At 41.1% G+C, this 71,092-nt stretch overlaps 3 protein-coding genes across 5 annotated transcripts; 2 read left to right on the top strand and 1 right to left on the bottom strand.

Annotated features, from left to right (window-relative positions):
* Positions 1–12,039: 12,039 nt before the first annotated feature.
* Positions 12,040–15,749, bottom strand: EXOSC3 (exosome component 3). The gene is made up of 4 exons (XM_075422979.1): positions 15,432–15,749; positions 15,170–15,319; positions 13,821–13,972; positions 12,040–12,335 (listed from the first exon to the last, which is right to left on the bottom strand). Exons 1-4 carry the CDS (start codon positions 15,732–15,734, stop codon positions 12,134–12,136), a joined length of 807 nt encoding a protein of 268 aa, XP_075279094.1. The 5' UTR covers positions 15,735–15,749; the 3' UTR covers positions 12,040–12,133.
* A 58-nt stretch (positions 15,750–15,807) lies between these two features.
* Positions 15,808–23,660, top strand: LOC104333633 (DPY30 domain-containing protein 1). 2 transcript variants are annotated; one of them, XM_075422981.1, is made up of 6 exons: positions 15,808–16,042; positions 16,947–17,102; positions 17,197–17,319; positions 19,078–19,158; positions 20,097–20,189; positions 22,209–23,660. In XM_075422981.1, the coding sequence occupies exons 2-6, from the start codon at positions 16,956–16,958 to the stop codon at positions 22,260–22,262; spliced, it is 498 nt and encodes a 165-aa protein (XP_075279096.1). In that variant the 5' UTR covers positions 15,808–16,042; positions 16,947–16,955; the 3' UTR covers positions 22,263–23,660. The 2 variants fall into 2 exon arrangements, with proteins under 2 accessions (XP_075279096.1, XP_075279095.1); XM_075422980.1 differs by having other exon boundaries at positions 15,809–16,042; positions 16,950–17,102.
* A 15,220-nt stretch (positions 23,661–38,880) lies between these two features.
* MAT1A (methionine adenosyltransferase 1A) lies at positions 38,881–56,714 on the top strand. 2 transcript variants are annotated; one of them, XM_075422978.1, is made up of 10 exons: positions 39,135–39,222; positions 41,937–42,025; positions 46,369–46,446; positions 47,301–47,423; positions 49,118–49,230; positions 50,739–50,882; positions 51,512–51,730; positions 54,569–54,751; positions 55,199–55,332; positions 55,962–56,714. In XM_075422978.1, exons 4-10 carry the CDS (start codon positions 47,321–47,323, stop codon positions 56,062–56,064), a joined length of 999 nt encoding a protein of 332 aa, XP_075279093.1. In that variant the 5' UTR covers positions 39,135–39,222; positions 41,937–42,025; positions 46,369–46,446; positions 47,301–47,320; the 3' UTR covers positions 56,065–56,714. The 2 variants fall into 2 exon arrangements, with proteins under 2 accessions (XP_009937447.1, XP_075279093.1); XM_009939145.2 differs by lacking the exon at positions 41,937–42,025 and having other exon boundaries at positions 38,881–39,222.
* The last annotated feature ends 14,378 nt before the right edge of the window (positions 56,715–71,092 follow it).

Raw genomic sequence — 71,092 nt, 5'->3', positions numbered from 1 at the left:
AAAACCAAGTATTAATTGCTTGTACATGTCATTTCTGTACAAAAATGTTGCCTAATTTGTGGCAACCGATTAATGAGTAGTTCTCACATAGCTTTTTATTTTTATTAGCATTATTGTTACTGTTAGCATTCTTAGCATGACTAAAAGCCAGCTTCCACTCAGCTGTAGCTGATAACAAGATCATTAAGCTTAGCCAACACATCTCTTTAGTTTAATTGGACTCTTTAGTCTCCACTCAGTGACAAAAAGAAAAAGTTAGATATGCTAAGCTTTTGCTACTTAAATACATAGGAGAATGGAAGCAGCAGCTCTACGTGGTGATGCTGAAATTCCTCCCCTGCTAAGCAAACACCATAGTGAGCCACTTTGAAAAGTACATACGGGAAATAGCAGCCAGGATTATCAAAACATTTGCTAACCAGGCAGGCTGAGCCCTGACACATCCATGTCACCAAACTCCAAGTGAAGAGGCTGAACGGAAAGCAACTGAGCATTTGCCGCTAGCGGCTTCATCTCCATTTCGCTGCTGTTTATCAAGGAAATCTGAAGCTCAAGGCAACTTCACCACCCTCCAGCCCGCCTTGGCATACAAACGCACTGCCTCGTGACCAAACTCTGAGAGCTTTTAAACATCAAACGACAGCCCGCGATAGAGACACAGCAGTGCACCCCTCAGCCGTAACCCCTGGAGATAAGGGACAACAGGGCCCCCCCCAGCCACAACCCACAAGGAGAAGGGACAGCAGGGCACCCCCTTATCCATAAACCATAAGGAGATGGGACAACAGGACACCGCCCAGCCACAACCCACGGGGATAAGCGACAGCAGGGCACCCCTTACCACAGCCCACCAGGAGAAGCCCCCTCAGGGCACCCCTCGGGCCTCTAACGCCGGGGCGCGCGCACTCACCAGAAGCCGGGCAGCCGGCGCCAGCACGAGCCACCAGGCGCTCCGCCGGCACGCGCGCGCGGGTGGGAGCGAGGCCACAGCGCGCAGCGCGGCGGGCGGGCCGGGGCGGGCACCGGGAGTGGGACCAGAACCGGGAGCGGGGGCCGGAGCCGGGAGCGGGGGCCAGAGCCGGGAGCGGAGCTCCGCAGCCTGAACCTTGCGGCCAGCCCCTGGCCCTCCGCGCCTTTGAGCGATAGGTGCCGCGGTCGCCCCGCGGCGGTTACGAAAGCACGGCTGCCCAATCCGCGGCCGGAGCGGCTTAAAGGTGCCTCCGTTGCTCGCTCTTTTTTAAGGCTACCCTCTGCACGGGGTGGGTACGCGCAGGGAACGGCAGCTGCGGGAAGCTTTGCTGAAGCTGGGAACGCAGCCCTAAACTTTAAGGTCTCTACGGTAAACTGCTTTTCTGTGGAACTGTGCATTTTTACAAGTAGTATTTTCCCCACATTTCAGCCTATTTTACTTCTAACACCCCCCCCCCCCCCCCCCCAAGCACACCGCACACCAAAACAATACAGACACCCCTGGAAACAATTAAAAACCCATCACAGTGCACAAGGCCCAATGTCGAGGCAGCACTGGTGCATTAACGCAGCGCTCCGATGCTGGGTTGCCTGCTCCAGTGGGGACCTCCCCGCGCCGCAGAGTATCGCTGTCGCTGGAGCTCCCAGCTCTGCTCCAACCTCCAGAAGGGAACGAGCACTTCACAGAGAGCCGAGGCCGAAGAAAAAAGGAAAACCATCTTTTTTGTGTGTTTTTTTGGGGTGACCACAAGAGATCTCCAAGATAGCAGTGAGTTATTTTACGATCTGTCGGTACTCAGCTAACCAGACTTTAAACAAGCTTAGTCCTAATCCTGTTGCAAGTGCCAGTTGTGTCAAGACCACCAGTTAAAACATGGTTTTCTAGATGTCTCATTTCCCTCCCACCCACAACCAGAAAAAAAAATTGTCATTAAGAGGATAGCTATCCTTAAACATTTATTTTAGCAGTGTAAACAGGACCCACTGCAGCTGTGTTCAAAAAAAAAAAGGCAAGTCTGTGTTTTCAAGTTGTCAATAAACCTCAGGGTAGCACACAGCTTTACTTACGTACTTCTCTCAAGAAGACAGCTGAGCAGAAGTGGAAACACTCGGTGGGCGCCCTCACAAGCTGGACTGCACATATAGCACATATACCCTAGTCTAAAATGGCTTTGACCATTCCTTGCTCTTCCCCCGCTCCCAACTTCCCCCAAATACTCCATATCGAGCCTAAAAATCTTTCAGAGCTTTGTCACAACTTGCATATCCCAAACAAGTTGAGCTGATTATTTTTTACGAGACATTCCCCCCCCCCCCAAATGAGTCATATGATTACAAATACCTTTGTAATCTAACTCCCATAAAGAAAATTTACAATTCACAATAGCTTGGTAACACGCTCATCAAGATTTCATGAGCTTTTAAATACCATTAAGGATTACAAAACACAAGCATCCTGACCGATCTTCAAAATGAGCCCTGCTTTAAGTGGGGATTTGAGTGGAGAAACTTCAGAGGTCCCTTCCAACCTGAACTGTCTTTTAAATGCCAAAATCGATGCACAAAGAAGCCTCCTACCATTTCCAACAGCTTAGTTATAAGTAATTTTCACAACACAAGGGGCTTTCTCTTTCCTTTTTGCCATTGTAAAGATCCTGTAACAAACCATTCCTTGTGTCGAGACTAACAGCCATCTTTTTAGGTTTCTTCCCAGTCGGCGCATGTTCCATTACTGAATTCGACACGACACTGTGCTTGGCTCTAGCTGAAGAGAAAGCTGCTGTGTCAAGCAAGCAAACCACGCTCCTTCCTCTGGAAGGAAGTTAGCCGTCGGACCAAATAATCTCCCCCATTCTGAGACTGTTTTAAAGAAACCCAACATCTCAACCACCCTTTTATTCTGAGCGAGGGAGAGCAAAGAGCTCTGGCACAACTCTTTGGAGATCTTCCAGCTCTCTAGGTGCATTCAGAGCGAACAGGCAGCTACATACCATATATGGGAAAATACAAATCTCTGCTCAATCAGCAAAACGGAGACACCACGGAGATGGGAGGAAGTACTTGGAGCACAGAACTGCAAAAAGGACTTCTGTGAAGATAATACAGGCTAAATTCCCTGCTGGGTCTGTTGCGGATCCGGAGCAGGAAAGCTGCACGCTGTGGCAGTCTGCAGAGGTGGGGGAGCAAGGGGAACACCAACAGACCCAGCGTGCTGGTTTTGGCTGGGACAGAGTTAACTTTCTTCATAGCACCTAGTATGGGGCTGTGTGTCGGACTTGTGCTGAAAACAGAGTTGATCTAACACAGGGATGTTTTTGTTACTGCTGAGCAGGGCTTACACAAAGTCCAGGCCTTCTCTGCTCCTCATCCCACCCCACCAGCGAGAAGGCTGGGGGTGCACAAGGGGTTGGGAGGGGACACGGCTGGGAGAGCTGACCCCCACTGACCAAAGAGACATCCCATGCCACACGGCATCATACTCAGCGTTTAAAGCTGAGGGAAGAAGGAGGAAAGGGGGAACATGCGGAGCGATGGCATTTCTCTTCCCCAGTAACCGTTACACGCGATGGAGCCCTGCTCTCCTGGGGACGGTTCAACAATTGCCCGACGATGGGAAGCAGTGAACGGATTCCCTGGTTTGTTTTGCTTGTGTGTGTGGCTTTTGCCTTACCTATTAAACTGTTTTTATCTCAAGCCACCAGTTTTCTCACTTCTACCTTTCCTATTCTCTCCCCCATCCCACCGGGGGGGAGCGAGCGAGCGGCTGTCTGGTGCTCAGCTGCCGGCTGGGGTTAAACCACGACACCCACTAATGATGCAAATCAGCGCTCACCAAAACCACAGCGACCCACTGTGCAGCAAGCAGCCCCTCCTGCTCCAACCCAGCCGTAACTCCTGCAGACTCAAGCTGAAATTAAGAATTATTTTTCGACCTTTTTGGATTCTTAGGCATTGCTTGTATTTTATCTTTCAAATTCCTTGCATTACACTGTACCTAACAGCAAAATTGTCCGTTACTAAAAGCAAAATTACCAAATAATCAATATACATTTTAGCTCATAGGGTGGGGGGGGGCTCTTGTGCATTAAGGAGGCTGTCGCACATGAGTGTGGGTAGGTACACCCAGCTGAGAACAAACCTCCCCACAACCCAGTTTACCCTTCCTGCTGCCCACCACAAACCAGGTCTGACAGGGAAGCTGTCCCCAGTGGTTCCAGGAGCGAAGGCTGGGAAGACTCCAAACCAGCACTTCAGGCAGCCCGAAGGCGTGTTCGCTGGGTTTCTGAGGTCTGAGCCGTGCAATCGCACCCAAGGCCACACCAGCATGTTAGGAACGGCACCAGAGGCGAAGCGCTGGGTCTCTGTGTCTGTCACTGACTTTGCTGCACCCACCCGCACCCCGGCGAAGCTGCACAAGCCAGCAGGGATCAGCGACAGCCTCACACCCCGAGGACAGGCATGAGCACCATTCCCCTGCCCGCACACTCACGCTGCCCCGCCGCTCGCAGCCCCGCAGCGGGGAAACCAATGGGGCTGGGGACGTGGGGCTGGATGAACAGCACCCGCTCCCCCCCAGGAGCCACCTCCCCCTTGCTGGGATTTCTTTTGGCTCCTGGCTACACAAAGACAGACACGAAATCTATTACAAGAGACTGCGCTTAAATGTATTTATGGCAAAAAAAAACTCGTAATGACTTCAGTCCGAGAAGGTAGTGAGCTTATCACTCAAGTAGTCTAATTAATGGGGCACTTAAAGAGCTTACACATATATTACGTTCAAGAATATACTTGCTTGGAGAAGCCAGCCAATTACACGCCACAGCATCATGTAACGAACACGCTCTTCGGTTGCTTGTGGCCATCAGGCACCGCGCCAGCCAGAAACACAGAGGACTCATCTTCATTGCCTTGGGACTATTTTCCAAAGTCTCCTGTCAACCTGGCACTTAAAATACCAAGAACCAAACAAAAAAAGGTAGCAGTAATGGCAGCACAGGCTGGTCGGTAACATGGCGAGCAGCTCAGGAGAATGAAGGTAACCTCTTCGTTGGTTCCTGAGAGTCTGCACTCCAAACAACTGAGAGCCATGGGTTCTCAGCGTGTCCCAAACTCACCCAGACCAATGGGCCTTTTCTTACCTCCCTCTTAACTGGGAGCCACCAGCCACTCTGGTCAGACCCCCTCAGTTTACCCCATATTTGCAGTTGCTCTTTATCTTCACTGCAGAGCTTTTTTTTTTTTTTATGGATCTCACCACAAAACAAGGTCTCTGCTAACTGGAAGCAATCACGGCATCTGGGTTCTGCCCTAGCACAGACCAAACCGGTGGCAACACGCCACGTGTGCCAGGATGCACCAGAAACCGTCACTGGGAAGCCTGCCTGAGCACCCCAACACGTCCCTTTGAGCACACGACCCCTTCGAGCACAAGACCCCTTGGCTTCCCGGAGGTGGCTGCTCCCCAACCATGCGCTGCTGCACAGCCCCACAGAGCAGAGAGCTGCAGGACGGTTGCACCACGTTGCTCCATGCATGTCAGAACGGCATCATCTCAGGCAGCTGAAGGGAAAAGAGTTTGGGTCTTTCTGCCCAAAATTGTGGTAGCTATCTCTGCTTTTATCTATACATGTGTTTTTAGAAATCAAATGGATTATAAAAAGTGCTAGGGTCACTCAGACTTACCTGCAATTAAAAAATCACTTACAGAAACTTCATGGCAGAAACAGCACTACCGGACTACCTGAAAGCTGGGAAGACTTCCGGGTTTGGGGCTACTTTTTTCCTTGGAAACATATGAAACCAAAGAGTATCTCTACATTTTCTCTTTAACCAGTGTGGGAAGGTTCTCTGTCAACACCAAACGTAATTTGCTGAAGTGGCTTTCTCACTGTTTCTGAAATGCAACCAGCATTAGAATACATGTATCTTTGCCACTGTGCCACAGCAATCTTCGGAAAAACATGATGACCAAAAAAAGATTGACAAATTTGGTCAGCCATCATCATATAATTAAAACCCTAATTTCTGCAGGCTGTCAACATTCCTTTCTTCTGAATTTTATAAAGGCTGTGGCTCCAGCTGTCAACATTTGGCAATGGTAGAATTGCAGCTCCATTATTTTTGTTGCCATGGTAAGCATACAAAACAAAAAAACCCATACTTTTTGCTTAATGATACTTATGCACGTTACACCTCTAACAGTCTGGCAGCTGGCCTTCACGATTCAAAGGTAGCCAGTATTCCTGAGGGGGTAAAAAAACCACCTATGACAAAATGAAAACATATTCTTACTTATTCTTCGCTCTGAATGCCATGACAAGGCATCAGGCAAGAACAATAAGCAGTTAATCACAGAAGTGACGCTGACTTCATTTGTCCCTATTGTAAAAAGGAACAATGCAGAAGACTGAGCCTGCACATCTGGATTCCATCCCAGAGTATCTTCCTACTTTACAAAGCAGTGAAATCCATTGCATGCATGCACGCTTCTAGAAGACGCAAAACTCAAAGAAAAATGGTGTCATGAAAATACTGGAATCTAACCTTCCCCGCCTACGGCTCCAGAAGGGCTTGCTTTCCATGAAAAGCTACCGTGTTGCACAAGTGGAGTTGCAGCAACAACTGCTTTGTCCTTACAGACTTCCTTATTAGACTGTCTTTGCCTTCGTTGCTTTAGAAAGGTAGTGAAAGGTAGCAGGAAAGCTGAATGGGAATCTGACTTCTCTTTTCTGTTTTTCCCTCTTGATAAAATCACATTATGATTGATCTGTAATAGTTTAGCTTTTCCATACATCTATCCAGATGTTATCCACGCATTTTTCCTGTTAAAGAGAATAACACACACAAAAAGAATATTTCACAGAGCAAGAGGCACCAACGTTTAATCTTCTAGTTCTTAGGTTTTGACTAATGCTCTTACAAAGCACATTGAGACCTTCTCTTCCTGCTTTCATAATTCAGTGTTATAGCAGTTAAACCAAATGAAGAGTATCAGCCTGCACACTGCTTGTGTATCAGTTAATTAAATTTCCCTAGCATGCCTGTACATAAGTCACCCAGCACACACTGTATCAGTAGCTATGCTAAAACATGATCTAGCATTACGAAACTTTCAATTCACGTACAGAATGACAAAGCTGCGTGCTATTTCAGAAGTTAATTGTTTCTATTTCTTGTTGGATCATGCTTCTATAGATCAACCTTAGACCAAGGGCGTTGTTAGACAAATGGCTTCTATTAAACAAACTGTCTTTTCTGTCAGGAAACAGGAGATCTCAAACGCAACGAGCAAACAGATGATGGTGGGCTAAGGCAGGATCTAGGCCCCGTATCTGTAGAAGGATTCCCAGACTAATTAATATTCTCGATATTGAGCCAATAAGATTGGATGCAGATATACAAAAACACAGCTTGAACTTTTCACCCACGTGCTTCTAAAGGCACATCCACCCAGATGCGGACTGACAGAGGTTTCAGCCAGACCAGCCAAAAGCCATCTCTTGTTTGGAGGCTGTATGGGGAGATGCACTTATGTGGTGGTGTCTTCCACCTCATCCTGATTCTCAGGAAATAAACACACCAGTCTGTCTCCAGAGAGCCTGGACACAGAGTCTTGGATTTATCTGAAGTAAGATCAGGGTGTGGTAGTCACTAGAGGAACCAAAGGACCTACAGGTCTTTTGAAATCAGTTTCACCCACATGAGCAGGTCACAGGGGAACACCAAGACTGGTGCAACACCCTCCATCCGGACAAGAACAGGAAGAAAGAATTAGTAAAGTTTTTTTAACGGGTGTACAGATGCTTAGACAAATCTCTTTTGGCAATGGCCTAATAAACACTGAATCACAGAAAAGCCGACCATTTACGACAATACAATACATAACCAAAGCCTCTGGAAAGAGCGGATGAGGTCATTAGTCCTTCTGTCTGCTCTTCAGTCTTTAGTATCTTTAATATCTGTATTAGCAAGGTAAGGGCAAATAAGGCAAAACTGAATCTCCGTGGCCTATGTTTTTTTCTTTGTCCCGTTTACTGCAGTGCTACCTACACTGTTGTTCTATTCCCATGTTTTAGTTTCTCTCATACTATGTAGGTCACTGAGGCCTCGTAAAAAGAGTTATTTTTAATGACTATTCAAGCCACTAGAGCAGTGACGAAGCTTCAGGCTCTATAAGCAAAACCAGGCTCTTGAACATCCCAAAATACCCAAACTGATAGCACCGAAAAGGCAGTAACTGCACTTCTGCGACATCAGGACATGAGAGGAAAACAGTCATTCTGCAGCGGTCCTGGTCAACCGCCCACAACTACTACACAGTTTCTGTTAGTATCTAGGCACTCAACACCTTTCCAGGCTATTTCTCTTTCAAGCTGTTGGGAAAAACTGACACGTTTAACTCCTTACTACAGATTTCAGTAGTAGTTGTGCATCCTGCAATCTATCCAAGTCATTAGTAAGGACAAGGCTGTTTGTGTTACTAATACAACTAAAGTGTCCTACGTTGTCCTTAAGACAGCTGGCTTCTATACTCAGTCAAGTAACATATCTCGCCAAGTTGGTTACATGTAGCTAGAAAAACTGGTGTAAGTATTTTTTATATAAGTATGTAAAACTTAGAGGTAACCAGTTTGTAAGGTTTAAAATAACTCATTGATTTACAACTTGATTTAGCTGCTGCTCAGAAGTATTTGTTCAAGCACTAAGGAAGAGAAGTAGGCTTTCTCTAACAAATTTACGCTTCTCCAGCAATAGTTGAGCTGCTCTTAATATTTAAAATCTGAGAGAAAAATTCCAGGACCTCTTCTGCTAAACAAACATCCATGTTAAAGAAAACAAAATAACCCGCTATTAAAAGTGTTGATGCCATTCTGGGTGATTTTCACAGAATTTGGCTACGAATCAAACACACATGGCAGCAAACTTTAGTTGCAGCTTCTGGTGCTAAGATGGTAATAAGTAGTTGGGCACAGTAAACTTCTAATTAGCAGAGCCGCAGCCACATTCTAGCCACAGCCTTAGAGTTAAGCTCTTAATCCTCTTATTATGTTGAACCATTTCCCTGTGCAACTTTGTGCTGCTAGAGCAAAACACAATCGTTTACTACCACACTTAGTTTCAACACCGCGTAGTTGTGCTTTCTGTTAGCATTTATTCTTTGTCTTTACACATGAACCTAGGAAGGGCCACAAACTACTTATTTCATATTTTCAATGTACGGTTTCCATTTAATTCTTTGTGAACTTTCATTTTAAGGGGTTGTGCTCATCTCTGGGGATACAGACTGTGTCCATGTTGACATCTACAATCTTCACGGCTTAACTTGCATCATAACTTGAAAGAAAAACAATGTAAGAAAGCACCCAATGCACAATCACCCAGTATCTGAAATGAATGACTCTAAATCATGATTTAAATTATCATGCAGATGAACACAACAAAAAGACATTCTAGTAGACAAGGTGCATTTCAAGTCCACAGCACCACTTCTGCAAGTTCCATTTCCTGAAACATATGTGTTCACGTGCCTTTAATGGGAATGTGAGGGACTTCCTGCAACATTTGCAGCAGAACTCACGATCAGTCCTTCTTCCTAGAACTGAAATATATCCTGTGTCACTCTTTTTGGTGATACTGGTTTAGTCGCTGAGCCAGAACTAAAAGCTCCTAAAGACGTCATACAGATTTTTCCTGAATATTTTGTTCATCAGATAAAGCTTGTCAAAGCTCGTAACTGGTTTAAGGAATGCAGATAGTTTTCTTTTCTCCAAGTAAAAAAAAAACCAAAACAAAACCAATATTGCCACCTTTTAGTAATGTGTTTAAATGTATTTGCTTTCAAGCACTTTTCCCCACACCCATTTTGCTCACATCCACTGTCATTTTCTCCACTGCATGAACTGTCAAACAAACTTTAGTACATAATTAAAATGATTGTGTAGGGGGTAAAACTCAAGTACCTTGTGGATTCCCTATTTTGTTCCATTAAAAACACTAAAATTAATTGTAATGCATTTTGTTTCCTGCTCTTAACTAAGGTTATATTTGAGTGATAAACAGTTGACAGCGGGGCAGAACAATGGGTGGTGTGAAATAGGGCACTAACGATGTTGAAAACTTTCAAGGTGAACATCTGCTATGCTGCACCACCAAAACAGCATTTTTAACTCAGAGATTGTTCATGTATCTTGCAGGTTAGGCTTAAAACTCAGACTTCTTGGAGGGAAGGGAGGTTGCTTAGACAGGTAAAAGGGGGAGCGGTAAGGCTAATTGCATTTCAAGTCACAACTCTTCAGGAAATGATCCACATCATTCCCCATTCCTGTGGTTTTACAATTGTGATCCAAGAACACTCACAGAAAACAAAGTTAGCACCCTGAGATGATCTGGCAAGTGCTTTTCTGCTTATGCCAGCTATTGTTCTAATAACAGACAACCTGCAGGGGCTCTGGTTAGCTGAAGTTGAAAAAACACTGGAGAAGAGCAGAGTTAGTGAAATCCTTATTAATTACAGCTTTTCATGTGTACTAAGAGATAGGCCCACAATCTAAAGGATTTACAGGATGTGAACAAAAGTCACTTCAGCTAGGAGAAGACAGGTGAAAAAAAAAAAAAAAGGATGACTAAAGATCTACCAAGCCAGATGAGCAATATGCTAAATGCTAAATAGGGAGGCCAGTGAAACCCAGAAACAATTCTGAATTGTAGCCATTAGACTCACACGGAAACCATCAGTTATGTTTTCATTGAATGAGGGGAAGCCCTAGGTAAGCATATTACAGATAAGTCAGAGGAGTGGTGCTGAATTGAAACAATTCTTAAATGAGAGAGATGCCAAAGAAAACCATGTCATCGAATACCACGGGCTGAACTTTGGATGAAATACAAAATAAATAGGAAGAATTTTGTTTCCACTTGGAATTAAGATGGTATTCAGGCTTACTCTAATCAGTCCACTTTTTCTAATTTAACTATTGCTATCAAACTGTTCAGCTTACTGAGAACCACAAAACATCATAGATCTAAATAACTGCTTGAACAGCTCCCACGCAGTTCGCTGGGTACACACAGTCAAACTTTTCTCCCACAGCAAGCAGGCATCAGGAATTCCCCTTCATTACTCCAGCATTCTCTCTCAAAAGAACAGTAGCAATCTATTCACATATCAAAACAGACCGAGAGCTTGTCCTTCCTAGGACAGCATTTATTCTATACACGTGAGGAACTACTACACAAAGAAGCCTAATACAGGTTTTTTCAGAAATGCTGATTCTGTTAAATCTGAAGCAAAGCTATATAGAATCTTCATGCTGTTAATAAACAAAATAAATCTAGAATGTCTAGAATTGAGAAATAAGTGGCTACTGCCTGCAGCAGTCTCTATCTAATCTCTAGCTAAAAAGCACTTCTGAAAAAGTTGCAACTAACTTCAAATAGCACTGCTGTTAAGTATATTTTTCACCTCCACCAAGCCATCAATCTACCTGAATGTTCATACTGAAGTCATACTCTAATCACTCCTCCCTTCAGACTAGTAGCCAGGTTATCTCTTAGCGAAAGTGGTAAGGTCACTGTGACCATATGTTGGGGCTTACCGGATCATCTGCCTTAACCTCTCTACGATTATTCTATGCTATGCCCTGTAACTATTTTCTGGTATTCGCCACCTGCGTTTCTATTCCCAAATTTTGTAAAATATTAAGTAATCACTTCTTGTCACTATAAATAGAGCACCTGACCAGAACGAATGACCTGCAAGATACTTTCTGCTATTCCAAGTAAACAGGTATTGTTGGAAGTTTTAATATTAATAATGATTAAAAAAACAAATATATGCAGTTTACAATTTCATGAGCTTTCTTATGGAAGACTTAAGCAGTTGCATCAGAAAAATAAGTTGTTACATCTCAAAACTCACAGCTAATGGAAGCTTTTAAGGACTGTCTCCACATCACCTCATAAACAGGGTTTCATAGTCACAAAAGTAAGTAAAAAAAAATTCCTAAGCAAGTCAAAACAAGCTGAATAGATAAACAAGGGAACTGAAGAAAAACAGTAACAAAAGTCGAGTACTTAATTTAAAAAATGCCTTTTAATATAAATCCGAATACAAAAATAACCCAAACATCCTACATTCATCTCAAACCCTTGAGGTTTTCTCTTATCAATTCCCTGACAATTTGGCAAGTGCTTGTTTTCTCTGTTCCGCAGTCATATACTCACAGGCTTCCAAAATATTTACTATAATTAAAGTCTGTTGAACTGTTTTTGCTTTTACCCATATTCTTCCATTCATTCCCAGCACCAGCTCAAACGGGTACAATTGGGACAACTCCTGAATTATTTCACATTTGGGAGCCAAGAGTCTGTAAACAAGATTAAAAAAAGTCAAGGGAAGAAGGAAGTGGTCACATTTGACAGACATCACATTACTATCGATCAATAACAAAAGCGCAGTACTGGTGTTACAAGAGCTATTAAAGCAACACCAGAAGGTTAGAAGATCAAATTCCATATGCACTCCAGATAGCAACACAGTATCAGATTTTTAATTCTCCTCTCGTATACGCACCTAAAAAAATATAGCACTCATTAGTTTAGTGGTTTTTTCTAATTAGATTCAGAAGTAATACCTGACAAATTTAAAGTGAATTAATACTTTTATAACAATTCTACAATTTAATGAATTCTAAAACCACACTGTTTGACAAAGTGACATTTTTTAAGTGCTATTTGTTAAGTTTGACATCAGAGTTAAAGATGTGTCTTTCAAAACATAACTTCCCTTCTCCTTGAGGAGACAATATTAACAGCAGTAAACATAGAATATTTTGGTTTGAATTAGATGGCAGCATACTTAAAAATAAAATGTCAAGAATATTGTAATACATCTAGGATAAACCAAGCTTCAACAGGCTTTCTTGAAGAAACAAACATATCAAGAATTTGCAGTTCACTTGTAATACACTTGTTTTTTCACTTGCATACAGACAAAATTTAGAAAACAAGCAGAATGGTTGCAAAAATATTTAGTATCAGTTCACACTGACTTCTGACAGGACATGTAAACCAGACAAATCATTACTTCAAAAACCCAGGTATGAAATAGCTGCTCTGCATCTCCAGATTGCTTTTCCAAATACCAACAAAAACCAACAACCCACCACCACCACCACCACAAAGCAACAGAACTTGACTACTATTTATCCATATAAGCTGGTATTCTTTGACAGCCACAAAAATCTTGTATTTACATCAGCGTAAGTAACTCCAAAGTTCACAATACATTTAAAAGCTCATGAAATGGTTCCTGGATTAACATGTCAGTTTTAAATGAAAATACCACAACTGTTTCTTTATCTGTATCCTTATTTTAATGCAATTTCTTTTTCTTTGGAAATCAGAAAATAATGCGTATTGATGTGGAAAGACCCTTTTAATCAGCTGTCAGTCAAATTTACATCCCCCATTAAGCAGAAAAAGGACAGTAAGCATTTCCAATTTTTGAATTCCAAGGTAGTAGGTACATACCTGAAACCCAGGCTTGAATGTCTGATCTCCCCAGGTCAATGGCTTTGTTTTCCATACTGCCTTGGCAACCACACCATTTTTTTTTTTTAACAGGTCACACAACACCATATAGGAGAGCACCTAAATCTCTTATGGGGGGAAATACATGCTCCTTCCAGGTCAATATCCACACCCTATTCAGTAAAACTAGTATAAATACACTAAAACAATTACACACTCTGATTACCGAATTGTCCATGCCGCTCAGAGGAAACAGTTGTGCAGACCGTACCTGCTGTATTACATGTTAAGAGTGTCTACTTACTTTTCTTAGTACTTACTTTCTTATTAGACCTAAGGAAACTTTAAAAAGGAAGCCATCTTGTCCAATTATTCCCATTCCACTTGATCTTCCATTGCTGTCTATACAGACCATCTCTGGTTCCACATCTTTATTTGCTACAAGGAACTGACCATAAATAAGATCTCCCACCTAAACCAAGCAAAAAAACAAAAGTATTAGAGAAGATTGCACATTTGTAAGAAATGTTCAGTTAACAAAGCTCCTCCCATGAGGCCACCAAATAGTTTTAAAACATTGGCGATAGAAAAATAGGTATATTAGGAATAGGTATAATTGGAATTTTCATTTTCTCTTCTTCTACTAAAGAAACACCTGCTAGAAACAGTTATCTTGTATCACCAGTAGAATTTGAAAGATACAAAAAAGTACAGAACTCTACTTCTTTTCTTTTTTAAATACCAAACATGAATTCTTCTTTCTTCTGACTTTAAGGGTATTCAAAGTCTAAGCAACTTGCTCTTGCAATCATTTACCAGGACAAAAATAACAACAATAACAATCATATTAACCTATTTTGGTTTTATTTACAGTCCACTTTTACATTCTGGTGATGTTATTTCAGTTGAATGCAGAAGCTGTGGCATGCAAGTGCCACACAACTGTTCATCACAGTGTTATTAAAAACTCAACCATTTTCTACTAGTATCAAATGGTGTAGAAGCTTCTTTTAAAACCTTCACTTCAGAGTGCTCCCTTGGATGCACACTACTCATGAACTGCATCTACTTCTGGTACTACTACGGGCAAGTTAAAATGTAAGGAGTGAGAAAGCCTGCACCTGACAAGACACCAAACCAGACCAGTTACATGTTCTCTGAAGAAACCTCAGAAGGACCGCAGCCTATTCGTGCCAAAAACCTCTGAGGGGAGCCACAGCGAAACCATCGCAAATAAACCTGCGCTCCACCTCCTACTTCTGGCTTATATAAATGCCTTTAACTAAGAAAAACTACTGCAACGTAACAGAAGCACCCCCAAACAACATCGCTAAAGCATCACCTCCAACCAGGAGAAGTAATGGCAAGGAGTAACGGCTTCAAGCTATGGAAGGGCAAGGAGTAACGCCTTCAAGCTATGCAAGGGCAGATTTAGACTAGATAGGAAGAGGAAATTTTTTACCATGAGGGTGGTGAAACACTGGCACAGGTTGCCCAGAGAAGTAGTGGAGGCCCCACCCCTGGAAACATTCAAGGCCAAGGCTGGACGGGGCTCTGAGCAACCTGGTCTGGTTGAAGATGTCCCTGCTCACTGCAGGGGGGCTGAGCTAGATGACCTCTAAGGGTCCCTTCCAACCCAACGCCATTCTGCGATCCTACGACCGATTACCTGCACGTTCGGCCTGTTCCTCTTCGTGGCGCCTTCAAAAGCCAGGTAGGGCAGCGACGCCTGCTCGCTCCCGCCGACGTCCACCTTGAACACGTCTCCCGCTTTTCCCGTCACGATCCCGATGACGTGGTCGCCCTTCACCGGGACGTACTGCGGACGGCGCCGGGGGGGGGGGGGGACACACAAGAGCGGTCAGGGCCAGCGCGGAGCAGCCGAGGGCCTCCCCCACCACCACAACCCCGGTCTCCCCCCGCGCCCTCACCCGCTTCTGCTGCGAGTCCACCCAGTAGGCGCCGCCCGCCGCCGCCCCGCCGCTCGCCTGCCGCTGCCGCAGCAGGCCGCATTTGATCACCAGCAGCCCGCCCGCGCACCGCCGCAGGCCCGGCCCGCAGAGCAGCCGCCCCCGCGGGGCCGCACCATCGCCCAGCCGCAGCCGCTCCCCTTCCTCGTCGAGGTGCGCGGGGAGGAGCAGCACGTCCCCGGGCAGCACCACCTGCCCCACGCAGTCCTCTGCCACCGCCGCCATGGCCGCCCCGCCGCGTAACGGTCGCACGGCGCCGCGCATGCGCGTCGCCACCACCCTCCTCCAATCGCGTAAGCCTCCCCCCGGCTACGTAGAGGCCGTTGCTTAGCAACCCGGCGCGCGGCCCTGCGCAGGCTCCGTGCGCGGAGGAGCGAGGAGGGAGGCCGCACTTCAGGGCTGGTGCCGGGGAGCGAGCAGCGGGAGCGGGGCTGCTCTCTGGGGGAAGCTGAGCGGAGTGAGCCGAGGGCGGCTGCAGCGCGGGCCGGGGAATTACCTCAGCGGCAGCCCCGCGGGCTGGGGACAGCACCGGGTCCTAACGCTCGTCCGGCCTTGCGGTAACCGAGTATCGGGTGCGTTCCGTGTTTACTGGCACGGAGCCGGTGAAACCTCGTGTGTGCGCAGGGGTTTGCACCGTTCCTGACCGCACAGAGCGATTGCTTCAGGCCCTGGCCTTGCACACGTGTCCTACAGATAGCTGTTGGTTCAAGCTGAAATCTGTCCTTAACCGTTCACAAAACTGCTTCACTGTTCTTCAAATGTCTGTACAGAAGTTTTCTATGTCCTGGTGTGGTTTGGCGTTTTTTACTGTCATGCTGACCTACAATTACCAGCATATTTCCAAACAGTTTCTGAATTATACAAGCCCTAAACAGTAAGGGGGGTTTTGAGCATTTTCACGGAATCACAGAATGGTAGGGACCTCTGTGGCTCACCCAGCCCAACCCCCTGCCGAAGCAGGGTCACCCAGAGCAGGCTGCACAGGACCGCGTCCAGGCGGGTCTTGAATATCTCCAGAGAAGGAGACTCCACAACCTCCCTGGGCAGCCTGTGCCAGTGCTCCGTCACCCTCAGAGGGAAGAAGTTCTTCCTCATGTTCAGATGGAACTTCCTGTGGTTCAGTTTGTGCCCATTGGCCCTTGTCCTGTCACTGGGCACCACTGAAAAGAGCCTGGCCCTATCCTCCTGACACCCACCCTTAAGATATTTATAAGGTCCCCTCTCAGCCTTCTCTTCTTCAGGCTGAACAAGCCCAGCTCCCTCAGCCCTTTCTTCTGCAGGGCTTAGTGTAAATGATCTGTCAGCAGAGCTTTTAAGAAGTAAACCAATATTAAATTAAAAAAACTTTCTTCTATTAATTACTAGCTTAATAAAAGCGTGATGTCATATTCCAGATTTGGTACCTGAGGCAATATTTCTTAAAAACCCTAATTTAATTCTGACGTTGCTGGCTAATGTCTATCTGTTTGTTTTCAGTAGATGTGAATGGAGTCTCAGTATCTGAAGAGATGCCTGGGAAGCTGCTTGAAAAAGGGACTGGCAGAGGTTGTAGAGCGTCAGCCAGCAGATCCAATAGAGTATCTGGCCCATTGGATTTACAATTACAGAAGAATCTTAGATGAAGAAAAAAAGGTGGCTGCGTCTTGGGCAGAAATTTTCATGATAATATAACTAATGCTGTTTCATCTCTATTTTTTTAATTGATTATTTGTTACCTCTGAAATAGAGAATGTTGGAGAGGATTGAGCTGGAGCAAGAACGGGAGGCGGCCCTGGCAGAACTCGAAATGTTAAGAAAAATGAAGGAAGAGGAGCTAATGATCCAGAGGAAACTTGAAGAACAGCATCAGGTTCATAATACTTAATAGTAGATAATTATAAATAGTATGTGATGCTGTGGCATCTTGTAGTGCTCTGTATGCTTCTAATCTCTGTATAATGTTTTTGAGAGAAGGCAGAATAAATTAAGTATTTTAGTCTCACTTTTCTAAATAATAACTGAAATGATTAGTCAGCACATGGGAAGGATAACTTACATACTATGTGGTAAAGTGTTATAAGAAAATGAAGGAGCCTAAGGTAAAAAGCAACCAATTTAAGACTTACCTGAGAAGTAACTTAAAATAAGTAGACTGTCTTCTGTAGTTAATTATGAACAAGAGCTGGTGCAAATAAAACTAGAAATCATTGCAAAAAATTTTGACAGGCCTCCTAAGAGGCCTGGGAGTAATAACCGATCATCGTCTCAAGGTACTTCTATGCAATATCAGTAAGGCATAAAAAGTAATGAGAACGTATACGCAATTATAGAGTTCTGAAAATGGTTGGGAGTCAGTGTATGAAGATTGCATATTTAAGCAGTGTGTATAACCTGATCCAATGAGGTGTGCCGCCTTCTTTCCTTATCTACTTGAGCATTCTGTTGGCAGAAAGCAATTTGAATCCTATACTCTGTGGACTTGAAATAGGAGAAATAAAGATATCCTCTATGTTTCTATCTATCCTTTATAAAGCAGTCATGTGAATTTGGCCGCAGGTGTAACAGCCTCAGTGTTGCTGTAGTACGTTGACATTGTCTGACTGGATTTTTTTTACATGGTTGACTTTCGTGATGTCAAAATCAAAAGTGTAATTTTAAATCTGTGCAGATCTTATTAAGCTTAGGTCTAGTGTAAGATGCATTCATTCTATTTCACTTGCACTTTTAAAATTTGGAATTTACTAATTTGCAGACCAAAAGTTACACGCTTAAGAATTTCTTGAGTCATTTAAAATAATAAATGGAATCAAGAATGTAAGATTGTGTCTAGAGATAATTCACAGAGAATTACAAAAACTGTTTTATGTAAACTATGGAAGAGATGTTGAACAATACTCACGAGACATGTTTTTTAACCTAACTCACAGTTTTGGCTATAGTCACATACTCAGGCATGTTTTGATTATATTTAACAGAAACGAATGTGCAAACTAGTTACTACAACGTGACCATATTTGTAGTAGCTGCTCACAAAATGCTACAGCAAACAATATTCTCTAGGCCACAGTGTTGTTGAATGTGAACGCTTAGATTATGCAGTTTCTGAAGTTTTGATGCAATAGGACTGAGGCGCACAAAGAATAAACACTTTGTATTAGCTGTTTCCAATTGGAAATTGTAAAGGTTGACGATGAAGATGATTGATGTTAATGACATTACTTACCAGTCTTTTCCACAGATTTGATTCTATGTGGATTTATCTGCCTGTGCTAGATGCTATATGAAGAATCGGAGTTTAATCCAAAGTATAGGAGATAATGAATATAGACTGATAAAGAGCATGCGTAATGGGACAGTATCTGAAGTGTGTACACTAATTTCAGTTGTCTGTTTCTTCTGCCTCTGGCTAGTAAAGCCTTTCTATCCATGCGAGTCTAAAACCTCTGAAAATGTAGAGTCAGATAATACTGAAAGGGCTTTAAGTTATTAACATTGCAGTTATGTTTTGTGCTTCCTTTTTTATTTTATTTAAGATTTCAGTAATGAAATACATTGTAAGCAATGGGATGGGGGAGATGAATGTGGGTTTTTTTTCCGTCTGATTCATCCGTTCTTAAACCCATTGCAGGGTCAGCTGCAACAAGAACGTGAGGAGTTGGAACTGCAGAATGAAGACAAGGATATGTTGTTGCAGCAGAAAGATGAAGAGGTTTAAGCCAAAGCTTAGTCAGTGGTTTGAAAATACTGTTAATCAGCTGTCTTTTCCAGATGCAGACACTAAATACAAAACACAAGGCAGAAGCTCGTGGGTGTTGAACTAACACAAATTTTTTTTAAAAAACTGAAAATAGGGAAAGAGTGTCTAACACCTTGCATCCAGTCTGAGTTTTATACTTGAATTTTGGTCTGTTCTAGTAGGTTTATTTAGTTTATATTCAGAACAGAGCATAAATTTACTGCAAAATTTAGTGTAAGGTCAGCTTAGTTGGTGCTTTCACGTGCCTGGATGGTATTTATGTGAAAGTATTATAATTTAAGGATGTATAATTTAAGTGTCTAGATGGTAATGTTTTACTGAGTGTCAGTGCATCTGCTGTACCTGGAAAAGGAACTGTGGTTTGGAATTGGGGTGCCTCTTGATTCTGAGATTCTCCTGGTGTACAGGAATTTATACTAAGAGAAGACTGCCTATATAGATGTCTGTGTACACGTATGGTCTGTTAATGCTATTTCAGCAAAAATATACACTGATAATTGGCATATTTATCGCAACAATACTTTTAATATGAGTATCTCTTAAATTTATGTGGAGCACATCATATTTTAAAGATGCGTATGTTTTTTAGAGCACTGTTAAAATACTGACGGAACATAATTGTAGGAAGATGACAGTATGAAAGTGACAGGATAAATGAATATGTAGAAATGAAAACCGAAATTCCTGTTATTTGGAAAAAAAAAAGGAATAGTCTTAACAAACATACAAAGACCATATTCACATACTAACACATTTATATAGCATGCTTCTAAAGTATGTCCTTTATATTTAATACATAATATCATTTTAAGACATCTGAAATTTTCTCAATAGATAATTGTTTATGACATGGAACACTTTTAACTGAAAACTGGTTTTCATTACCCTAGGAAAATGAAAAGACGATAGCTGAACTTACAGATAGACCTGGAGCGCCTAATTTGGCCAGAGTTGAGGAGCTGGATGAGAATGGACAGTTTGGGGTAAGTGTTTAGAAAGAACAGGGAGTTTATAAATGATTGATTCTTGCAGATTTGCTTTCCGTGCTGACATGTCAAAGGTTAAAACTGTTGCAGTTAAGACTGTGCTGGTCCTTTCAAATGGTTTTAAGGGATGGTATTTTGGCCAACTTAACCTGTTCTCTGGTACAAGTTAAGCCATTCTAAAAGCTTGTATGGTATTGGCTGTCTAAATCCTCAAGATTTGAAATGCCCTTTTGTATTCAGATATGTTACATGCCGAGTTTCACCATCCATGCAGGGGCAGGAGTGACTCTCACACATTGATACAATGCACAGCCAATTCCCCTTTATTGGTCTGCTTGCGTGGTTATATACATTTTTCATATCTGCACACGCGATCACGCTTATTCAGATAGGCTACAGACATAAATCACGCGCTGTTCACGCACCCCTTATGATTGGTAAATATGCACTAATGCCAATAGCAACAGACCACCTCCAAGTCCTTGAACACATCTTGTTTTTGCTAACACACATCATGTGCACTATCAGAACTTTCTCAATTGTTATTCTTAGCTGTCCTTTCCAGCGGCCTGTTCAGCTATGCTAACTGTTTTGCTTAAGCGGCCTAGTCATGCTAACTCTCAAGCTACATCAACCCCAACAGTTACAAATGAAAGTATGAGTATTCTCAGCAAGGAGGCAGCCTTCCTTTGCCGTCTGAACAGTTAGTCATATAAAACATGTACTAAATCACAAAAGATTCCTTGTTTTTTAGTGGTTGAAGTTATTTACTTTTTTCTGGTTGGCGTGAAGTATATTTTTTGTGCAGCAGAATGCACTCTAGTGCAGAGATATCTGAGCAAACTTTTAACAAAAAAGACTGTATGCTGTAGACACACAGTGCTCACTAAGGCTAGGACCTGCTGAGAATCAGGTTATCTGAGCCCTGTGCCAATATGAATGTGCTGCCTTCAGTACTATGCCTATGGCTCTACATTGTGATCCTTAGACATCTTCTGTGCCCATTTTTTTTTTTTTTAATTCCTTTTATCCTTGACAGCTCAGGGAATTGAGAGGGCATCAGTCAGCCTTAATTTACTATAAGGTGTGGCAGTACATTTAACAGATACTACCAACTCCTGCAAAATCACTCAGCTTTATGAGTATTCACTGGTCATAAAGATATTGATATCTGTATGACTTTTTCCAGGTAGAGTATTCCACGTAGTATGACTTGAGATTTTTATATACTAGTTTTAATACGTCGTTATCAGAACCCTTTTTCTTTTATTAGCCTTAATGAGTTTAATTTCTGGTATCAGTAGTGTAATTCTAGCTCAGAATTTCCGTTGCAATATTAATATGCTTTATGCTTAACGTTACTTTAATAACAGCCTGTTTTGTAAGTGTTCTCTAACTACATTTATGAACATGCTCATGACTGTTCTTAAGGTCAGGTTTTCACAGGTGTGTTTTTCACTAAGTTAAATCAGAGGAGTTCTCAAGGTCTTATAGAGCCTCAATTTTTATAGTTTTCTGATAATTACATATTAAACAGTATTCTTGAAGCTTCAGGCATATTTTATGTGTTCTTAAATAAGTGAATTGCAAAACCAGAAGTGAAAATGAGTAGTGAACTTACCTGCTTCTTCTTATATGTGCCATCTTCCAAGTTTTCGTGCCTAAAGTCATTTAAATTTGGATTACATTGGCCTTTGGTGACGTTATTTCAGTTTTTACAGTAATATGTTTGTTGAATTAAACTACAAATTAAGAACAGTTCAATAAAATTAAAATATATAGACTTGTGCTGTTGAAACTATTCTGTTTATCATAATATTTCATTCAGACTCAATGGATTTTGTAAGAGGAGCCTGGTGGTAAAGTTCATCATATTTCACTGAATAGAATAATGCATAATTATATTGATGAATACCAACTTGTCTGTCAAGTGGGTTTTTTATTTTTCTTTTTTCTCTTTTTTTTCAAAGTTTAATTAATACTGGCAACTGATAAAACTTCTTTTTTTGTTTTCAGAGTGTAACAGATCTCATGGTAGAATCAGAACAAGAAAGTTCCCAACAGATCTGAAAGCAGTAATTATATTTTCTACTCCTTACTTGCTGATCCTGAAGTGTAATGTCTTATTTTATGTTTTTTTATATATATAACTGATTTACATACCTGTTGTTTCAGTTTCTGTGCGTTCTGGGTGTTTGTGTAAATTCTTTTAATTCTGGCATGTGATGCTTCCCTTCTTAAAGCATTGTAGCTAACATAGCTGACTCAGAGGAAGAAAACTGCAATTGAAATGAAAGCAGTACCTATATTTTCTACTTATTTCCCATTGATTCTTGAAGTGTAACAATGTAATAATTATAGATATAATTTATGTGTCAGTTATTTTGGAGTAGAGGCTACAATATTAAAATTGGAATCAATATTAAAAAAATAAAAGATTATTGAAAAAGGAGTTTTCAAGGATGTGAATGGTTTCTGATAGAAAGAGGGAATGCTCTGTGGATTAGAAGATGGGGAGAGAGTTCTGCACATCAAACTAGATGCAAAAATCAAATCAGAAGGTCTTCCAATTGATCTGAAAGAGGTAAATTGAACTCTGTGACTCAGTAGACAGACGTACTAAAAGATGTTGTCTGTCGTAGAAATCATGAGGTGCTTTTTGTAACGCTAGGTGTTTGCTCTAGGCTTTATAATAACCTGGTATTAGGTGAGGCACAAGGGTCTGCATATCAGTTTTGATTAGTAAGTCTTAAAATAATTTTTCCTGTATTTGTCTTGAATTTGCAAATCAATAAATTACATCTGTTGTCTTTACTAAATACTGCTATTAGTTCTCAAAGCTTCACTTCTGAAAAGTTTGAGGAATATTTAGCTTGACCCATATTTATCTATAAAAGTTGTAATCCTTAAAGATTGCATTAATTTTTAGAAGAACAAATTTCTGTAATCACTGGTATCTTGGTACAGGTTGTCAAGAATGTTCTGTGTCTGTTCATTATAAATGGGAAAGACACCAGCATTATGAAATCCTGTGCTTCTTGGCTAAAATGTGCCTTTGCATCTCAGTATCTTCTGATAATACAGGTTAGTTGGACAATTAACATGAAGTCATTGCCAATATTATATAATGAAAATACTCGGCATTACAAATTCAGGGCAGAATTAGTGCATTCACTGCATTCTTCTGGTTGGGTTGAAAGAGATTTTTGGGATAATTTCACTTTAATTTGTTTATATTATAGCTAGCTTTAAGGATTTTACTGTTTTTGGCAAACTGTTAAAAATGTCTGTATACCCAACAGGCAAAGGTCAATCGTGTAAGAAATTTTTTTTCTGTTCTAAATAACTTGTTCTGTTCACGTAGCTCATACTAGGCATAATCCTATTAATTTTTAAAAAGGTAAGCACTATTGATTTCTAGTATAACAATTTATTATTTTTCCCTTACAAATAATAAAATACGTTTATTAAAAAAAAATCCTGTTGCCCTCTTTATTGCCATATGGCTTTTTGGACGCTGTTAACTGGCGTGTCTTATATGAACATCTTTAAGATCAAAAGAGTAAAATGTCACTTTTCGGTTATAAATACTTAAAAATGTTTGTGTAACTTTTTAATCAATGAAAAATGGAACTGCTTTTGTGAGTGGGTGATCAGGCTTTGCTAGCTACATTTATTCTGCGTCCGTATAGGTTTGCGATTTCTATGACAGCCAAGAACCTTTTCTGTGGAATGAATATGCCCTTGTGGTCGATATTCCAGTAAACTGATTTTGTGACAGTTTATGATTATATTTATTAGTAACAGTATAGTTATCATACAAATAGTATCATTTTAAGACCACATTTTAAGATACTGCAGTTCCAGTTACATCTCTTAACACTGCATGCACAGCAGCTTCTTGTGCCAGTCTCAAAGGGATGGAGTAACTGAATAAATAGATGGAGTTTCACTTTTGGGCCAGTGTGTATAACTGAATCTTGTTATCTAGATTAAAATTTTCAAAAATTGATAAGTAATGAGTGTCCTTTTACATTTTTATGTCCAATCATGTTGACTGTGAAAATTTCAGCCTCCATATAGGCTTCGCGTTTAATTAGGAAATATGTTCAAGTTGTAAGACAGTATTCTAAAAGCTGCTAGGAAATAATTCTAATTACTACTTCCAGCTTTCATTTTTCATTTAGAACATCATTCTAATGTTGCTTTCATTTTCTGTCTTTTCATAACATTTGTATCTTTGGATTTTACATGTGTGTCCACTAGAGTGCATCCTACATAAACACACTGGTGGCTCGGTCAGTTACAACCCATGAAAACCACAACTTTTGTCATTTTGTTTCAGCTTATTTTCAGCTATGACTTTTTCTTTGTGATCCTGCAGCTCATATTCCCGTTTCTCTTTCTAGACAGGAACTGCGTTTTTGAATGGAAACTTCTATCAGAAAATTGCTTAGCAAGGGTCAAAATAAAATGGTAGATTCCATTTTACCTATTCCTTTGTTGTTATGTACAGAAGGCATAAGTTGTTCAAATGTAGGAATATAATATAGGAATTCCATTTTTTTTCATTATTGGATGTTCATAGACCTAGTGCATTGATCGCCTGCTACAGCTTTATGGGAATTCTTACAGTGGATAGGGGACCAGAGGGTAAACAGTTCTTGGCTCAGTGCTTTCTTAAGGTGCAAAGCAGCCCGTAGGTAACTTGGAAATGTAGTTCAAATCAAAGATGACTTCTGCTTGGATGTCTAAGCCTGGAGGGAAATTAAGGCAGCTTATAATCGTCTTTGCCTTCTCCTTCTGAGCTTTAACCTTCTTTGGAGTATAGTAAACCAGAGCCTGGAATGGGAAGAGAACTACTTTATTTTTCCTGCATGTGATGTGATCCTAGAAGTGTTAACACAATTTAACCTCTGCATAAAATCTAAAGTCATATTTTGAAAAAAAAAAAAATGCAGTTACCTAGTGTAACTTAAGCTCCAGCTTGCATTCCCTTTGAATACATTTTTGTGGAATGAAGAAGATGGAATTCAGAGGCAGATGATGGAAAATGTTGCTGAAAATAGGATGCGAAATACTGACAGAAGATTTATGAAACTGTAATTTTTCCCTTCTTCAGAATAGGAGCAGACTTATTTAGACTGCTATTAGACCCCACATACAGATCCTCCAAAGAACGTGCTGGTAGTAACGTGCCCGTTCACAGCTGTTCTCTATTCCGGCAATACTGAAGCATAAGGATGAAAACAGATCTGAAGCCCAGAATAGGACAAAATGAATCAGAGTAACTATCAGTCTGCTCACACAGATGGAAACTCAACTCTGCAGTGTGAGAAGCTTTTCTCCTAGAAGGAGGTATACATGTTGCAGCAAGCACGTTTCAATGTTACCTTTTAACAGAACAGGCTTTATTAAGGTGTCCGTCTCCTTTTATGATGGGTGATTTTCCTTCACGGTCTGAAGGAACTATCTTATCTTTTTGTAAGCAAAAGTTTTATATAGGAATTTGCTAGTGGTGATGAATCAGATTAATTAGCCTGGATTAAATGTAAAATTTAATGGTATGAACTTTGCTAGCTAGTACGGTTTACTTATATTTGAAGTCAGCTATTAATTGCTTTACTTCTGTGAAGTTTTTCCTGTACTTAGGTTAGATAAAGAACAGTGTTGTCTATTGACTACAGCTAGAAAAGAGTCTAGTCCTGTTATTTGCTGATAAGGATTGGTCTACTTTTTAAAATATCTTACCAGTACGCTTGTTTGTTCTTTTTACTTTTGTTTTCTGGCATTACCATTACAAACCGTCATGCAGTCTTTGTGCTTCACACTTGTGTATTTGTTTCAATTCGCATGATGGAAGAAGCTATCCTATTACAAACATTTATATCGCTATTATTGGGCTAATAATGGAAGGAAGGCATGGTAGAGGAACGTGTCATTTAAAGGAGCTGTTACAGTGTAGCAAAATTTTAAAGAAGCAGAAGACTGATTCACAGATTTTGAGAGTTCTTGGATGTATATCCAACTTAAATGCTGTGGGCCTTCCCTACTAACCTGCACCTTGTAGAATCATTATCATAAACCAAAATCAGTGTTTAACCTTCATCAGAGGCCAGAATTGTTGTCATTTGTACTGTTTTATTTGAAGTAAGTTACTTTAGAAGATCCTACATCATGAGAAATTATGTTCACTAGGGCCTGTGTGGAGATGCTGAGTGCTTCCATTTTATCTTGGTTGTCGGGCACCCAAAATCAATGGCCATTTTGAAAAAAAAGTTGAGGCAACCTTTTCCTTAGGTTAGTCCTTTGACTGTATGGACATGAGTTAATTGAGGGGGAGGTTAAAAAAAAAAAAGTGATTATGTTAAACAATTTTATTATCAACACCAAGCAATTTTGTGTTATCACCTGAGAGTAGCTCCACAGGCAAATGATCAAGTAATGCAATAAGTAGAGAATGTTGCCATTTGCTTCTTGTTGATTAATCTTATTTGAGTTGTTATCTATTACAACAACTGTATTGATGTCTCTACTGACACGAAAATACCTACTTCACTAAAAATTTAAACTCTTCCCCATCATTTTAATCTGGTGTAACTTAAAATTTCAGTGTACTTTAAACGATGATGTGAAGCTTGGGTTTGATTTAGAAAAAAAAATTAATATTTAGGAATATCATACCAAAGTTACCAGAATAATCTTACCTTCTCTAAGGAGTATTTAGAAGGTTTAGGAATCTTTTAACAAACTCTCCAAGGAGATTTTGCCACTTTCTGCATGTAGTTATTCATGGATCTCAACAGCAGTTGCTATTATAAAGGATTTTTTTAGTTTTCCCATAACCTTGGGAAAGTAAGCACGAAAAATATGTGATTTTAGTTTGATGCAAGAACCTGTTGGTATTTGAGTTCAGCAAATTGTATTCTGGACAAAAGAAATTACTCAGTAGTTCCTCTATAATTTAGATGTAGCAGATTCCAGAGAAAGAAATTAACTTTTTCTGAGGAAGGAGGAGGAGGTATGTCTGAACTTGATCGGTATCTTGGTTAGTCTCTTTTTCTTAATGAACTGAATCATATTTTCAGCTCTATAATGGAGCTGGTTGTTGTTTTGTTTCCAAAAAATATTTGAAGCAAAACATTTTTTTGGGCACTGAGGAAGCAGTCTTCCAAGGATCTCAATTTTATTCTCATTGAAGTTGCTGAAAAAGCTGTGGTTGAAGTCACAAGAGGATCAAGCTCTCTAATAACATGAGCATGAGTTCTACCTCCAAGAAGGCATTTCCTATTTATTAAACTTGTAATATACTTAATATTAAAACATGAGAGAATTGATTAACTCAAACTATGCGTAGAGAAAGATACTGCAGAAGAAAACAGAGGTGAATTGTTGTGGGGAGGGTGGGAGAGAGGAAACGATCAGATAATAAATAATTCCCTTTGCAGCAGAGGGGCACTGCAGCTCCTCTTTGCTCGGTTTCCAGCCACATTCCTGGGAGTGTGTTGGGCTTCTCCAATCATTCTGCTTCATTTCTACTCCACCTCCTGACTGTACTTTCTTCCAGAAATGACTGGCTGCATGCAGACACACCTGTATTTGGTTCATTATTATCTTAAGCAATTACAGTTTTGCCACTGATGTATTTAGTAGATAAGTTTAAAAAATGCTATTTATTTAGCCGATAATTGTAACCCCAGAAACAGGATCTGTTGTTTGTTTCATTATAAACCTAGCTGCACTGAAAAGTTACCCTTAGGCACCAACAGCTGACGATTTCTAGAGCTGGGACTGCTGTGAAGTTCTGAGGCAGCTGTTCTTCAACATTTTTTCAGTGGGCATATGCATCTGAGTGGAGCCTGTAGGAAAAAACGCACCACTATTTTGTTTCCCACTTGAGCTTGACTGAAGTATTACTGTATTTGCTTGTATTTTAAACCTACTGAGTCAGGTTTCTTGGCAAGAACGATGAGCAGTCATCCCCCTGAAACGCTTAACTATTCTCTTATCTTGATCGTGTTTTTACAGATGCTGATCTCTTAATATCTTTAGGTTAAATGTTTTCACCACTGCTCGGGTGTAGGCCACAGTTAACTCAAACACATATTCCCCTTACCATTTTTATGTGACTTTTCTAGCTTTTTTTTTTAAACGATCACTTGGAAACTCAGCATAGTTACATGATGTATGAATCTGTCTTAGAATTTGCTCAAGCTTTGCATGGCCCAAAAAATCAGGGGAGTGGAGCCAGACCTATATATTTATACACTTGGCCTGACTCAACATGAAATAGAGTACTGTAAAGGCAGGCTTCCTTTTTTGCTGCAGTTTCTTCAGATGTCTCTCTGGCAGCTACATCTGTCTCTGTGACTACACTATTCCGTGACTACAAGGAAGTTGCCACTTGTAAGTGTGGTAAGCTTATGCAGCTGGGACCAATGCACCAATATTCTTTTTACACTTTTTTCAACCAAAGGACCATCTAACCTTTTTAAAAAAAAAAATCCATTGATTGTTCTGCGTTTTGCCTTGTTTGCTAGGATAAGTAAATTCCTAGTATTAAGTCAAGTAAAATTTTATTGCATGCACTATTTCAATGTTGTAAACACGGTAAAAGAAACCTGCAGCTTTGAATATGTTCAAATATTTGTGAATTCAAAATCTGGAAATGAATTCTGTATTCTAGTTTTCTGTCTTTGTAGAGAATATTTTAGTTTCTAAGCACATCAGGTCTGTGCTTACTGAACTTACTGGCAGGACTCCCACTTGGGTCCTGGCAAAACATTCATGCCAGTTGCGTGGGAATGTCTGTATGTGTCTTAAAAATAATTACACATTGCAATCGCTTTGCTGACCTTGCTTCTAAAGACTTACAGAATCCAAGTGACATATTTTATGGTACAGCAGAGGTGAAGAGGTAACAAAATAGAACTGATCACCCAAAACCTCCAAATGCCTTGTCCATTGCTGTTGGAATGCTAAGCCATTGGTAGCAATTGGGAGGTGTCTAATAATAAACTGCAGTGTAGAGTTACCACTAGTTTTCTCATTAGCTGATATTTCTAAAGACACAGAAAAGAGGATGTCTTAGAAGAGCTGGTTTATGATGGGTGCTAATTTCAATACTAATTTTCAAAAGCAGAAAATGTGATCTTTCACTTCACTGGCTATACCTCCCAATATGTATGGGTCAAATGCTTTTTCTTTGAATATTTGATAGGTTTTTGGTTATGACAGATCTGTTCTGTATTTTCTGGTTGACTTCTTAGCTAACTGTTGAGAGGCCAAAGGCAGCACTGGTGTTTAACTACAACCATCATGGGTTGTGAACATAAGAAAGGAGCAGTATCAGGAACCCTGTAAGCTGTCAACCTCAGGAACAGGAAGCAATCCTCTGCCTAGGAAATGGAATCAGTGATTGGTATGAATTTAGGAAAAATAGGCGCTCCTCAAATCTATTAGTAGGAAAAGCTGTAAGAAGGAAAAAGAACCAAGGGATGAGAAAATAGTGGAGTGGAAAAGGAAAAAGATAGACGCTAAGAGCAGCTCATGCACATGTTTAGCTATGAGCTACTACCAGTGGGTACCCTATGTACCCATGTAGGCTGGGGTGTAGACTGGTAAACAGAGTAGGTGGTAGTTCTGCCCTTCTCCTTCCCTGCCTAGTAGAGCTGCAGGCTTCAGTTTCCCTTTACAGGACTAAAACTGGATGTGCTTTCTTGGGAAGACCTCATGTTGCTGGTCCATTTCCTAGAGTACTATGATTTTCGCAAAGGGCATAACTTGAATAGTCTGCAGAAATGAAAAAAATTATTGATCTTCACTCTTAAGAACCAAATTTTGACTTTTATAGTCTTAATTCACATTGGAAACACTGACACCAGATCATATTCAGGAGGTTTTTTTGTTAGTTTTAGTGCTTTTTGCATGTTTCAGTACAACTGATAAGGTGTGACATTCTTAGTCCTGACATTTATCTTTGCTAGAAGTGTTCTTGTGGCTGAGTGTTAAAACAAGATTATTACACCTCACGAGTCCCAATTTAGTTCTTAGCTAGACCTAGTGCCATTTGGCAGAAGGGTAAAAATTTGCCCTCACAGAAAAGACAAAGTTGTTACACATCTACTTCAAGCAGAAGAACCTGGGTTGGTTCAACGTTCTTTGGTGGTCCTTTGTATTTTCCAGCAGAGAGCAAGTAGGCTGTTAGTCACAAAGAACATGGGGAATAAGAAACTACTATGTGCATATGTCTTTGTTACTAATCATTTTGGAAGGATCATGAAAAGATTCTCTTTCTTCTGTTTTTAAACTTTGATAATCCTGCACGTGACTTTTTAAAAAATTGCTTTTTAAGAAGGATATTACTTGCATTTCACTCTCGTGATAAACATTTGTTGCAAAATCAGCGGCATAGATTACAAGAGTCAGTTGTGCACTTAGCTCAGTACATATGAAAGTTTATAACAACAATTGTAATGAGCTCCACGATACTATCTTTAAAGTTTAGAGCCTAATTATTCTAAGCACCTCAAACTCATCTATCTCATTTCAAGGTATCATCACAATTAGGTGCTTTCAAGCATCCTGTGATGTCAAAATACTTATTTAGAGATGGAGAAAGTAATAGGAAAAATTCCTTATGCTGTAGAAAAAGTATCTGGACAAATATATATTTATGTATATGGAAAAAAAATATTTGCAGAGACCTCTTAACAGTTTTGGAAAATAAATCCAACACAAAGATTGGTGAGGGCGGGGAAAGGAGCATGGGGATATCCTGCACTGCATGTCTTGTGAGTTTTTGCTGACATTCGCCAGAGTTTCCTCAACACAAAATTTCAAAGCTAATTAAAAAAATCCAAGGCAGGATTTCTGGAATGCTATTTAAAATGTCAGTAGCACACAGTAATAGATGTTGGACTCTTGTTTGTCTTGTCCTAAGACAATTTATTTATTTACAAATGTGGAAAAAGTACTGAGACTTCTAATTTGTTTCAGAGTATCATAATGATACTGTGAGATTGCGACTGTGTCTATAAGCCTGAAGATCTTTTGGTGAGATTGAAATTTTCTGTTCCATAGTCCGTCGATGAAAGGGAATCTGTAGAAATGTTTGTGTGCTTTGGTTACTGTACGCATTTTTGTCTAGTTATCATTTATATACTTGTGTTGATTGATGCTACATACCCTTCATCCATTGTCTAATGTCCCCTCTTTAGACAGATATCTAAGAATATTTTTGGCTGCACTTTGTTGCAGACTTGTTTATCTGAAACTGCTAAATGACTAGTTGCAGTAAAATCTTTCAGACATAGATGAAAGATAATGATGCTTGCGGTTTGCTAAAATGTTTGCCCAAGTGAAGGATGTGAAATTGCTGCTTGAATGGCAACCTTTCTTGGCTGAACCAGCTGTGGTAACAAGGTCAGGTTCGGGGATTTCTGAAAGATGTCACCAAGCAGGTTATTTAGCTAGCAGTTTCCTGCAGACCTCGGAGTAGCAGCAGTGTATTTGAGCTCTGTAGCAGTGATGGTGGGAGCATTTCTGAAAAGGCTGTGAATAACCCATGGCTAGGAATCATGACTGAAAAAGTTGCTGGATGTATGTTGTCTCTTTTTCTCCAGATAGCCATGCAAGCCTAATTCTGGAGCTCACAGAGTAGTGCAGTTGTTTTCATTCATGCAAAATGAATGTAAAATTCTGCTAAGTGTTATTTACTGGATTAGTACGGAGTGTGTAAGTAGATGTGTTTGCCTGTATAAAGCAGTTCAACTATGTAAATATTTTCATTGTGAGTATAAAAGTAGTACATCTGCAAATATTGGTTATTGTTTCACTTACGCTATGCAGACAGGGTAGATTTATGAAGGTTTTTGATCACTGAATATTTCAGAGAAGTAATTACAGTCCTATACCACATGAAAGAAGTGTCTCTTTTGGCATTATATATCTAGAAAAAGTAAAAAAATGTCTGAATTTAACCTAATGTTCCTTGTCAGGAAGCCAGAATTTAAGAATTCCACAACTGTTCTTGCAGATAGGTTCCTGAAACCTGATTTCATGTACTAGAGTCAATATTTGTTTCAAAGTCCAAAGACCACCGGTACTGTAAACATCTGTGAATTGCTGCAGCACTCTTGGGTAATGACTGTTTAAATGCATCAGTGTGTTTCCTACGGTACTGAGGAAATCGTAATGGTTTACATATATACACTAATAACGTCACAAGGCACGTGAAAGCAGAAGATCATACAGATCCCAAGCTGCTGGCAGACAGCTGGAGTTGCCCAGCCAAATTGTTTTTGAGATCTAGATCTATGGCTGTAACGGGGTTTAGTCTGGACGGGTGATCAGACCTGTCATTAACAGCAAGGAGTCCTAACTATTCCCCCAGAAAGAAACTGCGGCTGTGTGCATATCTGATGTGTGGTCACGCCCCACGCAACTGAAATTAAGGGTTGTGCTTTGTTACGTGTCAGATGACAATCTTTTCCGAGCCGAAAGAATGACCGTAGCAACTGGAAAAAACATCCAGGGAAATACGTGGATGGCTTTCTGTAAGGCTAAAGGGAGACCATTTCTAATTGAAGGCTTTTCCATTCCTGTCCAAGGCATAACTTTAACAATTAATGGATTAATTTATTACATTTAGCATAATATCTTGTGAGCAAAATGCTAAATCTGGAAGTTATGCACTGTTACAATTGCAAACTAAAAAAGCTTTTTGCTGTGTGAGATGAACATGGAATAGGGCTCTGTTCTTTCTCATCTACTCCCTCATCATTTGTGGAGGACCCAGAGAATTTGTGACTCTGTTGTAATAGGGCTACCCATAAGGAGGTAACACAAACACTTCTACGTTGCTCTGTAGAGCTTGTAACTTTAATAGTAAAAACTGCCAAAGACTAAAGGCAGAACGAATTATATGCCAGTGTGGTTTAACACTGTTTAAATGACGCAATAAAATCCTATCACTGTAAGGGAAACCTTTAACTAATCTCTTTCTTTTTCCACCACTTCTGATACAACATTTTATGAAGACTGATTAGAAAACAGAGACTTCTTTATCATTATTGTGCAGGAAACAGGTTTCTGTCTATGAGGTGTTAAAAGATGCCTGTGTTTGTAAGCAAGGGTTTACAGCACCCTGAGGAATGGTCTTAAGGTTGAGACATAAACATTTAGTACTTTTATTAAGTGAATAAATTGAAAATTAAGTTGTATTCAGTTCTGCCTAGTGTCCCAGTTCTGGGGAAATAATGCTCCTAGTGAAATTAGTACCAAGACTACAGCTAACTTTAACTGAAGCAGGATTTAGCCCCCAAAGTAGCTTTAATTATTTCTTAAGGAGCAACTCAAACTTATTACTTCATGTCTAAGGCCCTGGCACATGTTACTTCATGACATGGCCATGAGCAACCTGTTCAAGTTGGTCCTGCTTTGAGCAAAGGGTTGGACTAGAGACCATCCAGCCTTAAACATTCTATGATTCATTGATGTGTTGTAAACACAGAATTCGAGGTCAAACAGATGGAAAGAGGACAAGCATATGGGAGAGGAGCAAAATTAATTATTTTCTTTGATGTTAGTAATGAAAGAACCTGGAAACACTTCTTAGGGAGTGGAAGGGAAGGAAGATGGGAGACATAGCAGAGGATCTCTCTGAAGCTGAAGTAACTGTGGAATAAGTTACATAGAATGCACACCAAGAAATTGCTGTGAGTGGAATTGGTATTCACTCAAAGTTATAAGAAAACTCAAGAATAAAAGAGCTGAATTGCTTCAGGTATGGTGTGCAGAGGTTGCAGGAGGTCCCATACTCCAGAGAAGGGGAAAGGTGATATGAAATTACAAAAGCTGCGTGATAAACACTCATCTCAGAATACGTACTACCTCCTTTCCTTCTACAGTCGCAACTTTTTTTCCTGCCCCCCCCCCCGTATTTATTTTACCCTGAATATTTATAGGCCAGTGAAATTCTACACCTGCACATCTGAGAGGCCTTGAGCCTCTCTCATTTTCAGGTAATACTAGATAGAGGTGAGAGTTCTGAAGCAGGTGGGAGTTCTGTGTTCAGTTCCTGATGTTCAAGCTCTATTGCTCTGACCTGGCTTGTCATTCTTCTTGTGAAAGAAATAAACCCAGCTAAACAAATCTTTCTTAAGTTAATTTTAAAACCAAAACAAAATATCCACCTCTCCCAGCCCAAAATGTACAGGCTAGATCAAGTCTTTTCACCAACAAACCAAAAAGCGCTCAAAGACATCCCTGTGGGGCTTACATAATTTTAATTTAGTGCTTATTTCTAATGGGAAAAAAGATGAAATGCAGTAACTTCTTGAAAACATGCTCTTTGTATTGTATGAACTACTCCTAGTAAATAGCACAAATGAAGCTAGTATTAAAGTTGTTTTTGTTGACACCTGGAAAACTGTTTTATTTCCACAGGCATAATTTAGGAGTAAATTCCTTGCATGATTTGGTAAAGTGAGAATAAAATAGCAAGACAAGAAACTTAGCCTGTTTAAACAGTCAACTTCAGTAAAAAAAAGTCTTATCTGATGATAAAGTTGAGAGAACAAACCAGATGTATTTAGGAAAACACTTTCCTGTGTGTTGAATGCATGAAATATTTCTGTATATTGTTAAAGTTAAGTGTGTTTGTGTGCTTTAATGATAATCACAGAATCACAGAATCACAGAATAGTAGGGGTTGGAAGGGACCTCTGTGGGTCATCTAGTCCAACCCCCCCGCCGAAGCAGGGTCACCTACAGCAGGCTGCACAGGACCTTGTCCAGGCGGGTCTTGAATATCTCCAGAGAAGGAGACTCCACAACCTCCCTGGGCAGCCTGTTCCAGTGCTCCGTCACCCTCAGAGAGAAGAAGTTCCTCCTCATGTTCAGACGGAACTTCCTGTGCCTCAGTTTGTGCCCATTACCCCTTGTCCTGTCACTGGGCACCACTGAAAAGAGCTTGGCCCCATCCTCCTGACACCCACCCTTCAGATATTTGTAGGCATTTATAAGGTCCCCTCGCAGCCTTCTCTTCTTCAGGCTGAACAAGCCCAGTTCCCTCAACCTCTCCTCGTAGTGGAGATGCTCCAGTCCCCTCACCATCCTTGTAGCCCTCCGCTGGACTCTCTCCAGTAGCTCTTCATCCTTCTTGAACTGGGGAGCCCAGAACTGGACACAGTACTCCAGATGAGGCCTCACCAGGGCAGTGTAGAGGGGAAGGAGAACCTCCCTTGTCCTGCTGGCCACTCTCTTCTTGATGCACCCCAGGATCCCATTGGCCTTCTTGGCAGCCAGGGCACACTGCTGGCTCATAGTTAACCTGTCGTCCACCAGGACACCCAGGTCCCTCTCCGCAGAGCTGCTCTCCAGCAGGTCCACCCCAAGCCTGTACTGGTGCATGAGGTTGTTCCTCCCCAGGTGCAGGACCCTGCACTTGCCCTTGTTGAACCTCATCAGGTTCCTCTCTGCCCAGCTCTCCAGCCTATCCAGGTCACGCTGAATGGCAGCGTGATTGATGTAATTGTAGTTTTAAGTTACTGTGAAGTGTGTGCTCTCTACAAATCAAGTCATTGTCCTTTGCATTTGAAAGTTGTGGGGAGAGAGGCAAATTACATAGCTGAAGCAATGGTTTTCCCATGACTGATTCTTGTCATGTAGAAGTTCTTCAGAGTGCTTGATACAATTTCCTCCAAACTCAAGAGCAGTCACCTAGAAGTTACCATGGTGGTGAAACAACAGTATGAGTGAATGAGTCTAAACCTGTACTGCTTGCACTTCTGCAGCTGAAGTGAGGATAACCAGGTCTTAAGGATACCTACTTTCTTCCTTCCCCTTCTGCTGTGATAGTTAGAATTGTTTTAGCTGTAAGCTATTAGCTCAAATTCATTTTCTTGTTTCTACAGGTATCATTCACCCATGTAGGCTCCTTTCTTGGTGGTTTATGACATAAATGGGACATCAGTAGAGACAGTTAGGGAGATAGAAAGGAGTAAGAAAAAGGGAAAAAGAAGAAGAAAGGTGTTGTGTTTTAACAAAAAGGGTAGAAGCAAGGCAAAATGAAGGAAAGGGCGTAGAGGAGAAAAGCAGATAAGGGTGGGAAAGGAGAAGGTGAGCAAGTAAAGCGATCTGATGAGTATGTCATGAGAGGTCTAGACAATTTATCAGTCATATCTGTCTAGAGAATAAGCAGCATCAATAGCAATCATTCATAAAATTCTTTCCTCAGTTATATCTTGTTCACTTCATTATCGAGGCTTTCTCATGGCTGCAGTAGTTTTCTATGTTTTCATAGTTTTCTATGCCTTCTGACAGCTGTGAAGTGTTGTATGAACTGGAAGTGGGGTAACTTTGCAGAACTGCTATGAGTAAAAGTAGCAAAAACATGGGATGGTGCCAAATACGAAGAGACTTATAGTTAATAGAAACATTCATATTGGTATTCCAGTGGTTGGGATTGACGTTATAGTCAATATGAATAAATACTTGGAGCAAAATAGAAGGACAGTGTTATTTTTACATTGCGATTTTTCCGTCCTTAGCCTCATTTCAAAGCACAGGAGTCACATTGTTTGAGAGGATTTTGCTGTTAGGTATCTTCTCAGTAAAGGTCATAGAATATAGTCAAAAGACACTTAACACAATGATGGGCAATATCCAAATTATGAAGAGATTTGTAGAGAAAATTGCTTTCTTAGGGCTCAGTCCCACAAAGGTGTCGAGTGTGGCAATAAAGTTAACAGAAAATTTGGAAGCCTGTTACATTGACTGATGAGTCATTATCAATAAAATGGAACAGGAAAAAACGCTGATGTCAATCGTTATTTTACTATCATCCTTTTTTTTCCTCCTTTGTGTAGGCAGAAGATCGGTGCCGAAAAGACATGATGGTAGAGCAGTATCTTACCTTTTTACAAATGTTTAACACAGGAGGATTGTCTGTAGGATTAGAACGAAAACTTTTACACGTACAAAAAGAGTTTTTGTCAGACATGTTTCATCCATTCACATCGTGTCTTTCTGTGCTCCGATAGAGAAAAAAATTTTGCATGTAAGAATGAATGCTTAGTACTGGTACTATTTTACTTTAAAAGTTTATATAATTTTTGAAAGTTACCCATTAACCAGGGTTAATATAATTAGTTACACTTTGGTCTTCTATTTTTTTTACAAATTCTGTTTTTCCAGGTGTTGTTAATGTGTAATTTATTCAGGCTGGAATAGTATCTTTGTATCAGTGGGGTGAGGACAGTTTACTCCAGAGAAAGCTATGCCTCAGAACATGTGTCTGGTGTGTGAATTCCGCATTTTTAAGTGCAACCAGTGCTTTTTATTCCATGAAATGAATTCTGTGCAACAGAAAAACAAAGAAAATGTCTTTGAAATGAATAATTCCATGTTCAATGATAATTAGAGAGAGGCCAATGCTACAGCAGATTACTGGTGAATGTTCACAGGCATTGCTTATTGTTTTCAGGAATGTAGGCAGAATGTGAAAATTCTAATGAATTCTTACATAAATATGTAGCAGTGCAGTAATTTGAATCCAAAGTGATCTTTTAAAATAATACTGACCAAGGATTTGAAGTAAACAAAATTAGTTTTTAAACTGAAGCTTGATAAGGGTTTCATTGCTGTCAAAATTGCAAGAGCTATGGAACTAGCAGTATGTTACTCATTCCAATCTAAGTATCAGGTACACTTTGAATGATTAGGAGAGTATGATTCAGTGTTCATTGAAATAAAGGGCAATTTTTATTTTGGTAGATCAATGATTTGGTCTGAGATTGAGACTAGGATGGTTTCTGTAAAGGAATTAAGAATAATTATATGTTTTTTTATGATGGTGCAGTAGTGCTGGTCATTTTCTGGATCTGCCCCATGGGTAAGTTTGCTTATTTTTTTGTATAGTCAGTTAAAGACACTTATAGCCACGTCTGTCTTCATACCTGTCATACCGTCACCATATTACAGACATGAGTCATCTGACTAGAAGAAATTTTTAGTAGCAGAACTGAGCACTGAGCACTCAGATGTGGCAGTTACTGTATTTCTAAGGGTTAAGGAATATAATATGAGCATATGATACAAAAAGATAATTAAGATGGATCTGAAATAATAGAAGAGAGGACAGAGGAAAAGAGAAGCAAAGGCTGAAGTGAGCGTTCTGCATAAATGAGAAGCACTCGTCATGCTAGATCTTATCAGATGTTTCGTCTCTCAAATGTGCATGAAGAATGAATGAAAATAAAAAAAAAATTCAGGAGAGAATTCTACTTTTCAGGAAATGAAAAAGTAAAAGAAAAATAGAGTTATATGATGCAAAGCAAACTTCTGCCAGTCTCTTGCTAGGAAAGACATGCATTTACAGATTTTTTTATTTAACTCTGTAAAACCACAACACACAGCTGGAAGCACAACACAGATTCCAGAATTAGGGGAGAGACAAACTGAAGAAGCAGCTGACCTGAACAGTCACCAGCACTCCTGCCTTACTTCACGCTCAGTTGCGTTGCTAAGACAGCCAGTCTCGCACGGGTTGAATCCAGAATGCTTCCAAGTACTGGGTTAATTAGTGAAATACCCTGAAGTTAACTAACTCCCCCGCCAAGAAATGGGCTCTTCCATTTTCCTCACATGGTTATCTAGGCACTTTCACTTTTCCATATATAGGAGCAGCTCAGGGACTGACAGCTCAGGCTAGGCAGGGATACAGACTTCAGGCACATGCATACTCCTTGCGTGCGTACACAGATGTAAGCACATGCTAAGTTCATGCACTGAAGTTCAAGTTAGTGCAAGAGGTAATAAGTCAAGACAACGATACTGCTGCTGATAAAGAACATTCTGCTTTAAGAGAAGGCACAAAAGGTAGAACTTTTCAACCACTGCTTGTAATAACCTATCAGGAAAAGCGTCACAACCATGAATGGGCCAGTAGATGGTTTGTGTGATTACACGCTGGATGATGAAGCGGCTTTCATGTTCACGTCAGAGTCAGTGGGAGAAGGACATCCAGGTAAGAAACCAGATCTGGCAAATGCGTAAAATGAATTACATTTTCATTTAAAATGTTTTAAAAGCCCGAAGAAGAATTCATCTACTATTAATCTTATCATAGAAATTATTTGTAACAGGGCATTTTTTACTTTATTTCTATTGGACCTTGTCCATACAGACTATAGCACCACTATAACTGAGGTTGGCTCTTCCAACAGGAGTTTACGTGCTTTTGCAGGGTGTGTGTTACACTGAAGGAGCAGTGGGATTTATGGCTGCTGCTCCTTCCTTTTCATCTGAATTTCTTTCAGTATTACTGTGGAGACACTACTATATGTCTGATAGACTGCAGTTTCACATATGGATAAGAATCCATAGCTTGCTTCTCAAGTTCCATATCTTTATGGGCCCTGTGAAACTGTCCTGCAGATATGCTGTGGTCTAAAACTGTCACCCACGACAGGAATGTCTCTAAGCAGGCTATTTTAAAGCCTTTAAAAATCAATGGTCCCAGCAGCTGTACATGGCCAAGTTGCTGATTTTTTTTCCTGTCCATTCCATCATCTGACGCAATACATGGAATTGCTTAAGCAAATAGTGGACATTTATTTGCTAAATTTTATGTACAGTCAGCAGAGCTTAGTTCAATTTTATTGAAAACAAATGTTCATTTGCCATAAACATGTACCTTATGTCAACAGCAAGTGTTCCCCCACATGAGGCCACAGGACAATAGACTATTTGATGTCCTGAAAAGTGTATTTATTTTAGAAGCTGATTTGGTGTCCTGTGCCTTTTGCTATAGGAAAGCTTTTTCAGGTCTGTACTCATGCCATGTGAGTAAATCATAAATGGGTGGAATGACATAGCAGAGAATAAGAAGGTCAGCAGTGAGGATTTTATGTCTATAATTCTGATTCTTTTCTGTAATATTAACTTCTTACTGCAGATCAAATCTGTGCCTGATGCAATTGAGTACATCTCTGTCAATCGCAAGGCAGCTATGTCAGGTTAAGCCAGTTGGGGTTCTTTCTGATGTAACACAATCAGAAAATGACAATGACCTTCGTGCTTGGAACATAGGTCCCATCTCAAATTTATATATAATTACATCCAGCGTCTGTAGAGCAATGTCGCTTCATAGGAAAAATAACATTATAAAATATGGTAATTTTAAATTCATGATGGTATTTCCAAAGATGACAGGTCACAATCTATGCTACTCTAATAATTATTTTTAATCCCCCTGGGGCAATAATAGGTCTCAGAACAGGAAGAGTTCAACTGGGTCCCCAGATTCAGCTTTGTCCTTTTGTTTCCTTCCTTTACCAATTCTCTTTTTGTCTTTTTTCTTGTTTCAGAATTTGGCCTATTTTTTAGTTCTCATTCATGTTCTCTTTATTTCCAAAAACTCTGTCAGTCCTCAGCAGGCCTTCTTTCAAGCCCCATGAGCGTTATTTTCCTCCTGCGCCAAATTACTCGTCAGGCCTTTGAGAAACGGTGTTACCGCTGGGTGGGTTTGTGCACGGCCTCTTCTCTGGCAGATGCTGCCGGATCTCTGGGTGCGGTGAGATGCAAAGTGGCAACCCGAGAGGCTTATTGTAGAGGGAGTGGAAAACTGAAATTTAGTTGGGTATTTTCAAGGCTCTGATGGTTATACTTTCTTAAACAGCCTAGGTCTTCGTGTAGGGTGCTGAAAACCCAACCACCTGTGATAAAGGAAAGATACAGGTTTTCCAGCTGGAGGGAGGACAGGGAAACAGTATGTAACTCTGGGTGGTCCTGCAAATTCTTGTTCCTGAACATAGCGTGGCAATAGTTCTTAATCGTCTCAGAGATAGTTCTAGTTTCTGACAGCAAACCAATCACCCTTACATCGTGGCCAACCCCCATTTTCCCTGTCTGTGGTTTTACATGAGGTATAGACAGGTCATTCAGTTTTTATCACCCAGGAAAATCTTGGGTTTTACTTAAAATGAGACCCAGTGTCTGAGGCTGTAGTTGGGCTTCTGACATTATCAGAAGCACTAGAATTTTATTTGTGAGCTTTGAGTTCCTCTGTTTGATACCAAATGGATAATTTGCGTGTTCTTCTGTATGTGATAATATAATTTTGCGATAGGGCATTATGTGAAGTGAAGATCCTGAACCAGATCTTTGCCTGGTGGAAATTTGGATTGTTCTGATTATATTAGCTAAAGACTGAATGCTTTAATGGAGACCTCCTTCTTAATAAAAAAAGCAGGAGAAATTACATGCTTATTTATCTGGGTATACAGAGAACTGCCCTGTACACGTGCAATGCCTAAGAGTTGTGTGTCACCAAGAAGCCCAAATTCCACAGAAGCAAGTAATAGCTGGCAATAATTAACATACAGATATTACCTATGCTCCTCAAAGTATTTATAGAAGACTCTATTCATCCAATCTTCTGAGTCCAAATTCTTCAAAATCACTTGGGTATAAAATTTGTGAATTCCTCCCGAGTCTTTAATCTTGACGTTTAGTGGGGTAAATTCCAAACTTTCAGAAGACTGACATGTGACTTCTTCACTTCAGCATAATAAAAGCACATAGATAGCAGCATGTGGAAGAGAAAGACTTTTTTTTAGATAGCTGGTCTTTGTCCCTCCTCTGGTTTGCTTTGTCCAGTGGTGTCTGTCCATGCTGCACAATGGTTTCACTGTGCTTTGAAAGGCATTGTGTGTTTCTCTGACCCACAATGTCTTACAGGTGCCAAACCACTTAGGATTAATTCCTTCCCCTATCTGGTGTGACTTCAGGTGGAATTGCCTGCAAACAGAATGTCATTCAGTTTTCCAGTAAGTATCAAGGAATCTCTTTAAAAATAGAAGAGCAAACATCTGCTAAAAGCACCCTTGCATTTTCAACCATATTAAAAATGTAAGTTTAACTTCTGGATATTCACAGAAAAAAAATAAAAAAAAAAACCCACCAAAATGAACAGAAAATGCAGATCTTTCCAAGAAGCTGATGCTTGCATGCCTTATACTATATATACTTAGCAATATCTAATATTGTATATACTTAACAATATACACAATACTTCAGTAAATTGTGTATTGAACTAAGGGATCAGAGGTACAAGATATTTAAACAGTGCAGTGTTAATACTGAAGTACCACTGCAGTTACCAGTTAACACTCCTCAAGAGTCTTTTAAATAGGAAAAATGTAATACAGCACAGTTCAGCTATTCAAAGTCTTTCTAGTGAAACATTTTGTGGTGGAAATCTTATTTTTTGATTAAATGCTCATGGTAAGTATCTGAATTTCTTGACTGTTTTAATTTTTTATCAGAAAACTGAGAATTGGTCAGTTTATCATATTTGGAATATGTAATTTCATGCCCTAGTTTAAATTTTTTTTCTGTTGATATAAATAATGTATCATTCAAAATACTAAATTTTATTTTTATGACCACATTTTTTTAAGAAAATCAGCCTTACCTTTTGAAATGTTCAATGTTTATTATATTTACTAGACCATCAAAACCAGAAGTGTGGTTGTAACTCTTTGTTGTGCTTCAAAGGGCAGAACTTGATTGAATCGTATTTTCAGTTGTTACTGCTGTTCATAGATTGGGGGGGCAGGTGTGAATCCTTGAAACTGAATTGCTGGGGAAGTCCTGAGAAATTGCAGATGTCACAGCCTGTGTTAGGCTTTTATGTAGTCTAGATTCACGTAACAAACTTAGACCCAACTATCTGGAAAACTGTGAAGCTCCTTCTAATTGTTGGAGATCATTTTTGCTGTTGAATGCCTCCTTTACTTCAAAATTTGACAACTGGGCATTTGAGCAGGGCTTATCATCAGCTCCCCTAGACTCATTCATTCCTTTTATATTTAGCAAGAGCTGTTTTAAAGCTAATTGGCATCTCTGCCATAAGGCTGGGATGATTGGATTTCATGAAAAGAATGCATGGTTGTCTAATACTTTCCTCCTCAGTCAAGAAATCCTCCGCCTAGACATCCCTTTTGCAATATTTATCCTGTTGGATAGTAATTCACTACATGAAGGTGTGCATGAATGTAATTCTTCTCTACCACATATTTGTTTAGATGATAATGCCTCACCAGAGGTGGTCCATTGTGCTTTCCCCATTTCGAAAATAGAAGGGCCAAAAAAAAGAAGAAAATAATGGACAAACATATGCTGTCACATTTAGCAGCTGATAAGAGAAATGAGGCAGTTGAGATGAGAAATTTGAATAACAGAATGAAGGGTGCATAAAGCCTGCTAAGCATTGCTAAAAATAGGATATCTGGTTTCATCTTACACCATGACCTTTACTAATAGACATGCCTTTAATTTAATGCATTAATCAGCCAATCACCTAGCGGGATTTCACTTACCAGTCTTGACAGAGACATCTGTATCTGGATTAGAATTTAGTTGCACTAGAACTGCTGGTTGTTGCACCAACAATCGCATATGACATGAATTGTCAAACTGATTTGTCTCAGCTTATTTTAATCTAAAAGTATGATGTCAGCATGGTAGATTAAATTATTCTATTTTATTATTTTAATTGATTAAATTCTCACACAGACTTTAAAGACCAGGAGGGACCTCTGATATATAATCTGGTCTGAGCTTCATACACAGGTACTAATATTTCATGCAAGAGTTCTTCGAACATGCTAGTAAATGACAGTTGAATTTCACTCATACCTTTTAAAGATACCTGGGTTTTTTTTTATCTGGAGATCTGAACAAGCAAGGAATCGTGCATTCCTCTAGGTGAATGGCTTCAACGGCTCTCACCCTTTTAAGATTTTCCTTTTTGAATCTGTCTCTCTCTCATTTTCAGCTATCAACTGTAGTTACATTATCATCCATCAGACACAACCTTTTCTCTCAGCATATTATTTTTAGGTTCTTAGAGACTGTGATCCCAATGCCTATAAAGATTTCCTCTAGTAGGCTGCCTTTCCTTCAGCCTTTCAAAATTAGATTGAGATTGATTGGTTTTGTCCTGTAAAACAGACTTTTCTGATTTTGGGGCATTCTTGTCAGTCTCTCCTAAACCTTCCCACAGCTGCTTAATGTCATCTTTGGAATACTGCCATCAAAATCAAGTATTTCTGTAGCAGTGTCACTTGTGGTATTGTATGGAGATAATTTTATTTCTACAGATGACTGTTCATCTGTTTTTTCTGTCATCATCTTTTCAGAGTAACAGTTTTATAAGACTACCTTTCCCCTTCTGTAGATGTGGACTACACTTCTTGTTCATGAATGTTTTCTGGGTTATTTCTCTGAAAGGGAAGCAAAAAAGCTGCTTTTCTATCTTCCAATATCCATGAAATATTGTACATACTGATGATACAGTTCATGGGGGAAAAAAACCCCCTAAGAACGCATCCTGTTAAATCTTCACTTACTGATTTCACTGCCTACTATGGGTAATGCTCCCTTGAGACATTTCATAAAAGTTTTAATTCATAAATTAATTTCAGCCTCAGCACGCAAAACCAGCATAAGGTGCTTTGGACCAGATAGTTGCTACGAGGAGAAATGGGGACGAATTAGTCTCATGGGATTGCCTGTACTCTTCTTGAATGTTTTGGAAAGAATGCATGTAATATCCCTGTCTGTGCCATATGTAGACAAACATGGGGCTCTGGCATCTCATGCGGGTGAGACATGCTTCGTGTGGAGCAAGAACAGAGATAAAGATTGTTCCTGCTGTGGAAATTCTGGGTGGCGAAAAAAAGGCTACAAGGCAGTCCCAGTCATTATGAGCTTGCTGCAGGGTGTTGGAGCTGCACGAAGAAGGTCATCCTGTCCCCATTGCTTACCTCCCACCCAGATAATAACAAATCACATATTTTCATCAAAAATTTTTGCTTTTATGCTTGAAAATATGGCTATATTTCCTTACAAAAATGGAAACTTTTAAGAGAGCAAGCAGAGATACATTTTAATCACCCCTGCCACCTTTGTCCCCGGTCTTGCTAAACAAGCTTCATTTGGACTTCTGACTAAATTGCAAGAATGGTGTCTGATTCCTACTTGGTAATAATTGTCCCATATTTAGTAACCCATGTACAGTTCTTGCAAGACTGAAAGTTCCAATGCAGCCTACCTTTGCTAATTGTCTTTTGTGTTCATTCTTTTTGTCCAGGAAGTGGTTAGTACGGGAGATAATAGTGTCAGGATCCCATTAGTTCTCTAGTCTTTGATTTGTCCCTCTTAGCTAAATGTACACCTTCCTCATGAAAATAAATGAGAATTTATTTTGACTTGAGGTTAAATGTATTAAAAGTCTCTAATGACATACTCTTACAAAACATTGCTTCCCAACCGATTGTGTTGCAAATGGCAAGGCAGGAGATGAGTTTATTTTGCCACACAGCATGTTATGGCAACATCTAGATGTTGTATGTAATACTAGATTTTTTAAGAACAATAAAACTAAAATATATGAGAAAAATTAGCATTTTCATGTAAAAGGCATTGTTATGGGTGCTGCCCTTTTGTGCTCATTAGTTTGTATTATTTGATTAAGATTCATTATTCATTAAGAAGATAAGAAAAGAAAGAAAGAAAAAAGAAAACCCTTAAGTGGGTTGCAGGGCTTATTAGGCGATGGCATTGCAAGGTGGTAGGAAGCAGTGAGAAGAAGCAAACCCGAAACAGGCAATAGACTCCGAGTTGTGCGTTATCTCTGTAATCTAAACACTTTGTCAGACTTCACCAGCAGCGTTGGTCAGGTGCATTCTAACTTTCTGTTGGGGAGATGGAAGTTTATGGTGGAATATCACCTTCTTGTTAGAATACTACTGATTTGGAGTGCTGTATTGTCTTGTGGTGTTAGAGAAGGAAAAGGCTGGGAGTAAATTCTCTTAGCCTCTCAGGTAATTCTGTGCATAACACACATTTCACACTTAAGTGCAGAAAACTGCAGGTGAAGTTGTAGTCAGTATTAGTGTACACCAGTAAGTAAATTCCTCATTGTATCTGCTGACTTTGTTTGCAGGATGTTTCATATGTCTTTCTGTTTAGCTAGCTTAAATACTCTAATAATAAGCAATTAAACGATTCCTTGCCGAAACACCTGCCTATTCAAAGAGGTACAAAGAGTCCATGTTGTGTATTGAGTGCTATGGTTTTGAATCACAACTTTAATGCCTTGCAGATAAAATCTGTGATCAAATCAGCGATGCTGTACTAGACGCCCATCTCAAACATGACCCAAACGCCAAGGTTGCTTGTGGTAAGTTTGCTGCTTTGCTTTATGTCATCACTCAGTCACCATTCTTTTTTTTACGAAGTTTGCACAGAGCCTGATGTTGTCATTTGCTATCTCATTTTACTCTCAAAAATTTATATAAGAATTACAGTCTTCAAGAAACGGAGACCTGAGAAGAAACAATAAAAGTTTTTGTAAAGACTGAAGCCTCAGCAGGCTGTAGCAGGATAGGATAGTTAATTTTGTGAGTGGACTGATTTTTCCTTGGAGAAGCGGATTTGGCTTCATTACAGTGGATTTTTGGAAGAACATTTGAATGTTTTGTTGAAAAGTTCATTAACTGTATTTAATAAAGTACTAATTTTTCAGTCCAAGTCCCCACAGCTGCTTTTTTTGAAATCTCTTCAGAATGTGTTGTACCATCGACTTTCAGGTCATTACCCACTTCATGTATTATGTAACTAAACCCCATCTTCAGATTCTTTCTCCTGGGTCTCGAGGCAAGTTTTTGAAATAGTTGATCTCTGATGAGTTTTACTTAGCCTCAGTATGTAACTTAGAGTGCTTAAGTGGATTTAGAAATCACAGCTTGATGCTCTATTTCCTTAAAGTCTGTGCACATCACCAAATCATGCTCAGAGTTATGGCTTTCCATTTGTAAATTGGACATATTAGTCTTTTCCTTACTTGCAGATATATGGTGAATATGAAAAGAATTTGGTGTAGAACAAGATAATAATGCTAAAAATATGGGTAGAAAGAATTTACCCTGTATATACCCAGTAGATCTCTCAAAATCAACATCATCACATAGTTCTTTTTTCTTGGTGGGCTGGGTAATTCTGCTTTTGTAATCCCGTTTTCACCTCTCATTTCAGAGACAGTGTGTAAGACAGGAATGGTGTTGCTCTGTGGAGAGATCACATCTCACGCTATTGTGGATTATCAACGAGTTGTCCGAGATGCAATTAGACATATTGGCTATGATGATTCAGCTAAAGGTTTGTGGAAAAACTCATGAAATCCTTGAAGAGCAAGCAATAGGCAACTGCAAAGCATGTCTGTCACCACTTCCATACATGAGCTTTAGCAAGCCTGATGAAAACTGAGCATCTTGTGTGACAGCTACTTACATGGTGCAATGTGATACACTTTCTAGCTTTATCCCAGTAAGCAGAAAAAACATTTTATTTTGGTTAAAACTGAAAGGGAGTAGGCACAATATACTTTGAACCAAGGTATGTGGCCACAGTAGTTAGCTTGAGCCACAGAATCTACCACTCCTCCAAACCTGTGAGAACTTGACTCTTGGTTATTCATTTGGCAAACCGATGGGTGCATCTTGGTGCAAAAGAGAGGGAAGAAGAAACCTAGTTCATTTTGTCATACCATTATGGATTTGTGCTGTGGTAGCCTCTAGAATTCTGGCATGTAAAGCAGGTTCTCACTGTGCAAGGTGCTCTCTTAGCTCTGAACGACTCCTCCTACACAGAGTGTGCAGTGCAAATCCAGTTTGTGTAGTGTACAAAAGATAAAAAAACACAAAATGCTTTATACACCAACCATATTTCACTTTCTGATTTGCGAAGTATCTGTTTATATATTACAAATATTCCAAGTATACTGTTACAGTGAAGTCTATTTTATAAGAGCTTTTTGTTAAAAAAAGTAGTTTCCTGCAATCCTTTAATTCCTATTGAATTTACAGGGATATTGCAGTGGGAGAATGTTACAGCAGCATATCTGCAGGGTACCTCCACCATCACGTAACAGCAGTGCTTTCAGTAAATGCTGGCAAATCTAGTTGGTCTTAAACCTCCTTTTTGTCCTAACTGCAAAAAATGAGAAGGGGAGTTGCAGTGACCGAGTAAAAAAAATTTCTATGCAGAAGTAAAACAAACAATTGCACACAGAAGTATAACTTTCTTGTATACGTAGCCTGCTTAAAAGAGGGTGAAGAGCATTCTTCAAGTGGATCATATGCATATGTACATGTCTATATGTTGTACTGACTGAGCATGGGCTTGGTCAGCAACTGGCAGCAGCTACAGTTCTAGAAAAGGTTTGCTTTGGAGAGAAGGATGTTACTGTTAATATACCTAGGAACAGGTGGAAAATTTTGCCACAATCTTCTGTAAGTCTTTCAATTTCTTTTTTAAACCTTCCTTTAGGTCTTTGAAAGTAATGTAAAGTAATTTCCCGCTTCTGGATCTGCTGTGAGACTGGAATTTTTTTTTCTCTGTTTATGGCTCTCACTAAAACTCCCACGAGAGATTTAGGTACAGACACTGTTTTACATGAGTTAGAGAGCAGAGCCTTTGGTTGCTGAAAACATCAGCTCCTAGGAACTTAAGCAGAGGTTTTTAATACCATTTATTTTAGAGAAGCTAATTATTTACTTTTTAAATTAGTTTTCTGCAGTTAACACTTCATAATCTGCATTGGCTTGGCACAGGATGCCAATGCAAGAGAAAACAAGAAGCAACAAGCAATAAAGGCAACCCTACATAAACCAACCCTTCCCCAAAAAGTTTCAGATGTTTTCTTGACAAAAAGTTAACAAAAAAAAAGCAGTTAGGTTTTGAGTCCTGAATGTGATATCCTTCAGAATGAAAATTTTGTCTTATCTTTCCGTGTTACTTTCCTTAATTGTGGCAGAAAAAGTGAATTCACTGATGTTCTGTTTTCCAAATAGGCTTTGACTACAAGACTTGTAATGTTTTAGTGGCACTGGAACAGCAGTCACCTGATATTGCCCAGGGTGTTCATCTACACAGGGATGAAGAGGATGTTGGTGCTGGAGATCAGGTAGATGTGACATCACATCTAAAATGTCACAGCTGTTTGAATGAACAAAGTTTACCCAATTTTATTGCCTTATTTTCTAAATCAAAACCCACATGAAGATTTCCACATTTCCATCTTGGGCTACCCCAGAACAGAAGACACACTTTTATTGAAACAGTTGGAAGATCTTTGAGGGCAGACTTTTGCCCAGTGCTTATTTCAGCACTCCATGCAAGTCAGGAGACCTCTGGCAGTTTGTAATAACTGAGGATGTGTCCTTTAGAACTTAGAAAAGGCTTTTTGCTTATATATTTCATGTTTTTGTTGAGTAGCTTTACATTCGTTAGACTGTTCATCTTGCAGCCAGACTTGTCTTGTAAGATGGAGTAAACAAAGGATCTTTCAACTTTCACAGAGCTCTTGAGGTTTTACACAGCAAAAAATTAGGCGATGTTTCAACTGCCTTTAACATTAGTACAAAGAAGGCAAATATTCCAGACTACTTTTAATTCTCACTTATTTCCCAGAGGCAGCTATTGTAATAGTTATTCTGGATAATTAAGGCTGTCCAAGCTGCAATTCTATGAGCTAAATAACACATGTAGGTAATTATGGTATGTTCCCAAGAGAAAGATGCTAACATAAAAACTCCATAATCTGACCGATCCCAGTATAAGTTTAACATTTACAGTAGTTGTCATTAGTTGTAATATCCAGTTTATAACAATGCTGTTGAGAATCATAAGTGGGGAAATCAGGGTCCAGGAGCCAAGCTAATATTGTTCAAAAAACCCTGGAGGACTAAATTAAAATTCTTTTATTCTGTCATGGGGACATAATACTACATAAGATGAAAAGATATCTGATGTTCTTTGATGGACTCCATTCCCATTGTATCAAAGTACCATCCTGTCCTTTTTTTTATCACAACTTACACTGGATGAGAAGAAAGAAAAAGTTGATGACTGTAACAAATGATAGGCTGGTGCAGGGAACATGGCTGAGCAGTAGAAGCTGTAACTAGAAGCATGTGGCACTGAAAATCTGAGGCAGGTGCCTTGAATTGTTGAATTGTATGTCTTTCACGGAGCATTCGCATCCCATTCCACTGAAATTTCAACTGTCAGCTGCAGTATAAGCATGTCTGCATTCATACATGAAAGCCTCTACAACATTTCCAGGCTAATGATGACACCTTTCCTACGGCAGAATATTTCTGAATTTGCTTTTGTCCAGTAGATTTTTTTCCTTGAAAGTACCTGATTTTTTAACAGCAACTGGTCCATTTTTGTCCAGGTTTCCAGCTCAGATGAAAACCTTCAGACTTTCAGCGAAAAATTCTAGCAATGTGGTTTGTTTCTCATTATGCTGTAACATGTTGGAGCCTGATTTTTTAGGCTTCTTGCGCTGTGATGTAAAACAACAGAAAGTAAACCTGAGGGTAGTGTTTACTCTTTGCTTCAGATGCAATATTTTTGCCTTTTGTGGAGCTTTGAATGGTGATTGAAGTATATCTTCTCCTCCTGTAGGGTTTGATGTTTGGTTATGCAACAGACGAGACCGAAGAATGTATGCCTCTAACAATTATCCTGGCTCATAAACTGAATGCGAGGTTAGCAGAGCTGAGGCGTAGTGGAGAACTTCCTTGGCTGAGGCCTGACTCCAAGACACAGGTAAGCACTGCTATAGATAGTCAAGATAGTTGAAAACTAACACTTTTTCTTTCCAGAAATCTTAAATATTTTTAAAGACAGCAATTGATGGTGTTCAGAGTATCAGGGTAACCTGCAAGTGGCAGATAAAGCATTTCCACTGCTTATGATACTGTCTCCTTGACTGCTAGAAAATGGTTAATCTGTACCAGAGTTCTAGAAGCACTTTACCACCTACCAGTGAAGAAACATTTAACCCTTCAGACCTAAGTGGACTGTGCTTGTTAAAACAGTGACAGGAGAGCCAAAGGATTTATCTGAATTTAGGGATATTGGCTGGCCTTTTTGAAGATGCACCGAGAATGCAAATTTCTGAGTCTTGGGAGTTTCACCAGAAATCCCAGACTAAAGACATATTTTGGACAATTTCATAGAAAATGAGATTCTCCACAGTGAGTCTTTTTTTTTGTCAGCCTAGCAAAAATGAAGGATGAGAAAACAGACTACATTTCTCGTACTTTGGTGACAACATGAGCAGTGATCATTATAACATCAGCATTGATATTTTGCTACAATTTTGCTCTTGGAATGGCATAGCATGACATTTGGTGTAGACCAGTATTCTTCCTGCTTCTCCCTTTTCTGTTCAGGTCACGGTTCAGTATATGCAGGAAAACGGAGCAGTCATCCCAGTGCGTGTTCACACCATTGTGATATCTGTGCAGCACGATGAAACCGTTTCACTGGAGAATATGCGCAGGACCCTGAAGGATTGTGTCATCCAAGCAGTTGTCCCTGCAAAATACTTGGATGAGAAAACTATTTATCACCTTCAACCTAGTGGACGTTTTGTTATTGGAGGGCCTCAGGTTTGTGTTGTGTTATTCTTGTGCTTTTAGCAGCTTGCCTTTGTCACTGGGTGTGTGCCTTAACAGAAGTTCACAGCTTTTTGGCGTGTCTGTCCTAGGGTGAGAGAAGAGTGCTGCCTGGTGGAAGTTTTAACTGCAGTTGTATGCAGGAGAAGCGCCTGGGGTTTCATGTGCTGAATGCCAAAGTCACCTTTGAGAACATGGTTATGTCACATGCATGTTGTGACTAGGCAGGCATGTTGACATGAGCCTTACATTGCGTGTGGAATGTACAGACTGGCTCTGAGTTTCCTCAAACCTTCTTGAGTCCAGCACTGAGACACACAATCCGTTCTCAAGGAAAGCGCTCCTTACAGAGAGATGGACAAGTGAAGGTTCACTTCTCTTACAAGTGAGCCTGGTTTTAGACCTGTATTGCTCACACTGTTCTGCCTCACCCCGGTAAAAGCCCAAGGTGTTAATCTGTTCTGAAAATCAGCACCCGATAGGCTTCTCCTGGAGAAAAAATGAATGTTGCTTTTGCTTTATATAGGCAATGCAGCAGTTGGGATTCAGAATTTGATCCTGCACTCACAGAAGTCAGGCAGAACTTCCAGTCTCTGTAGGACAAGAGCTTTTGAGATTCAGTTTTTGAAAATAAATTCAACATTCCTGATATTTTAGTCCTTGGTTCCCTTTGGAACTATCACAGCAAAATTTCAAAGCTCCTTCCTGAAATTAGGTGCTAATGCGTAACAGATCCAAGTGGACATTGTTTTTCCTTTGCTATTCAAATTAATTAATTTGCTGGAATTTGATATAATTATTTCTATGGTGCTGTGTCTTTTTTATGTTGTTGCCAAGGAACAGGTAGGAAAGTGTTGAGATGAATCATTATAATAATGATTATAAAAAAGATGTATTTTTCTGAAGTTAAATTGGTTGTATCACTGTAATTTTGCATATCATGGATATCCTAGACTACGGAGAAATGGAGAGACAAACTTGAGCTGTAACTTGGAGCAAAAGAACTGATGCAACAATCATAGCTACATACAAAAAGAAGGATACACATATGAAAGTTTTCAGGTGTGCACTGAACTGCACCCATTAAAAATGTAGTATAATTGCATTCGGTAAGCCAAACAGGAGTACCATTTCTGCTCTGGTAGTGAAACCGTATTGCTTGTGTTTGCCTGTACAAACGGATGCATGTTGCAGTTTTTTAAACCTGAGATAAGTTTACTTAATCTAGGTCAATCTGTCCGTGGCCTTGCAACTGCTGTCATCACTTGTGCAATTTACAATAGCATTGCAGCAACCAGAAAAATATATAAAAAATCTTTCCTTGTCTTTTACATCTTGAACTTTCTGATTACTTTTCGTAAGAGTATTTCTAATTTTTATCTTTGACAACGCTAGCTACGGAGGCCTGTTCTAGTTGCCAGCTCAGTTCACCTGAGGAAGACACATGTATCTCCCTTGGTATTTTCACCTCAGGTTTTTGAGCACGGTGCTACCTTCCATTCTGGCTATGTCAAAATTGGAAATTTTGCTGTTATCTTCGTCTTCCCAACAGCGACACCCGCTGGTAGTCTGAGGACATTACAACTCATCGCAAAAGTGACTTCCACATGCTTTACAAATGCATTTGTGCTCTTTCAGCACTTTTAAATCGAGGGGTGGTTTTTTCTTTCCACCTGTCCGTTTTGCTTCCTCTCATTCAGTTCTGCAGTCAAGTCATGATGGCACTCAAGGTGTTCTGACTGCAACTGTCTGTGCCTTCAGAAATTGAGGCTTGAGTCAAAAGCAGAAGAACCCGGGGAGGACAGTTTCCTTTAGACAAGCTCAGCTATCTGGAATTCAGATTTACGTCTCGCTGCTTTGTTAGGAACAAACAGTGACAAAGGTTTTCTTCTGTGTATATGCACAGTCTTTCTAAGAAAAATTTTGACTCTCCACTTTTTTTTGCTGTGCAAACATTTCAGCAGTTGAGTTCTACTGACATGGTATTCTGTAGACAAAGAAATTCAAATCTGGCCTTGTTTCCATTCACAACAGAAAGCTTAAGCATTTAGTACATTGGGCTGGTGTAAGACAATTTGTCAGATACTGCTCATCTAACGAAGATCAAAAGAAAACATCAAGTACTTGTGAGTAGCAATCGGGATAGCTGTGTAGGCAGCTGGAAGGTTATCTGTGCTTCCTTTTTTAATATTTTACAATATTCATCTATAAGCTGTAACTGCCTAGTACTCCATAGCTGTTGTGTATAGTTTAAATTACACTATAAATACGTTGGGATTGGAAATGTGGGTTTAGTAGGTATTTGTATGACAGGTCTCTGTAGCGATACTGCACTGGAGGAGTTGGGTGCCAGCCTCCATGTAATGTGCATAAGGTAGCACTGGCAAGCTTTTCGAAGGTAAATAAAGACGTATAGTATTTAATATTTATACAAATTCTGATTTTGAACAAGAGATATGAAAGCCACATTGTTAGCAATATTCTGTTGTCAGTTTGGATGTGGTAGATAAGTAACTTAAACCCAAGTTCTCACATTAGCTGGAATATTTACTTTTGAAACAAGCAATACATGCTCTGGCTCTCTGGGAGTTAACCTGTTCACTTGTCTACCAAACACAATCCAGGAATAGCTTGTCTTATGAATTTGGCTTTAAAGAACCTTTATAGCCACTGTTGTAGCTTGGTGAGACAAGTTCATTCCTTCAGCTACGCCACAGCAATCCATATGCGGTGAACTGACTTACACATTGTCATAGACTTGTGATGAATGCATAGCCTTTAGACTTATAACAAAATGAATTTTAAAATGGACAAATTCTTTTACTGATTCAGGGTGACGCTGGTGTTACTGGTCGAAAGATCATTGTGGATACTTATGGTGGCTGGGGAGCCCACGGAGGTGGTGCTTTTTCTGGCAAAGACTATACAAAGGTGGATCGATCAGCTGCGTACGCAGCCCGTTGGGTGGCCAAGTCTCTCGTGAAAGCTGGGCTCTGTCGCCGTGTTCTGGTTCAGGTATGGCTTACTATGAATACTGCTTTTCTCAGAAGGACTTTTGTCCTTTTCAGCTTCTCATTGAATGCACAGCATACAAGAAGCAGTGTTGATGATGTCTTGGGGTTGAAGAACGGAAGACCTTGATATGCTTGGTTCAAGACCGCTGTAATATCACTAATAGCCTATTGGCTTCTCAAAGCTGGAACTTTTCATTTATCTTTCATTTTACTCAATCCTGTGACACTTACAGTCATGGAAATGACACGGGGTGACTGGATAATGGGAAAGAAAGTTATCCAGAGACCTCAACATTTTCAAAGATTTCTCTTTTTTTCTACAAATACAGATTGCAGAAATCAGGGCCTCAGTTTTCCTAAGAGTTTAATTAGTGAACACTTTCTTCTGCTGAATACTGTTGCCCACTGAGGTGCCGTGCTTATTTGCTATGTTGTCTTTTTGCTATAGGTTTCTTATGCCATCGGGGTAGCTCGTCCACTGTCCATTTCTCTATTCACTTACGGAACTTCCCATAAGACAGAGAAAGAGCTGCTGGACATTGTACACAAAAACTTTGATCTTCGGCCTGGAGTCATTGTCAGGTATAGAAACACATACAGGAAAATCTTTTAATAATTGCATCCTAGAAATGATTTCTTGCAGAACCATTAGATGTTACAGCGTAACAGTCACCCTCCTGAACCAGCAAGGCATTGTTCCGTGCAGTGCAAAAGTCTTTCTCTCATTCTGTCATTCTGTCAGGCTTCACAGGTGACATTTTTTTACAGATCTACTGATGTGCCGTACCTTTTAAGATAACAGAAGTACTTTTCATTTTCATATAAAGCATATACTTTCAGCATTTGGCCTTTATATAGTGTGTGGAATTAAAATAAAGTAACTCCTGTATTCCAAGACTTTTAACATACTTTGCTGTGAGAACAGATATGTTTTGTTTTACAAAAGGAATTGAAGCTTTTTTAGACTTTTGGTTAAAATTAATAATTCTCAACAACAAGGACTATTCTGGTAGTCCTAAAGTACTTCACATTTAAGTTTTGTTGTCACTTTTATGGTTTTCAATTGGACATGTTCACTGGTGCGCCTGCGTCTCCAGAATACGCTTGCTTGACTAAGGGCGTGAAATGAATACCAACATCAGGATTGTAATGTGGTTATCATGGAGTATCTTAGCATGATGAATTTTCTCTTCTTTTTATTATACACACAGGGATTTGGACCTCAAAAAGCCCATTTACCAGAAGACTGCATGTTACGGTCACTTTGGAAGAAATGAATTCTCTTGGGAGGTGCCTAAAAAACTTGTGTTTTGACACTAACAATCACCCTTTAAAAGCAGAAAGGAAGAGAATTCTGCTAATGATGACGATGCTTCCAAAAATCAAATTTGACAGCTTTGTTCTCAAAAAAAGGAAATACAGATTTTAAACGGAAAGCACAAAAAGGATATTTTCTTGGAAATTAATTTTTTTAAGCCTCTATGTCTTTCATTATCTAAGATATGAATGACAGCATATGTATTTTTAATCAGCTTAAGAAAACAAAATACAGTTTACTTTTAATTGCTGCTCTGTTTGTTCTTCTGATAAAGGCAAAGTATGACTCAAGTGCACAAAACCATATCTTAACCTCAAACCTTTCATAGGCAAAGACCACCTTCCCAATTCTGACTAAGGGTCAGCAGATCTCTCTCTTCTAATTAGACAAAGGGAAATTCTGGGGTCCAATTTCCTTACTGGAGTTAGCATTGCATACTGCTGGGGGTTGCTTTGATGGGAGAAGGGTGAATGTCTCATACCTGTATCTCAGCCTCTTTTGTACAAGATATTAACATATATGTAATATTTAAATCACCTTCACTGCTTATGTGCTGTTACTGTTGTGTTTCAATTACTTGTGTTTTTGAAACATAAGTGTTCTCCTAGAAAACAACAATCATAGAATAAAAAGCTTTTTCCTACAACATATGTAAAGGAGACTCTTTTTCTTCTGTTTTTTTTTTGTTGTTTCTGTGTTAATGGTATATCTCAACTCAACTTCTTATACTCTTGTAGGATTTCAGTTTACCAACATAATTAAATTATATTACATTTTGGAACCGTGGTATGTATTTATCTTTTAGTACCTGTGTGTTCACTGTTCAGTCCTTGTGATTAATAGAATTATTAGTCCTTGCTGATTAACAGAAAATTGGTGGAAAATGTATTTGATTTTTATTTTTAACTTTATGTTTGTGCCATACAGTATTGTCTCGTAATTTCTGCTCCCAAATGTCAGGTTTACTGCATGGCTGACTAGATTTGATGGGGTCTGGGATAAAATAAATTGCATAGGAACAACTGCAAAAATATTAATAGATGTGTCTAGTGTGAGGGTAGCGCTGGGCTCTCTGTCCTGTGCAGCAGTCTCCCACAAGAGCAGTAGCCACTAGATGGCTGTGTGTCCCACCGCTGTGGGCGCAGGCCTGAGCACCCAGCGTGTCCCTGGTTGTGCCACTCTGCTTGCCGGCACACCTTCCGTCACTCCAACCGGAAAAAGCCACAGGCCCTCCGTCTGACCAGGCAGGGCTGCTGGTGTGCGGGGTGGCTGAGGACAAGGACCCTTCTGTCCTGTGCTGTACTGCCCTATAAAGTGGCAACTTTTTGCGAAAGAGCTGTGGATCCGTCCCAGGTTTCTTTAAATTGGACGGGTGTGAGATGACTTTTATCCTCTGCGGTCAGGTGTTTTCGCCAATAGGCAACAAGGACGAAATTAAGCCTGCACCACAAGGCTTACCTGTGTACAGCCCCCCCAAGAGTGACGTAATCCTAGATTTGTGGTTTCACCAGCATCCTGTTAGATCTTCTGCGCTGGAGAAATGCTGCCACACCACGTGTCTCTCCTACCAAAGTTCCTTCATGTAAGTTAACTTGTACAGTGTCTAGTGTCTGCCAGACAGATGTTGAGACGCTAAGAGGGTGCCTGACTGTGATGATCCTTACAGGAAAGCTGCCGTTCAGTCTCTTCAAGTATATCACAAACACAACTTTCATCTTGCCAAGCCAGAAGTTGCTCCACTTTGTTAACCATGCTAATGTGCTATACATAAGTACTGTGTAAGTTGAGATGAACAAGGTTTACAGGATCTCCTGAGGACCTGCAGTGTTAATCAACGGCCCTTATTGGACACCTGGATAACTTTTGGTGGGAAAATATCTTACAGAGCAGCTGCATCTTAAAGAATACATTGGTGTAAAGCTCCCAGCGACTGTATTCCCTACTGCATATTGCTCATATTGCGAGGAAGAAGAGCGTTGTATGTGTCAGCCTCAAAAATGTAAACTGTTTGGAGCCAGGTCCTATTTGTCTGCCTAGACACATAAACTTTGGCCTTCATTCTTAAAAACTTGTTTTGCCAATGAACTTTTATCTATCAGTTCTGTACACAAAGGCATACTACTAGCAATAAGGAAGTCGCCATTCATGATGCCACACAACTGTTTATCAAGATGTCCCTGAGATGGCATGAGAAGACATGTCTTTGCGATGAAGGCCTGCCTTTGGCTTCTCTTCTTCAGGATCTCCTTGTCATGAAGTGTTATACTGCAACAAATGGAAGCAACTGAATTAAAAATAAATAAAAAGAAACATTAAAAACTGCTGTATAAATAAGCGTGCTGCATAATGTAATAAAAAAGTCTAATGTACCTGTCTCAACCGAAATCTCTGCAGACAAAACGGGCAGCTCTGCCTTGGAGGACACAACGACAATCCTTGCAGCATCTCTCAATAGGGGAGAGCACACGTGTCTCTCTGGGGTGATGGGCAGGTGAGCTCATCGCCGACGCTCGGCTGTGCAGGGAGGGGACGGGCTGCTGGGTGCGGAGCCGCCACTCTGAAACCTGCCTTTTACAGATGGGGTCAGCCAGGCTCACCCGTAGCGCATAACCATTTTCTGATAATTGGATTAACCGGCTAATAAATGTATAGGGTAGAAATGACTGAACTTTTGTGGCAATTTTCCATGCTGTTCAGCTTTTCCCATAAGTGGGTGTAGCACATGAGATTCATGGCTCCTTTACAAAAACACCTCAAAATTACAAATGGAAACACCATGCACCTGCTGATACAATACAAAAAAGAGAAAGTAGGTTCATGTTCTCGGGGCTGGGGCTTTTTCCCTTTCTGCTGCTGTTGCTGCTTTTTTAATCTGTATTTAGCAAAACAGATTTGGTAAATGGAAACTGTAACTTGCTTTCCTTACAGAGTGGCTAAACTCTGAATGCTACGTGATGCAGAGCACATCCCCTTGGTCCAAGACGGTTTAGCCATCATTTGATGTTCTGAGCTTTCTCATGGAGCATGATACACAGTGTTGAGCCGTATAGGTAAGGCATAATTATGTCTTGTCTATGAAAATATTTGTGTGATGGAACAGACCCAGACAGAGGGATGTGATGGGTGCACTCAACCCCTTGACCAGACTGGCAGTGGTTTGGTGCAGGCTCTGGAGGCAGTAAAGCCTCAGCCGTAGGCAGGCCAGGAACTCCTCCAGTTTCAATCTGTTCTCTGAAAACCCACAAAGGAGTAGAGTGATACAATGAGCTTCTGTGCTTATGAGCTTGGAACACCGATCATACAATTAACTCATGAACAGCGGGTGGCTTTTCCAAGACTTATTTGTCAAGGAAAAAAGAAAGATATGGGTACAAGGAGTCTCATGCATAACTTTCCCATCTCATGTAATTTGACTACGAGCCAACCACTTTATGCTATAGCCACGACAGCCGAAGTGAGACTTCACTGAGCTCTCCCTGCTAAGTAGCGTGGCTGCATGGTGGTGATCTGCCTTTGAGTTCGGGCAACCCTCAAGGTTGCTCCTTGAGGCAGAGAGAGCCTTTACCAACAGCAGATTTTTGGTAGTGACTGATAGTGTGCTGAATTAATACTAATGAAGCTTTACTGATCCATGTAGTTATTCAATATCAATAGTTATAAGCTTTGCATATGTTATCCTATAGACCTAAACTGTTGACCAAGTCTGGGACAATGGCTGGATCGAGCTGCACCTAGACTGCTCTCTGAAAAAGAGTTTAGAAAGCAAGGTCCATTCTGAACCTCGTGACTAAATTGAAGGGTCTTCTGCACCCTGTTTGTCTCTGGTCTCTGTGTGAGTCCCTGTATGTCTCTTCCATGTAGTAGATAAGAGTGAACCTTACTATCAAACTTTTGTTGTTCTTTTTTGTTAATTGCTAATACGTTTGGCAGTGGTACTTTAAGCCACCTAAATAACCCGTTTGTGACAGTGGGGGGGCAGGGAGAAAGCAGGAGTATGCAAGAGAGTGTATACACTAAACATGTTTACAGTAAATTGGTTAATCTGAAAATTTCCCAGTGAGATCAGTGGCAGCAAGGAAGCCAGGCCACCTCAGTACGGTAAAGAAAAACCTCCCCTTTCCCCTAAATGGTGCTGGCAAATTCTCTGCTCTCTTCCCAAGTAGGCCAATATGTGCTTTCCCCTAAAGTTTTGGCTGGGGTACAGTTAATTTTCTTCATAGTAACGAGTATGGGGCTCTGTGTTGGACTTCTGCTGAAAACAGAGTTGATATAACAAAAGTATGTTTTTGTTACTCCTGAGCATGGCTTACGCAGAGTCGAGGTCATTTCTGCTCCTCATCCCACCAGCGAGCACGCTGTGGGTGCACAAGGGGTTGGGAGGGGACACTGCTGGGACAGCTGACCTGAGGGACATCCCATGCCACACGGCATCATGCTCAGCATGTAAAGAGGGGGGGAGATTGGCTGAGGGGCCACTGCTCAGGGACTGCCTGGGCATCAGTCAGTTGGTGGTAAGAAATTGTTTTCATTTGCATCATTCCTCTTGGGTTTTATTTCTCTCCCTTTGTTATTTTCCTATTCAGTACAACTTATTATTATAATTTTATTTTATTTCAATTATTAAACTGTTCTCTTCTCAACCCTCGAGTTTTCTTACTTTTACACTTTTGATTCTTTCCCCGGGGAGCGGAGTGAGCGAACAGCTGTGTGGTGCGCAGTTCCCTGCTGGGATTAAACCAGGACCTTGTCACAGCACCGCCTTGGCACGAGGCAACCTGGGAACAACCAGCAGGCATGCAGCCTTGCGCTCCGCTCTAGTGCTTCAGCTCTCTGGCTCCAAAAGCAAAAAATAACTAGCCCCTGGTCTCCCGCAGAAAAAATGCTGCTCGGCTCCTGCCCGATCTGGAAAACACTGGGTTTTTGTAAGCTTAGCAGTGCTTCTCGCAGGAAAGATATTGCCATTCTTGGCCATGACAAACAATTATTTAAACAATGGCTGTCTTAGAGAAATGATGCATCCCAATTGGGACCTCAGTGCCGGGTGGCCATAAACAGGTGAGCAGATCTCTAACTGTGTAGAATAAGTCAATATTTGCACGGTTTATTCACATTTGAGCCCTGCTCTCCTCAGGTACACAAGGTAGCTCAAGGACTGAAGAACACTGGCACAATTCCCACAAACAAAGACTGTACGCAGTATTCGGGATTTGTTTGTATGTTGGCAGGGATACTTAAGCAGCTTCTGTTTGACTTTTAGACTTTACTGAAACTGGAGCTTTTGCAGTCCAAGTGAATGTGAAAAGGTGACCATAGATGTTGTGAATGAGAGCATTGAGGTAAGAGGTTGGCTGCAGCAGCCAGCCCAGGACTTGCTTCACAGCAACCTTCAACTGTGCTGCCTGGGCAAGCACAGCTTGCATACAGCTTTGGCAAGGCATGGCTTGAAGCAAAAGTACATGGTGGGGAGGGGAGCAAGATGGAGGAGCTGAAAAACATTTGTGTCCCTGGCTCTGCTAATCCCATTCAAAAAAAAGTACTTTTAAGTGTATTTTCCAGGTTTGCTTTGTTCCAGACGAGTTTGTTCAAAGTGGCTTGAACATAAACAGTCGTCTTCTCTGCCTGCCATGCATAATGTTGTTTTCAATCCCACTTTCAAATATACAGTGCTAAATATTTTAAATACAGGTAAAGCCACTCAACTGAAATCCTACATTCTATGTGTTAGTGCCCCTGTCTTCTCTGGGCTAGGTATCTGGCATGAGAGCAATCAGACTGTGACCCTTGAGAAAGGCAGAAAAGGTCAGGAAATACCAGGACACAGCATATAAAATTTTTTCACATACAGTCGAGACCTCTGTCTTTAAAACATGGAGCCAACAGCTGGAGTTGTGTCCGCATGTCAGTAACAACTGCGCCCTTCTGCCTGGCGTATCAGCCTGATAGCACAGTGGGGGAAAGGCTGAGGACAGCGTTTGCTGAGGAGATGTTCTCCCAGGTGTTTGAGACTTTTTTCCCCTCACAGAGTTCAATTACAATTTTCATTGTATGAATGATTTCCATCACTTCCAACATTTCTGTAAGCTGCAGTCTGAGCAGCAGAGTTGGCTGTTGCTGCCTACGGCTTCAGCAGCTGCCACTGAAAATGAGACTTATTTTTCTTGCATCAGTGGAAGTACAAAGTAGCTGGTGTCTGTGTCCATGGAATGTGGAAAGAGGGACAGGCCACTTGGGAAGAGTACAGAAACGTGGTGAGAGCATGCAGGGATGCAACGAGGAAGGCCAAGGCTCACCTGGAATTGAAGCTGGCAAGGGATGTCAAAAACAACAAGAAGGGCTTCTTCAACTACATCAGCAGCAAAAGGAAGGCTAGGGACAACGTGGGGCCGCTGCTGAATGAGGCGGGTGTCCTGGTGACGGAGGACGCAGAGAAGGCAGAGCTACTGAATGCCTTCTTTGCTTCAGTCTTCAGTGCTAAGACTGGCCCTCAGGAATCCCAGGCCCCGGAGGTAAGAGAAGAAGCCTACAGAGAGGATGACTTTCCCTTGGTCGAGGAGGACTGTGTGAGGGATCGCTTAAGTAATCTGGATGTCCACAAATCCATGGGCCCCGATGGAATGCACCCACGAGTGCTGAGGGAGCTGGCGGATGTCATTGCTGAGCCACTCTCCATCATCTTTGAGAGGTCCTGGAGGACAGGAGAGGTGCCCGAGGACTGGAGAAAGGCCAATGTCACTCCAATCTTCAAAAAGGGCAAGAAGGAGGACCCAGGGAACTACAGGCCGGTCAGCCTCACCTCCATCCCGGGAAAGGTGATGGAGCAGCTTATCCTGGAGGCCATCATGAAGCAAGTGGAAGAAAAGAAGGTTATCAGGAGTAGTCAGCATGGATTCACCAAGGGGAAATCATGCCTGACCAATCTGATAGCTTTCTACGATGACATGACTGGCTGGGTAGACGAAGGGAGAGCCATGGATGTTGTCTACCTTGACTTCAGCAAGGCTTTCGACACAGTCTCCCATGATATCCTCCTAGGGAAGCTGAGGAAGTGTGGGCTGGATGAGTGGTTGGTGAAGTGGATAGAGAACTGGCTGAATGGCAGAACTCAGAGGGTTGTCACCAGCGGCGCTGAGTCTAGTTGGAGGCTGGTAACAAGTGGTGTCCCCCAGGGGTCAGTACTGGGCCCAGCCTTGTTTAACTTCTTCATCAACGACCTGGATGAAGAGTTAGAATGTACCCTCAGCAAGTTTGCTGATGACACCAAACTGGGAGGTGTGGTAGATACACCAGAAGGCTGTGTTGCCATTCAGCGTGACCTGGATAGGCTGGAAAGCTGGGCAGAGAGGAACCTGATGAGGTTCAACAAAGGCAAATGCAGGGTCCTGCACCTGGGGAGGAACAACCTCATGCACCAGTACAGGCTTGGGGTGGACCTGCTGGAGAGCAGCTCTGTGGAGAGGGACCTGGGTGTCCTGGTGGACGACAGGTTAACCATGAGCCAACAGTGTGCCCTGGCTGCCAAGAAAGCCAATGGGATCCTGGGGTGCATCAAGAAGAGTGTGGCTAGCAGGAGGAGGGAGGTTCTCCTTCCCCTCTACACTGCCCTGGTGAGGCCTCATCTGGAGTACTGTGTCCAGTTCTGGGCTCCCCAGTTCAAGAAAGATGAAGAGCTACTGGAGAGAGTCCAGCGGAGGGCTACAAGGATGGTGAGGGGACTGGAGCATCTCCCCTACGAGGAGAGGTTGAGGGAACTGGGCTTGTTCAGCCTGAAGAAGAGAAGGCTGCGAGGGGACCTTATAAATGCCTACAAATATCTGAAGGGTGGGTGTCAGGAGGAAGGGGCCAAGCTCTTTTCAGTGGTGCCCAGTGACAGGACAAGGGGCATTGGGCACAAACTGAGGCACAGGAAGTTCCGTCTGAACATGAGGAAGAACTTCTTCCCTCTGAGGGTGACGGAGCACTGGCACAGGCTGCCCAGGGAGGTTGTGGAGTCTCCTTCTCTGGAGATATTCAAGACCCGCCTGGACAAGGTCCTGTGCAGCCTGCTGTAGGTGACCATGCTTTGGCAGGAGGGTTGGACTAGATGACCCACAGAGGTCCCTTCCAACCCCTACTATTCTGTGATTCTGTGATTCTGTGATTCTGTGTAACAGTGATGGCACAAACTCGTGTTTTGGGTGTGGAGTTTACCACAGCTCTGCACTATCCACATCTGTACACAGGCACACACATATGGACTGAAAGATCTTTATAATGGTATAGAGCAATAGATAGATAAAAGTAAATGACTTGTTTGTTTACACCAAGTCACAAATATGTATTTTTGCTCACAAATGTACACACAGAGATTCTGCGAGATGCGAGCATTCAGATCACAAGAATAACAAAACCATTGTTTTGTATAGAAAGAAGATACATATAGTTGTCTATAAAGGCATCTTTTCATATATAGGAGAAAAAGCCCCAACCCATACCAGTCCTCCATCTTGAACTCAACATATTGGAAAAAACCTACCTGGATGCTGCTTTTAAAAAGTATCTGGATGTCTTCCAAAAATATTGTGGGGAAATCAGTGTTACCTCAAGCTATATAATTTTCAAGATGATTCTTGTGCTCTATTAAAAGAAGGAAAAAATTGACCGTTTACTTTCATAAATTAATTCTAAGGCCTTTGCTCTTCAGCATAGCCTTTTTCTCCCCTAACTCTGCAGAAATATTCAAAATGGTTTCCTGACACGATCGCCAAATGTGAAAAAGCTTCAATCAATTTGCTTGTCTGGAGTCTGCAAAAACACTTGATCTCCTGCATCCTGCTCAAGTGAAATGTGAGAGCCCCTCCTGACCAGTTGCTCCTCTTTTCTGCATGTTGCACAAAGTGGCAGTGGAGAAGCACTAAGAACAATTCTTTTACCTACAGCCAGAGTGAGCTAAGTGTCTCTGTTTCCGGGGGAATAATAAGATAAAAGACATCTCAGCAGCAAGCCGGACAGCCAGGGTGCTAAACTCCTGCACTGACAGGCATCGGGGAGGCACGGCAGCTTCAATGTGGTGTCCCATCGCCCCGCAGCCCGGCTGCAAGAGCCGAGCAACAGCGCAGAGTCAAGGGGCAGCAGGGCCGACCAGACCCTCTGTGCTGTTCGGGAGTGGGCACGTCAGTTAGTTTTTCCAAGAGATATCCTGATAGCTTTGGCTGCAAGAGTGCTGACTGTCGGTGCTGTGAATGCAAACGGCACTTCAAGCCACTTTTAAAGTGTAACTGGGGGTGACACAGGGACTGTGCTGTCATGGTGACCAGCGGTTGAAAAACTCCGTGTTGCCAAAACAAAAGAAAAAATGTTTTAAACAATAATGTTTACTTTGGCAAAGTCAGTGGGAGCAATTATCACCAACACTCAGGTCAATGAGTATGCCTATGGTTTGCTGGGGAAAAAGAGACTGTTATACTCATTTTCATGCTGATATGTTATTTTTGCCCTTTTTTTTTCCATTTTAATTCACTCAACACTTTCCAAGCAGCTACCTCCATGCCCATTCCAACTAGACCCTAGAAATGACGGGCTGGTCTGCGTCACCAGATGTGCTCAGTAGTGCAAATCCATGTGCAACAGGATAACATTCATGGTATACTGCTGCTCCATTGCTGGATCTAGTCATTAATTTACAAGTGTTCATGGTGTAATGCATAATTTTCCTCGCCATACTTTCATTTTTCCTCCCCCAGGGCAGGGAGAGGTATTAGTATTTGCACAGACCTTCACCGACTTAATGTTTCATTCTCTTGAGGTATGGGAATGCCAGCACTTGCTTAAAGAATACGACAAAAAGTGGTTAATTCATTCAGCTACTTTTTTCTGTAGTTATCAAGTGACTGTATGCAGGCTGTAACCAGGCAAAATGTCAGGAAAAATGTAATATCTCGGTGCAGTACAAAATGTGGGAACTGGGATTGTCCTTAACTAGCAGATACTTGCATTGTGTGTTCTTTGCCAAAAAGATGATGGAGGTGGGTGTTGAGGGACCTGCATGAGAAGCTGTGTGGTTTCGTGTGCCAGGGATCACCTTCACTCTCCTCTGCTCACTCCCTGTGGGCCATAACATTGGCGGTTGGGGAACGAACATCTTGTTGACCCTTCCTGTGCTCTAACATCTGTGTCCACCCTGTGGTTTCCAGAGTTGCAAGTGCTCTTCTGCGATCACCCTTCCTCATGACACACACATGCGGGTCCTCCTGTACCAGAGGTTGTGGATACCGAAAGCTATGGCTTAGTATTGGAGGGCAAGGACAAAATCAAATGAGGTCTGGTTGGGACTGGCCATATGTAGCTGAAGTCATTGTGTTGGAGACAAAAGTGCTGTAGCCTAAAGAAAAGCCACATTTTTTTCAATCACTGGTTGGTTTGTTTATTTCTGGCAAGCAAATATTCTCTGTCAACTGAAATTATAATATCTTTGAGTCTTTCATTACCAGGCAATTCATTATCAGCTGATGTTCAAATAAAATATCTGAAGCACCGAGCGCTTTCCAGTATCTTTTTCCTAATGCTGCTAAAAACATTTTTCTGTGGGTTATATTAAGCTATTTTAGTGACTTTCAAACCAATCAACCCAGTGTAGGATTTCACGAGGATTTTGAGCTCTTTGCTCTTGTAAGCCTACAGAAACTGTTAAATCTGTGCCTCAGCAATCCTCCTATTGAGCGTGGAAGAATTAGGAACAACAAATTGTTCCAACAGTGTGGAAGAATTAGGTCGGAAAGCTTTTCTTTTATTTGGCATGAACTTAATATTAAGCTGGAGATTGGGCTTTTGGGCTTTTTTCAAAATCTTGCAGAAAAGCACTTTTGTTCTCTTCCCACTATCCACGTTATTATTTATTTGTGGGAAAGGGAAGTTGAATCAATTAGCCAATACGAAACAGCTAAAAAGTAAAGTAAACTTAATCGCTTTATTTCCCAGAGTAATTTTGCATAATGTAATTCAGGCAAATAGTAGCTTTATGTTTGCACTGACTTCGAGTATGTGTCTGGCAGGGCTTGTCTGCATCGGGCCATCCCTCCTGCTCTCACCCCAGGATGGGGAGGGCTGTGTGTTCTGGTGCTCGTGATTTGCAGAGGCACGAAAATTCATACTGAAGGAAAGAAATAAAAAGTTTTAGGCCACTAACTTTGCAGGTTATGCAAAACAAGCACAAGATTTTTTTATTGCAGCATTCTCTGTTAGGTTTTTTCAGGCTTCACTGTACAAACACACTAAAACCCTGCCTCTCCAGTGCATAGTGCTTGCTTTTGGTGTGTCCACCTGCATAACTGCCAGCCACATCAGCTCAAGCCTTTGGTAACATTCACAGCGTAGCTACAGAAAGGAAGGATTTCCTGATACTAGTTGAGGAGACACAATGCTGTATTATGCTTGCTTCTCTTTAAGTCTTGTTTCCAGTCCATTGTAAAGCAAGAGAAGTCATTACTACAACATAGCCAAAAACCAGAAGGCAAAATGCTGGGAACTGTAGTACATGAAGGCAAAATTATACACATGCTCTTTTCACAAGACCTTAGCAGCAACACACTGGGAACCCATCGCTTCTGGATGGATCCTAGGCAGTAACAGCGATCCTGAGAGATGTCAACCATTCTGAACCACCCTTGAAAGGGCTCGGCGGAGATACACCTCGCGCCAGGGCTGGATCACACCTAGCCATGCAACGAGATCTGTGGCACGCGCTTCATTCTCCAGATCACCACGGCTGCTGCGGGCAGAAACATCAGAAAACATTATCAGCACCGCTGCAAAAATGACCAGCTATATCTCCCATGGGGTCAAGAATGTTTCCACCATGATTTCTTCCATGTGGAGAGTTGGAAGCTGAAAAGCAAAAAAATACACAGCATTTCTTTGTTGCAAATAGGTGTTACGGCTGTATAGATGTGTTTGTTTTAGCCAGCATAGGGCTATCAGCCTCTTTGGCCTATCATTTTCTAATCCTGAAGAAGAAAGCCTTTTTCCCTGGTTGCAGGCCCCAGAAGAGCTCCTGTTTGCTCCATGTCTCTGTCCTATCAAAAGCCTCTGTGGAGCATCAGCCTGCCTTTCCCTTTCAGCTCAGCTACTTTTGCTGATGTTGTTGTAACACACTACACCCACCCTGAAACACCATTCCTGAACCCCGGGCAAGTCTTCACTTTCTGTTTAAAATATTTATTTTTAATGCTCTCCCCCTCCCACTTTGAGTATCATCAAAATAAATCATTATTATACTGTGGTATATCAATGCTAAAACTGACAAGGAAAGGATATGATGGAAAGAAAGGAGAACTTTAAGTTATCTGCCATCAGAATGTGTATTTTATCTCTTTTTTGTTTCCACCTGTAAAGTAACCTTTGGAAACTTTTTGCTTCCCAGGGAGATCCAGTGAACACTCAGTAAAGATTTTAGTGCTTTGAAAATGACAACAGATATACTTAAATGACAATGTTCAATCTGTGCAGCACTGATTTCTGTTTGAAATTGTCTAATCAAACGAGGTTAATATGCAGAGAAATTTAGCAGCCAGGCAGTGGGGCACAGGTGCGGAGCAGACACAGAGCTAGTAACTCTCAATTCTTTCGTTTTGCAACATAGGAAGAAGAGGAGAGCTTTTGGGAAGGAGTTAAAGCATGTTGGTTTTGACACAGAGCTGTGACTGCTAACATGTGTCCCAGATAATCCAGCGCTCCGTGCACAGCCTACACAGCTGAAAGCCTTAACAAAGCTTAAGCCCTAAGCAGGGTGAATAAAAGGTTGTGGCCAGAGGCTGAGCAGTGATTTTTTTCCCTCCAGAAGCTCTTACCCCTGTGCCCTGGCAGCCAGGAGGTTTCCTTAGTGGCTACAGTGATGCCTTCAGCCTGGCAATTTGTCCTGGAGTTCAAGAGAGGAGGTCTCTGTTGCTTTTCGGAGCGGGCTGTATACTAGTTTCTGTCACTGAATTCCCTTACGTGAAGGAGGAGACTGAAAAAGGTCTATAGTTGCCAGCAATTTTGTACCTGGCTTAACTGTGTCAAAATTGCCCTCAGCTAGGTTTTTTTGCTGTGAAAAGAAGCAGAAGATGTCTGGTATTAAATTCTGGACGATTTAGGTCGTTCCGTAATGAAGGATCTCGTTGCAGGCTTCTGTTGGAGTTTCTACTAAAAGAAATAGACTATGATGCTCAGTCAAACCTTGGTTCTGTGGTGCCAAACTTGCTTGTACAATTACCTTCTCTTTCTATCGAGGTGCAAGTTATCCCTTTGTTGAGAGATATAGACTTCAGCACAGGAAAATGTATTCTCTCTCCAGACTTGGTTGTGCCTGCACAGCCAGAGATGGTGTCTACCTTGCAGCAGTGCCAAGACCTTCCTAGAACCCTCAGCACTTGCAATGTGAAGTTTTACACTCATTTCCTTGATGTTTATTAATGCCAAGTCTTGCAAACTGGAGAAAAGCGTTTGGGACGGGTGAATCTCCAGAGCCTGGAGTATGCTCATGGCTGCTGTCTCCTTGCTGGCTAAGCCACATGACCATGGCAGGACGGCCGCTTCTGGTGGAATGCTGTCCACCAGGTTCCTTGCCTGTAGATGGCCGTTCTCTCTGTTTTCACCAGAGATACAAAATAGCTACTTAGTTTTGGTGTTATTCAGACCTGCAGCTCTGACTGATGCTGGCTGTGCTGTGGAGCTCGTTAGGCTATGTGATATTCTGACCTTCCTGGTGGTACTTCGGATTTTATTCTTCTCTTTCCCCTGGTGGAGGGAAGTGTTAGGCTGTTCACAACAAGGGAAAGCAGCTGTGGGAGAAGATGTGTTTGTGCTCAGGGAGCTGCCTTGTGCTGCTGCATTCTGCAAAAAGCTACTGCCCTTGGAGTGTCACAGGTGGGCCTTTTGTCCTCCAGTTCAGTTTTGTTTGTTAATCAACGAATTCCTTTATCTTAATTTCTGACTCACTTTGTGGTCTGTTGTTCCTGTCTTTTTTCTCTGTCAGGTATTTTCTTTTAACCTCTTGTTGCTACTTTTGCTTCCCTTTCCATCTTCCCTTTGAATTTTTGCTGTTTGTTACTTCATCCTCTTCCTCATTCCCCTCTTACAGTTTGGTGCAATTCCCCTTTTTGGAGAAGCCATAGTGTTCATGGGAAAAACCATATTCTTGTTTTCTGCGCTGATGATCCCTCACCAGCACCTGGCTAAAGGAAAAAAAAACACGCAGTGAGAGTGTCCACTGCTCCCCCAGCAGCCTGATGTGGTGAGGTTGATAGCAGAGCATAGCCCCTTAAATCCTGGCTGGCAGGGATGTCTGCATCAGTTAAATATCCACAAAACAAACTTCCAGTGATCTTCAGCTGGACCATATAACTTGAAGCATGAGAAATAGAGTTCTTAAGACACCCTAGATGCTGAGCATGAAGGAAGGCTCTGTTCTATTCTTCTGCTAAGACATTAGACACTCTGGTTTGAGGTGAGGAAGGTGAGGTGTTCTTGAGCACACACAGTAGAGGCAGTGTGGGCAAGGCATGACTCTGCTTCATCCTTTGGTGAAGAAGACATATCACTGTTTGAGATTGCTTCACTGCCAAGACAGCAAAGGCGTGACAAGACAGCCCTATCTGCATCTGCGGGGGGGGGGAGGGCTTGCAGGGAGGCATTGCTGGGTTTCTGCTTGCCTTGCTCTCCTGAGGAGCTGAAATGCTCTGCAGCCAGAAAATGGAGTGTGATACTGCAGAAGCAATTGGGAAGTGATGGGAAAGATCTGTGATAGCGTGGAGACGGTTTCAAGGACTCAAGGCTGTCTACCTCAAGGCTGTAAAGAGCAGCAGTTTGTTTGCCAAGAGCCTTGTTAGCCTGTCAGAGCTGTTGACTGAACTTACTTTAGATAGAAAAGCTGCTGATGGCTAACAACCGATAATGGTCCCAAATTATTCATTTGTTCTTTATTCATCTATTCTGTGCTTTCCCTGCACTCATATTTTAAGGCTTTGAGCTCTTTGCTCGTAAGTAAGCGAGTGCTGCCCAGCCCTGGGGTGC

This window comes from Opisthocomus hoazin, chromosome 6 (assembly GCF_030867145.1).
Source record: "Opisthocomus hoazin isolate bOpiHoa1 chromosome 6, bOpiHoa1.hap1, whole genome shotgun sequence".
Taxonomy (NCBI): domain Eukaryota; kingdom Metazoa; phylum Chordata; class Aves; order Opisthocomiformes; family Opisthocomidae; genus Opisthocomus; species Opisthocomus hoazin.
This window is presented reverse-complemented; position numbering and strand designations above follow the sequence as displayed.

Excerpts from the sequence above, each read along its gene's own strand:
- EXOSC3 (XM_075422979.1), bottom strand. The coding sequence starts at position 15,734 with ATGCGCGGCGCCGTGCGACCGTTACGCGGCGGGGCGGCCATGGCGGCG. Across the intron at positions 15,320-15,431 it reads TGGACTCGCAGCAGAAGCGG|TACGTCCCGGTGAAGGGCGA; the intron begins GTGAGGGCGCGG and ends CGCCGTCCGCAG. Across the intron at positions 12,336-13,820 it reads TCCTTAGGTCTAATAAGAAA|ACTCTTGGCTCCCAAATGTG; the intron begins GTAAGTACTAAG and ends TCTTGTTTACAG.
- LOC104333633 (XM_075422981.1), top strand. The coding sequence starts at position 16,956 with ATGGAGTCTCAGTATCTGAAGAGATGCCTGGGAAGCTGCTTGAAAAAG. Across the intron at positions 17,103-17,196 it reads TCTTAGATGAAGAAAAAAAG|AGAATGTTGGAGAGGATTGA; the intron begins GTGGCTGCGTCT and ends CCTCTGAAATAG. Across the intron at positions 17,320-19,077 it reads AACTTGAAGAACAGCATCAG|GGTCAGCTGCAACAAGAACG; the intron begins GTTCATAATACT and ends AACCCATTGCAG.
- MAT1A (XM_009939145.2), top strand. The coding sequence starts at position 39,129 with ATGAATGGGCCAGTAGATGGTTTGTGTGATTACACGCTGGATGATGAA. Across the intron at positions 50,883-51,511 it reads GGCCTGACTCCAAGACACAG|GTCACGGTTCAGTATATGCA; the intron begins GTAAGCACTGCT and ends TTTTCTGTTCAG. Across the intron at positions 55,333-55,961 it reads CGGCCTGGAGTCATTGTCAG|GGATTTGGACCTCAAAAAGC; the intron begins GTATAGAAACAC and ends TTATACACACAG.